The sequence below is a fragment of the Amblyomma americanum genome, chromosome 5 (assembly GCF_052857255.1).
Source record: "Amblyomma americanum isolate KBUSLIRL-KWMA chromosome 5, ASM5285725v1, whole genome shotgun sequence".
Lineage (NCBI taxonomy): Eukaryota > Metazoa > Arthropoda > Arachnida > Ixodida > Ixodidae > Amblyomma > Amblyomma americanum.
The window spans coordinates 80,775,593-80,847,681 of NC_135501.1; the positions used below are offsets into that span (position 1 = coordinate 80,775,593).

Genomic DNA, 72,089 nt, shown 5'->3' on the forward strand with positions numbered 1-72,089 from the left:
TGTGTGTGTGTGTGTGTGTGTGTGTGTGTGTGTGTGTGTGTGTGTGTGTGTGTGTGTGTGTGTGTGTGTGTGTGTGTGTGTGTGCGCACGCGCGCGCCGAACACAAGGTTCGAAGTGACAACCGAACTCTTGCTGCGCTTAATCGGAATGAGGCCTAACTACGCGAATCAACCGCATTTTCCTCCTCCGCTGGCACCAAAGCGGTGTCATTACCTTACATGCACGTAGTCCTTCGTACATATAGGTAGCCAAAACTGTACAGCAGGCAGATCAGTACCCGTCCTCGCTTCGTTCATTCAGCCCCTACTGCTTCTGCCACTACCCTATGTATGCAAATCTAATCACCTTTGCCATGGCGGCGACAGGATACCAAAGGTGAGGGGACCGATCATCCTTCCAGCCTTGCTGCTGGTAAGAGGTCTTTCTGCGAAGTTATCGCGCCTTCCTCTCGCTATCGCCCATCCCAGTCAATATACGGCGCAAGCATCATCCGTTTGCGTCTTCAGAGATTCCTGGCTCGTTCACCCCTGTTCTGTCGTTGAGCTATACACATAGATTACCTCCCGTGTACTCAACTATCCCTGAGGCAGAAAAAAATATACTGTGTTTAAAGGACAGTGATTCCTGGTTGACCACTGGGCTAAAATGGGTGGATCTACGGTCCCAAGAAAGAGACGTTGCTCCGTTTCGTCAACAAATCTAGCACCAACATCTTCGTTTAAACAGCGCAAAAGACGCAGACGTAGAAAGGACACACAAGACTCACACAGCGCTATTTGATTCGCACATGTCGCGCATAAAGTCATCTGCATATATACATGTAAATTTCATGAATAAACATAGTTGAGAGTCAGCGCTATTCAAGTCTTTTTTTTCTTTCTTCATCCGCGTCTTTCGCGCTGTTTAAACCAAGTATGTACCACCAACTAGCCCGCACATCTACTCTTGTAGCCTATATCTGTATTTTATTTCTATTCGTATACATAAGTTAATTTTATTTTAATAAAAAGTGAACGTTGAAGATGCGCCGCAAAGAAAAAAATTTAGCTGCGGAAAAATTGGCAAGAACCGACAAAGGTGTTCATGGACACAAATTGTTTAAACATAAGCGAGGAGATTGCAGGTAGCCAGCTTTGATCGTCTCTAAGTCCCAGGTCACGTAAAAATGTTTGTGCAGGGGCCGAGATGCTACACGAATACTCCAGTGACGTCCACTGCACATTGCTAAAAAATATTGCACCAGGCGTCGAACATCCATACATGACAAATGGCAATGTGCAGCAACGGTAAAAAGAGCTACATAAAGGGCCATTCCAGCAGGTTGTGTGCGAACGCGAGAACATCCCTCACCTCGTTCGATTCATTTATTGCTATAATGACTCTGCGGTGCAGAAAACACTCTTGAGGTGTAAACGGTAGAAAGCCATATTGTCCCTGTCTTAAATGTCTTAAAGGAGCATCTAAACACTTAATGGGATATAAATAACCTCCTGCCCTTTGCCTCTTCTTACGTAAATATAAAGGTGAGCTCCATGTGCGAATCTGCTTGTATGCCAGGGATGTCTGGTCTCTTAAGGTCTACAGCCCACGCACTTTTCCATGAGAAAGTTTATAAAACGATAAGGAACAAAGCTCTCAAAATGAAGCTTCTTGCTTAGAATTCTACATCTGAAGCAAAAGTGAAGCATGAACATCAATGAAAAAGCACGATATTATCTCTTTCAAAAAACTTCCAGTGCCAGTAATTCGCAACGCGGTTTACTGGTGGGTGCCTAATGCATTTTCAAAGGTGGAAAATACAAAAGAAAGAACCGGATGTCGATAAAATTGTTACAAGTGGACGAATCATGAACGAAGAAGTGGCGGTGCGCGGAACGACGACGACGTTGACAGTTGGTAGCTGGGCGCTCGGTTCTGAGCTGAGTGCTGGCCTTCTCAGAGCAGCCGCCATATAGACTTACCGCCGCAACATCCCCGTAACATCTTTTGGTGGAGGTCGCGGGTTCGAGCCGACATGCCGACGACCCGACGAGCCGACGAGACGACGGGCCGAACCGGCGAGATGACTACCGACCCGGCCCCTCCGTCTGCGCCTGCCACGCCAACTGTCGTCGTAGCCCACCCTCGCGACCCGGGCACATTCTGCGGTACAGATGGCGTGGACGTCGAGGACTGGCTCTCGCTTTATGAGCGTGTTAGCCAGCACAACAGGTGGGTCGCCACGCTGATGCTGGCCAATGTAATATTTTATCTCGCCGGCACCGCACGCGTCTGGTTCGAAACCCACGAAGAAGAGATTGCCACGTGGGATGCCTGCAAGCAAAAGCTCCGCGACCTGTTTGGAAAACCAGTTGGCCGTCAGCTTGCTGCCAAAAAAGAACTTGCAGCTCGCGCCCAAACGGCCACTGAATCATATATTACATACATCCAGGACGTCTTGGCACTGTGCCGAAAGGTCGATCCCAACATGACCGAAGACGATAAAGTAGGCCACATTCTTAAAGGCATTGCCGACGATGCCTTCCACCTTCTTCTCTGCCGGGACTGCTCTACGGTTGACTCCGTTCTGCAGGTGTGTTGACGCTTCGAGCAGGCCAAGCACCGGCGCATTGCACACCGCTTCGACCGCCTGCCTAACACAGCTGCCAGTTCCACGTGCGAGGATCTGCCGACACTAAGGCAGCCTTCCAACCCCGACAACGTGAATCGCATCGTGCGCCGTGAACTGGAGGCGCTGGCTCCTGTTACGCCCAACGCGCCCTTGTCGGACAACACTCTGGCCACAATATCCCTTATTCAAGCTGTCGTCCGCCAGGAGGTCGCCAACTTGGGCATGCCCTCCAGCCATCGTCCCGTCAAACCTCGGAGTGCGAGCCCCATCTCTCCCGTGGTCGCTACTGCTCCGGATGAGTGGCGTACCCCTGACGACCGGCCGATCTGCTTTACGTGCTCGCGCGTAGGCCACATCTCCCGACACTGCCGCAGCCGTTGGTCCGCACCTCCCCGACGTTTGCCCTACGTCGACCGCCGTTATGACTATGGACCCCGCCGCTTCACGCCTCGGAATGACCCACCCAGCGCCGAGTCCACACCGCCTCCTCGTAGAACCAGCCGGTCTCCCTCCCCAACAGCCCACCGTTCCCGCTCACCTCTTCCGCACCGCAGTTACTCACCGTCCTCTGCAGGCTGCTTCGCGGGAAACTAGCCAGTGCAGCTCCCGGAGGTGATGCTGCATTGGTGCCGCGACCTGAAAATCCTCTACTGACCCAGCCTTCGCCCTGTAATCTGCTCGACGTTTTTGTGGACGGTGTTCCTGTTTCTGCCCTCATTGACACTGGTGCCCAAGTCTCGGTTCTTAGCTCATCCTTTTGCCGTCGCCTCAAAAAAGTTCAGACCCCTGCCGCTTCGCCCACCCTTCGCGTTGCCGATGGCAGCACTGCTGCCGTCACTGGCCTGTGCACTGCCCGCGTCACTCTTGCCGATCGTCACATCCCAGTTTTGTTCACCGTCCTCGAACACTGCCCTCACAATGTGATCTTTGGTCTAGACTTTCTAACCGCTCACTCTGCCCTTATCGACTGCTCCAGCGGCCTTCTACGATTGGACATGGCTCTCAGCTCAGCCGACACACCCTCAAGCTCCGCGCCCCGCCTTCGCTCCACCGAGTACGCTCGCCTGCCCCCCGACTCTGCCGTTTATCTGCCTATGTCCCCATTTCCTGCGGTTCCTGATGGGGATTATCTTGCCTGTCCACTCGCCGATGTCGTTCTCTCCCGCAATGTTGTTCTTCCGCACCTCATCGTGACCGTCACCAAGAATAGCACCTCCCTTCCTGTCCTCCACTTCAGCTTGTCACCACAAGTTCTTCCTGCAGGCATATCACTTGCTACTTTGTCTTCTCTCACCGACTGTATCGTCACTGCTCTCTCACCTGGACCGCCTTCTACTGTCTCTCAAGCGGCCGACATCCCGGCCAACGTTCCGCAATCCATTTCTGCGATGATTGCTTCTGACCTGAGCCCCGAGCATGCACAGGATCTTCACAACCTTTTGGTGTCCTACTCCGACATTTTTGACTTCGCTTCTGCTCCTCTGGGTCAAACGTCGGTAGTGACTCACCGCATTGACACCAGCGATGCCAGACCTATACACCGGAGGCCTTATCGTGTGTCGCTACCAGAGCGCCAGATCATCCAGCGGGAGGTGGACAAGATGTTGGCCAACGATATCATCGAGCCTTCAAACAGCCCTTGGGCATCTCCTGTCGTGCTCGTGAAAAAGAAAGACCAAACTTGGCGGTTTTGCGTCGACTATCGTCATCTCAACAAGGTCACGAAGAAAGACGTCTATCCCCTTCCGCGCATAGATGATGCCCTGGACTGTTTACATGGCGCCCGCTACTTTTCTTCCATCGAACTTCGTAGCGGGTATTGGCAAATCTCTGTTGACGCAAGAGACCGCGAGAAAACAGCTTTCGTCACCCCTGATGGCCTTTACCATTTTAAGGACATGCCCTTCGGCCTTTGTAACGCCCCTGCCACATTTGAACGGATGATGGACTCGTTACTCCGGGGCTTCAAGTGGACGACCTGCCTTTGTTACTTAGATGATGTAATTGTTTTCTCGCCCTCTTTTGAAACCCACCTGCTTCGCCTTTCGTCCATCTTGGCACTTTTCCGCCGCGCAGGTCTTCAACACAACTGAAAAAAAATGTACTTTCGGCCGCCGCGAACTCAAAGTCCTCGGCCATTTGGTGAATGCGAGTGGCATACAACCTGACCCTGATAAAGTTCGTGCCGTCAGTGCTTTTCCCTGTCCCCGCTCGCCCAGTGATGTCCGCCGCTTCATCGGTCTCTGTTCCTACTTTCGCCGGTTCGTCCCGAACTTCGCAGCCGTCGCTCGCCCTCTCACCAATCTGTTGCAGAAAGGCGTTCCTTTTTCCTGGGGCCCAGAGCAGGCTACTGCATTCTCCAGCCTTATCACCGTCCTCACCAACCCTCCTGTATTGGCCAATTTCAACCCGTCTGCCCCGACTGAACTTCGCACCGATGCCAGTGGTCCCGGAATTGGCGCCATCCTTGCTCAGCGACAACGCGGCCAGCACTGCGTGATTGCGTACGCCAGCCGCCTTCTTTCTTCCGCCGAGAAGAATTACTCCATCACAGAACGCGAGTGCCTGGCTCTTGTTTGGGCCATTGGAAAATTCCGCACATACTTGTTCGTAACCCTGCGGCTCGAGAGCTACGGAGGCAAGCAAATGGGAAGGGGGACTCACTCTGCCGTCGCGTCGCTGCCCATGGCTCCTGCAACCTCTCCGAACCTCTCAGTCAGATGCCGCCTCGTCCTTTCCCACGGCTGCAGCGCTCTCTTCCTCGGAGGCCTCTTGTTGCCTCCTCGTTGCTCCGCAGATTTGCACCAGTTTTCGTCCAAGACACTCCTCAGCTGTCGTCCCCTCTTTGACTCCAACAGCTCCAGAGGCTTCACGCCAGGATGTCGCCTCTCTTCGCTCGCAACTGCCTCCGAAGCCCGTCACCAGCAGCTCGCTTACTTCCTCTCCAACGGCGCTCACTTGTCGCGATGATCAGCCACAGCGGCGGGGACTCTCACCAAGGTGTCGCCCTCCGCTGGTGTCCCATAGCGCCCGTGTCCGCTCCGCAGAAAGCAGTGTCCGCTTGAATCTTCCAACTGCCGCCGTTGCTCAGGGATACCACTCTGTGTCTGTTTAAGGCCTTGTCTTCGGCGTTTCACGGCCGATGCGGTTGGCACCTTCGTACCCCCGTAGCCTGTCGTCCTTTCGGTATCTCGCCTTGGATGCCCAACTTCGTCGTTCTCTTTGTGGATGTCTTCGCCCGTTCCTCGGGGCCGCTGCAGAGCACCAATCTTGTCGACTGCGCCAGGAAAGGTTTGCCGGTGGTGTTGGTCCGGTGATTTCCAGAAACTGGATGCACCGCTTGAAGACTTCTCAATGATATGTCTTGCAGGCGAAGCGATTTAGTGAGAAACGAACTTTTATACAGGCTATTTACAGATGGGTACAAACAAAAGTCCGTAGAGGGCCACAACTATCCGCGGCCGGCCTAGCCGACTGCCTGCACCGAGGCGAGGGACACCGCGTCCCAACAGTCAAACTGGCGCGCCTTGCACAAGCTCTCAACGATCACTCCCTCCGCACTCGGACAGACCGAGCGCCTGCCAGCTAGGAGTAGCTAGAGACCAAAGCACCCGGGCGCGGCTCCCTTCGCGGGTCCACCCCGAAGATGCCCGCGCCCCTTTCCACACGTAAAAACAAACTGCTAACTGCGGCTCATCAGTTGTGACGAATAGGAAAGCTCAGAACTGATGTCAGCGTTTTCCCTTGCCCCCGAGTTCCTCCCTAGGTGGTCTCGCAATCCTTCGCAAAGGGGACAGGGGTGTAAGGTCGAGGCCGGGAGATAGCCCCCCCCCCGTCCGGAGCGGTGAAGGAAACCGCAAGGACGAATGGGGAGACTAACCAAAAAAGCACGAATCCCCTTCTAACGGCGTGTACCAAAGCAAAACAAAATAGAACAAAACCGAACGCGCAGCCTAGGTCACTGCCCTCTCGCGGAATATTCCCAACACATGTACAAAAAGATGCGACGGTGCGCCGAACCCTACAAGGTCATCCCCCAAACACCCTTGCCGAAAATAAAAATTTCGAAATATTAAGTGTCGTTAGGTGAAATATGAAATATGTCCGATTGCATTTTGTTTTTACTTCAATTTCAGTTAGAGGCTAGGTTTCCACGCCTAGGCAGGCTTCACACAAAGGTCGGCGAAATCGTTAGTTTGCCACAGTTCAGTAGTTTTGATTAAGAACATCTACAGTGGAAGTCCGCCTTGTTGGGTTTTGATACAGAACCTGAGGAATACTGAAACAAACCATAAATTTGTTTTCAATCCAGCTTTTGGAAACCAACTCGGTCATGTTAAAAGACTTCGTCACGTGCTGGCAAAGGGAAAACGAATGCCGCTCTCTGCTGCTGGCTCACACTTGTCACCCCTGGAGAAGTCACCGAATTTGTCTCGAACTTTTGAGCTGAAAATAGTTAGTTGCTGTCAGTATTTGTCAACTTCATAGACAGCGCAGAGAAAGACGAGACACGAAGGAGCACTCGACGAACGCTCGTTGTGTGTTCCTTCAAGTGTCTCGTCTTTTTCTCCGCTGTCCTTCAGTGAAGATGGAGCAGTACCAACATGCCCAACTTCTCGCTCTGCTTCAGTATTTGTCAACTTTCGCAACATTGGCTATCGGACAAATATGACTGGCGTTTTTACCTTCCACCAAAAACTTAAGTTGGCGGTGGAGTACAAGCTGTGCCTTGTAGTTTCTTTTTGCAACACCAACTCTTAATTGAAGTTTTATTTGTTTATTTTCCATTTTTTAGCCCGAGGAAGCGAGAAATGAAAGTTTTACTTATTGGGAATGCATATAGCATGATATAAAAGATGAGAGACAGCCGATGAACGGCGAAGCACTATTCTCAGCTGGTTTTATTGATGGATAAAACCGACAGGTTTAAGCAGTTTTTACACGCGAACAAAACACCGCTGGCACTCATGCAAATAAGCGAGCAAACACCCGCCTTAGAGTTCTATCTAAAAAATTGTACTCAATACTGAGAAGCTTCACCGAGGGAGGCCTGACTCAATCTGACCCTTTCTTTCTGATGTGAAAAGAGAACTACCGGGATACCACTTTTTTGCCTGTTCCAATTACCCGTGTCATTTTTAGAAATTGGGAGCGTTTTTCATGCCGTTCGCAAGATGCAAGGAACTACAAAGTTCACTAAGGTTCCATTCTCTATATTTCATCTTCACGAAAGCGCTGATTTAGACTACATCAGGACTTGCCAATGAAAGAGCTTCCCACATGAAAGAGGCATTTGATAAGGAGTCTCTACCGTGCACGCTACCTATCTGTGCTCGTGCTTCGTTTCGCATCATTTCTTTCTTTCTATATGCTGCACTTACCGTTCACCATTGGATTTAAGCTTACAGAACGGCCAAAAGACAAAAGGCACTTTCTACTTATTAGCTACTTATTGGCCACATTTTTCATGTTATGGCCATGCGATACGAATGCGGCGCAACCTGTTGCCTTCTGTTGATTTCTCTAACTTTCCTTGCGTTCTTTGTTGACTCCTATGCGTAACTGTTATTCCTAATTTTTGCACGAAAATTTCTGCAGCGGCAGACACGAGTGATATTGGGGAACCAGCTGATAGTAGTCTAAGAAAAAGGAAGTCAGCTCTTTGCTTAACTGCACGAGAGCACTTGTTTATAGCCTCTTCTTGACACACGGCGGCAACCGCCCTTTTTATATCTTAGGTTGGGCTGACTCATACGGCATTATTTCCTTTTTGGGCGCATGACTTGTAGCCCTAGCAAACAAGTTATTCTAGAAGAGAAATTCGAAAGTCTAGAAACTAACTTATCCGTGGCAACCTCGTGCGTAAAGTTTAGATAGTTTACACACTGCCTAAAAATAGTTAAAGCTTCCATCACAATGTCGGGGTTGGCCACAACATTCCTTTTCCTTGAAATGACTAAAATATTATTCATCCTCATCAGCTTGGATATGCCCACTGCTGGACAAATGCCTCTCCATATCTCTGCAACCCTGCTCTGTGACGCCTGCGGCCACTGTATTGGTTTATGGTTTTGTAGGGGATTAAGGTCTCAAAGCGACTCAGGCTATGACTGACGCCGTAGTGAAAGTCTCCGGAAATTTCCACCATCTCGGGTTTTTTTAACATGCACGGACATCGCAGAGTACACGGGCCTCTAGAATTTCGCCTCCATCGAAATTCGACCACCACGGCCGGGATCAAAACCGCGTCTTTAAGGTCAGCAGCCGAGCACCATAACCACTGAGCCACCGCGACCACCGTATTCCCGTAAACTTCTTAATCTCGTCCACCCAGCTAACTTTCTGCCTCCCTCTGATACACTTCGTTTCCTTTGGTATCCAGTCTATTACCCTTAGGATCATCGGTTATCCTGCCTTCATTTTACATGCGCTGTCCAAGCCCATTTCTGGCTCTTGATTTCGACTTGGATATCATTAACGAGTGTTTGATCCCTGACCCACTCTGCCCTCTTCCTGTCACTAACGTTCACCTTTCACTTTTTTCGCCATAGCTCGCGGCGCTCTCCTTAAGCTGAACCCTCTTTGTTAGCCTCCACGTTTGTGTCATAGGCGAGTACCGGGGTAATGCAGTTACTATATTCTTTTTTCTTGAGAGATAGAGGTAAGCTGTTAATTGTGATCTCAGATAACCTGCCATTCGCACTCTACCCGAATCTTATTCTTCTAGTTATTTCACTCCCGTGATCTGGATCCGCTGTCACTATCTTAAGCAGACGTATTCCCTTACCATTTCCGACACCTCGCTACCAATTGTAAACTGCTACTTCCTTCCCCGACGCTTCAACATTTCTTATGTTTTCTGCATATTAATTTCTGACCAACAGTACTGCTCTGACTGTCTAACCCATTAATAATGCTTTGCAGTTCATCTCAGGGACTTAGCAGGGCTATGCCATCAGAGAATAGCAGACTACTAAGGTATTCTTCACAAAATCTTATGCCCAGTTTAACATTAAATAGCTTTTCCTTATCTAAAACATCTTCTAAAATTCAGACATAGTACCTCTTGTGTTTTCGGCGTCCTGCAAGCTTAAAAGTCTTGGTGTAAATGCAATAGAACTAAAAAAATGCGAAACAAGGCATGTGCATAGATGTGTTACATGTGGAACGAAGGTGATCCAGCACCGACGTTAACGACGACGCAGCGCTTGCGCCCTCTTTTACTGAGGTAAAGAAGAAGAAAAAGAAACCCGCCGGATGCTCGTGCTGGAACGCTGCCGCTTGTGTCCCAGTTTCTCGCCTCGCTGGCTCGTAGATTACGTGTGCTAAGGCCTTCGTCGCCGGCGCTTCCAACGTGCCAATAAACCGCTGTACATTTGGTGGAGGTTGCTGCGTTCCCCTTTTCCCCATAACCGTGGACCTTCGGAGCCGCACCATCCCGATGTCAACGACCAAGGCCAGTCAACAGCCCGCCGCGCCGTCGCAGCCAGTCACCTGTTCCGGTGCCATCCGGCAGCGGGACCCCGCTGTTTTCAGCGGCCACAGCGACCAGGATGTGGCGGCAGATTGGCAGGAATAGTACGAACAGGTGAGCCGTAATAACAACTGGGACGACCGCGTCAAGCTTACCAATGTCATCTTCTACCTCAGCGGTGTCGCGAGCCTCTGGTTCTGCAACCATGAGGCCGACATTCCCACTTGGGCCGTTCTAAACAGCACACTTGCGGAAATTTTCGGCCGTGCCGCCGTGCGGAAACTGCGCGCTGAGCAAAGCTTCCGCGTCCGAGCTGAGCACACGCACGAGACTTTCACCAGCTACATTGAAGATGTAGTTGACTTCTGCAAGCGTGTTGATCCGGCTATATCAGAGGTTGACAAGATCAAGCACATCAAGAAGGGTATCGACGACGATGCTTTTCAGATGTTGTTGGCGAAGAGTCCCACCTCCGTTGCTTCGGTGTATACCCTGTGCCAAAGTTTAGACGAGTTGCGCAATCAACGCCTTTGTGCTCGTCGCCCTCCCGCGCCTGCCGACGTCTCCGGCCTGGCCATCAACCCCGATTTACTTGCTACCATGAAAGACTTCGTGCGGGACGCGGTCGGCCGGCAGCTCTCGCTCCTATCTCGCCAACACCAGTCACCTCCCGCCCTCATCGCTGAAATCCGGCACGCCATCACGCAGGAGGTCGCCGATGCACTCCCTACTCTTCGGCAACCAGCTTCCTTGGGTGCCCAGGTCGGCCTTCCCCCGATTGCGCAAACTCCTGTTGCTGCCCCGTTGAGCTATGGTTCTCCAGTTGCCGTGCCGCCTGCCCCCGCTCCCGCCTCTCTCACGTATGCCGAAGCTGTCACACGACCACCGCGACCGCAGGCTTATGCGTATGTTCCTCCAGCGGTGCCTGCGCCTGTTGCTCCACGAACCCACTTCACAGCTGACAATATGCTACCCCTGCTTTCTTCCGGGCTACGTCGCGCGCCTCTGTCGACGTACTCTTCATGCGCCTGTCCATCCTGCATCAGACTAGCCCGATGTAGACCGCTCCTTTCGCCCATCTTTCAGACCACCACCTCAGGGGACCTCTCCTGACCGGAAGCTCGGTCGCCAGCCCTACGTTTCCCACCGCTCGCCTTTCCCTCGCCACCGCTCACTGTCACCCATGAGGCATCACAACTTCCCCACCGAATCCGATAACTAGCAGTCGCAGTTTCTGGGGCACGAACTGCGCCCTCATCGCCCTGCTTAAGTCCTCGGTTTCCTCCACCGCATCTTCTTGATGTGTTTATAGACGGTGTCAAGACACTTGCGCTTGTGGACACTAGGGCCACCGTTCCAGTAATTCACGAAAACTTCTGCCGCTCGCTTCGCAAAGTTACCACCCTATCTAATGAACTCTCACTCCGTACAGCCATCGCCGAGCCCGTTCATCCTTATGCCGCTTGCACAGCACGCGTCGTCATCGCCAATGTTTTATATGTGGTCGAATTTTTAGACCTCCCTGCAAGCTCCCATGACGTCATCCTAGGGTGGGATTTTCTATCCCTCCACAGTGCCGCTATTGACTGTGCCCGTGCGGACGTCGTCTTTTCTCCGCTCTGCGATGCGCCCTTCGACGAGCCTTCGATTCGCCGTGCTGCTAAGCTTGTTGTCTTTGAGGATACTGACATACCCTCCACAGTGCCGTGCTCGTCTTTGTTTGCGCCGCCTCTGTTTCTGACGCCGCCCTTCTCTTCACGCCTTCGACCGTCCTTGCCTCTCGCCGACACATATCTCTTCCCTTCGCCGTCATCGACATTCACCACGGGGCTGCCGCCATCCTCGTCTCTAACACCTCATTCTCCGCGCTCTCCCTGCTCCTTGGTGAGTGCCTCTGCCATTGTGAAACCGATGACTTGATCACTTCCTTGGACACTGATGTGACCTCCTCCAGTGCCGACGTCGCTGCCCTCACCCCATGTCGCGCTACTCCGGATAACCCGCCGTCTTCGGACATTTTCGACGGCTCCATTGACCGCGCTCTCTTGACACGGCTCACCGAACACAGCTCCTTGCCCTGCTCAACCAGTTTCGCTCATCGTTTGACCACCAGTCCACTTCTTTGGGCTGTGCGACCACCGCCAAGCACCACATTCACACCGGCACCAATGCTCCTCTCCGTCAGCGCGCGACCCTACCGTGTGTCGTCTCCTGAGCGCCGTGTCATAACTGAGCAAGTTGACGACATGCTACAACGCGGCATTATTCAGCCATCCGCCTGTCCTTGGTCATCCCCAGTCGTCCTGGTGAAAAAGAAGGATGGTTCGATACGATTTTGTGTGGACTATCGCCGGCTTAACAAAATTACGCGCAAAGACGTCTACCCGCTACCACGTATTGACGACGCCCTTGACTGCTTGCAAAGCTCCGAGTTCTCCCTAGATCTCCGTTCCAGCTATTTGTAAGCCCCGATGGCTGAGTCCGACCGTCCTAAAACGGCGTTCGTCACCCCTGACGGACTCTATGAGTTAAACGTGATGCCATTCGGCCTGTGAAACGCTCCCGCAACGTTTGAGCGACTGATGGACAACATCTTGCGCGGCCTAAAGTGAACGTTTGTCTCTGCTATTTAGACGACGTTGTCATGTTTTCGCCCGATTTTCCGACGCATCTCAAGCGCTTGCGCCAGGTACTGAGCTGCCTCACCAGTGCTGGCCTTCAAGTTAATCTAAAAAAATGTCACTTCGGCGCCCGGCAGCTGACAATACTCGGCCACCTCGTCTCCAAAGACGGTGTGGTGTCCTGCCAGATCCCGATAATTTCCGCGCTTTGGCTGACTTCCCTAAATCGACTTCAACAAAACAGGTGCGCCGATTTGTGGGTCTCTGCTCCTACTTTCGGCGATTTCTCCCCAATTTCGCCTCTATCGTCGCGCCCCTTACAAAACTTCTTAATGGTCCCGCCGACCTGTCTACGTGAGACTCGGCCTGCGACGACGATTTTGCTGCGTTCCGTCGTTTTCTAACCTCATCACCTATCCTTCGACACTATGACCCCAATGCCCCTACTGAGGTGTACACTGGCGCAAGCGGAATCGGCCTCGGTGCTTTCCTTGCCCAGCGCAAGCCAGAATTTGCTGAGTACGTCGTTGCGTACGCCAGCCGTGCCCTCAGCAAAGCTGAGTCGAACAACTCCGTGGCGGAAAAGGAGTGTCTCGCCGTAGTGTGGGCTCTAACAAAATTCCACCCATACTTATATGTCCGCCCGTTCACTGTCGTCTCTGACCACAACGCCTTGTGCTGGTTGGCCTCACTCAGAGATCCCTCAGCGCGCCTTGGTCGCTGGGCTCTCCGCCTTCAGGAATTCGATATTACCGTAGTTTACCGGTCGGGCTGCAAACACTCCGACGCAGACGCCTTATCACGCTCGCCATTGCGCTCTCCTTCGCCCTCTTCGCCAATATCTGATTCCGTACTCGCAGCGCTCACTACCATGGACATGCCCCTTCAACAACGCCAAGATCCATCGATTTTACCCTTGCACGACGTACTTTGTGTACACTCTACGGCCTCCTTCCCTCGGGCCCTTCGTCGCTAAGCTTCCCATTTTGCCCTCCGCAACAATCTTCTGTACCACTGGGAATCGAAGGATCACAGTCGCCGTGGACCACCTCACTCGGTATGCTGAGACCGCTGCCCCTCATGCGGCTACTGCTCGCTATGTGGCCTTCTTCCTTCTTCATCACTTTGTCCTGCGTCACGGCACTGCTCGAGAACTTCTCAGTGACCGCGGCCGTGTTTTCTTGTCTGAAGTTTTTCGCGAGCTTATCGCTGCGTGCCACACAGTCCACCGCACCACTTCTGCTTACCACCCTCAGACCAACGGTCTCACCGAACGCATCAACCGGACTCTTAGGGATATGATCGCCATGTACATTCGCTCCGACAACTCTAATTGGGATCAGGTTCTTCCGTTCGTCACCTATGTATATAACACCGCCTCTCAAGCAGCCACGTACCGGCTTTTCCCTTTTCTTTCTTTTATTCGGGCGCGAACCTTCTTGTATGTAGGATACAATCCTTCCCTAAAACCCCGACGGCTCAGAATATACTTCGCTTTCTGACATAACCCGCCATGCTGAGCAGTGCCGCCAGCTGGCTCGCTCCTTCACCGCCGAACGTCAAGGCCTCCACAGGCGGACTGGTCTGGCTCTTTGTTCCGGCTACGTCCAAATTTTCGGCCAAGCACATTGGCCCTTGCCGTATCTTAGAATTTAAGTTACCTGTCAACTACATTATCGAACCGATGACCCCTTCTTTGGACCACATCCGCCGTGGCCGCGACGTCGTTCACGTCAGCCGCTTTAAGCCTTAAGCCTGAACTTCATGTGCGCGAAAGAGCGAGCGACGCGACAAGGCGGCACAGCGACGCTCGCTCCGTCGCTTGTGGCAAACCTCCATGCAAGCGAAGGCGGCAGGCGACGCGCACCCGCGACGTGCGCAGCGGACTCCGTGCTTTGCGCACTCAAGCTTAGAAACACGCCCGTAACCTGTTCTCTTTCAAAATTTTGTGGTGTGCCTCACTGTCAGGGCCAAAGGAATATTTCCTCTACGGCAGCGGTGTAGCGGCAGTGGAGATAACCAACGGCGCGCTTGCGGAGACGAAGTCACATCACGGGTTCACGGGGGAGGTGTGCTTTCGTTCAGATCATGTGCACTTTGGCTTAGTAAAAACACTCCCATAAACTGTCGCCGCAATCTGATTGTGAGCAAAATATAATTTACTAGTGAGAATGCGCGCCGCGAGTGTTTCTGCACAATTAGAGCGCAGCGGCACGGTGGATCGAGCGCCGATACGCGCGGCTCGACACGCATCTCTCCCTGCAGTACGCCCGCTCGCGTAGCCCGCTCCAAATGCTGTTAGCCCTCCGCACCCAAGTAGATTGTTTTAATTATTTAAATCATGCGGGTCTGCCTCTCAGCTAGAAAACCAAATATTTTCTCGACGGTAGCGATGACCAAGACGACGGGCTGGTTTCGTGAGATGTACCCGTGATAAACCGTGGAGAAACCGGAAACGGCTTTGGGGGGCTCTGATTGGCCAGTCGCGTGGGGGGCTTCAGGGCGACGAGCGAAATTTTCAGTGGGTGCAGATCCGAGCGACGCGGCAACCGACACCTGCTTTTTGCTTCGCGCGACGGCGTCGTTCGTCGCTTGCCGCCTTCGCCTTCACGCCGTGGCCTTCACGCGTGAGTTTTCGCGTACAAGGAGTCCAGGCTTTATTACAGCCCCTTCGTCGTCTCCTCGCCTTGAGTCGCCAGGGTGGCTCCCTCTTTCCGCCGGGGCAGTCGGAATGAAGAAGATGGTCCAGCACCGACGCCAACGACGACGAAGCGCTTGCGCCCTCGTTTACTCAGGTAAAGAAGAAAAAAAGCCCGTCGGATGCTCGTCCTGGAACGCTGCCGCTTGTGTCCCAGTTTCTCGCCTCGCTGGCTCATAGATTACGTGTGCTAAGGCCAGCGTCGCTGGCGCTGCCAACGTGCCAATAAACCGTTCTACACATGCCATGTAGGGAATTTCTGTCAAATACCGCTAGCATGTTGGACAGTGTTCTTTTTTCCGTCTCGGCGTTGTCGGTATCAGCGGCTTCTTCATCATTAACATCCTTAGAGAATAAGACCAGAATAAACTTAGTGGTCCATTGAAAGTCTTGCGAATGGCCTGGAAAATGCTCTCAATTTCTTAATGAGACAGGGATCACCGAAAGAGGCAACGACGCGCTGTCGCGTGAGTTAGTAGAAGCTTCTCACATCAGGAAGAAAGGGTCAAATTGTGTCAGCAGTCCTTCGGTGAAGCTTCACTCTAATTAGTGAAATTTTTGAGATAGACTTATCTGAGGCAGGTTTAAGGTAATTGCTTAGTAATTTTTGCGAGTGCTTGTGGACTTTTTTTTCATGAAAAAAAACTATGAAGCTGTGTGTTTTACTTCATGATTAAAGTGCGCGAAAGAACGGGGACAGAGACAAGAAACACGTACACACACAGAGCGCAGACTTCCAACTTTTATTCGAAAACGCTTCGAGCATTCCATTTCATACGCTCCAAACCACCACGTGACACGGCTGGGATCAAACACAGCAGATAAGTATAAGAGTTCAGTAGAGCTAATCTGGAGAGACAATCTAATGAACCCCAAGTGTGCACATGCCTACACACCCTTGACACCTAGATAAAAGGAGAGAGGAAGGTAAAGGGCCTGACGGTGAAACTAAAATTCAGAGAGAACGAGATATGGAAGCGGCAGAACCATGTATTATGAGCGAAAACTTGCTAAGCAAAAGGATGAGACATAGAACCAACAGTAACAACAGTAACAAATGAAGGTGCAAAGTGTTAAACAGAAGTAAGCAGAAAAGCAATAAAAGCGAAACCATATGAATGATACAAAAAAGATTCACAACGAGGTTAAAACCGTGAACCGAGCGTAAAAAATGGAGACAATAATAAAAAAGGTAAAGGCGACGTGAGAATAAAAAGGCTAAAACTAGGCTAAAACCTATGAAGGATGGAAACAATAAGCAACAAAAGTAAAAGTGCAGGGTTAAAAAAGACAGTTTAAACTGTTACTTCCTAAAAAACGTGATTTCTTTACCCGAAAGCAGAATGAACGGTGTGCTCACACAATTGTTCGCATTCTTTGCGATTAGGAAGGCCTCAATTATTTCCTTCTCTGTTTTGGTTCTAGCCGTAGCGAGGAACTTTGTGCTTTCGAGAAACGGGTGGCAGTCCCTTTTTTGGCACTTCTTACAGTGCAAAGCCAAATTGCCTCCTTAGTTGGTAGAGAGATTGGCAATGAGGAAATGTGAGGTACTAGACGACGGAAATTTACTCGTAATGTACGTGGTTCACTTGTAGCTTATTCAGTGGACTAGAAGTACGTCATGTTAGACTTTGCTATTTAGAGAAGTGATACATGTGTCGGAGCTTATTACTGTGGTGTGATTAGCGTATAGTATGCAATTAATGGATGTTAGACAGTTAGGTAGGCCATAATTGTACGAAAAAATACGCACTTATAGTGTATACAATTGCGGCGTTTCTATTAAATATTGTTACGCCTGAATAAAGACAGAAATTGTAGGAGCTGATATAAATCTTGAACTACGCGGCGCAAATAAAGGTTGGCTTGTAATGTCAATAAAGTTGGAAGCCGTCATGAAATTCCTCGTCTTCTGAACATTTAGCACATCGCGCATGCACACCTCTGCGCAGAAGTGGAGAGACCACGCGGGCCAATAGAACTGTGTGCCAGCGCTTTCTCACGATGCATCAACTGTTTTTACGACATGCGTACGGTGACCAATAAAATATGTGAGCCTGCTAGCCCACTCACTTCTGCAAGGCCCGCCTTCAAACATGGCAGTCTTCCCCACTCGCATAGTCTCTCCACTCCTGCGCACACCTGCACGTATTGCCCTGTGCCCGGGGCGTTTGAGATAAAATAAACAAAAACGTAAAGACTGAACTAGAAGCTTGTACCAAAATATGGGAGCAGCAATATTTATGCGCATAACAGAGCGCCGTAGCTTACATCCACGATGCTATTGATAAGCATGGGAAAACACAAGTAACATTTATTTGCTGCGAGAAACACATACGAAGCCATCGATTAGCTGTTTTTTAGAACATTTTTTTTACCTTCAGAACAGCAGACGTCATTTAGATGGAGGAGTCGGTATTATTTCAAAGGGAGGAGTCATGAGCATGTAAATTCTCATACACCCACACCTGGAGACGTGGTAAACAGACCGAGGCTTAACTACTCAGTCACGGCTTTGTCTCTTCACTCACCGCCCTCAGACGCCTTTGGCTGCCAAGAAGTGCGAGAGGTAATAGAAGAGGTTTCGCGGCCCTTTATTTTCGATTAAAATTAAATTAAATAATAATAATATTAGTAATTGGTTGGGGGGGAAAGAAAATTGCGCAGTATCTGTCTCATACATCGTTGGACATTTGAACCACGCCGTAAGAGAAGGGATAAAGGAGGGAGTGAAAGAAGAAAGGAAGAAAGATGTGCAGCAGTGGAGGGCTCCGGAATAATTTCGACCACCTGGGGATCTTTAACGTGCACTGATATCGCACAGCACACGGGCACCTTAGCGCTTTTTCTCCATAAAAACGCAGCCGCCGCGGTCGGGTTCGAGCCAGGGAACTCCGGGTCAGAAGTCGAGCGCCCTAACCACTGAGCCACCGCGGCGGGTAAAAGAAATTAAGTTTACAGATTGATTTTTCAGGTGACGAAAAATTAGATGCAAGTGGTAGCAGTCCGGTAGATACATTTCAGAAAATACCCCGAAATTTTTTACCAACCATGAATGACCATTTTTATTTACATAATAAACGCGAATTATAAACGTATTTTAATAGGAGATGTGCTCATTGAACTGCCATGGTCAAAATGTGAACTGTTTTCTATAGCAATAGATCTGGAGCATGCTGTCATCAAATTCCTGGTGGTGTGCGACGTGGTACGACAGCGACATAGCCGGTTGTCATTCCTTTTTGAAAGTGGAATAAATTCTGAAAGGACCAGGAGCGCGCTAGACTAACGAACTGTTGTTATTCTATGCTCATTTAATGTGCTAAGAGCGCTTATAAACATGTTATGGACCATGAGCAACTTGGAATTAAAATTTATGCCCCTCAAATCAACTTAGCGATGCCATGCGTTATATCCAGATGGCTGTTGTATCCAGGTCGACTGTAGCGGATGTCGACTGTGCACTGCACTATGCTTAAAGTCTGTGCGATTTATCTCCAAGTGCATTCACTAAATTGCTTCTAAAAAGCATGGTTGGCTATGAATGAAATGTGGAAACTTGTGAGGCGTATACTGATGCCTTGTGGGCGCGACGAGGATCTTCACGTCCAGGAGCTAATTAAAGTGAAGGTTGAGGGTACCATGGCAGGTGACCGCCATCCACCTCCCTTTCCCCCTCTGCCCGTCAACAAGAACCTTTCTTACGAAAAACCGTCACCTCTTTTTAAAAAACCTTTAGCGCACGTAGAGTCATTTGCTGATTAACATTCGCATGCCCCCACCAAGAGGTCCATAGATCCGCTCATATAAAGCCCTTCAAGCTGTGGAGCCATAGCTGTTGCCAGCCCCTTCTCTGATACCTGAGGAATAATTCTAAACTGCAAGTTGGTGTGCATTTTTTTTAAACAACTTGTGCGCGCTTAATTTATATTCTTTTTGGTGCTTTTGCACCTCAGTGTGCAGTTGAGCCTGCTATAATTTATAGTTTACCGTTAGTGTGGCGATTTTTCAGCCGCTAATTGCTGCACTGTTGCGACAGTTAAATACTACCTCGATATCACGGTTTCTTCTTTGATCCTTGATTTTGGCGCATGATACACTTGACATCACAGCGCAATTTTTCCTAACTACAGCACTGCACATTTGTGGTCTAGAGGATGGAAAACGCATAATGCTGCAATTATTACTACTTGAATATATTCTAGGTTTTTCTTCTTATTACATGCTACGTTCTTTTTATTGTGCTTTTCATTGTTTCTATTTTTTGCGATAGGCCCACCAACAGTGGCTGCCTTACCGTACAAGCACCCATGAGTATCTAGCCACATAAATATGCATGTGATTCCGGCTCTGCTTTGCGCAGATATGGAACCCGCTCATTTGTTTTGCTAAATGCACAGACAAAAAAAAAAGAAAAAGCCGGCAACCCAGCAGTATGCTCTGTGAGGAACTTCTGCTAGCGTGATGGGGCAGGCCTGGATGACAACGCCTGCGGAAATGCCATTTCCCGGCGTCGTGCTTGAGATTAGATGGTGCCCTGTGGGAAAACCAATAAATTGCGAAATGCGGCTCTCTATAGTAAGATCAAGATGTAGAAGCGCCTTGAGGCCTAGCATGTATGCAGGAAAGGCAAATAAGTCATCCACAAATTCCTGCCAATCAAAGCACACTGCGCGTGGTGGAAGGAAAAAAGAAAAAAAAAACACACTTAACACATGATCGGCGAGCTGACGAATCCGTCGAGAGAACGATGATTCTTTCACCGATCATGGCCACCGATGGAACGAAGGCAGATAGCTTAAAAAGCCATTGGAGCTCTTGGTTAGCTAGTCTACAAAAGCAGCTGCACTAGGCCAGTACTCCGGCATCGAGACGTCCTGCGCAAAGGTTGGTGGCCTCGCACTAACGATTTCATTCTACTTAGGGGCATTCTACTTGGGGGCTTCTCATTGTGCTTCTATCTGGGCGCTCATGCTTTAAAATTTCCGAACTTATCTTCTGTTGCGCAGACGAAGATGGCTGTACGGATATGAAGCCTGAAGTGCGCGACCTTCACGCCACAATAATAGCAGAGGTATTAAAAAAAGTCCATGGTTTAAATGTATAGATTGGCTTCTAAGCGCTCGTACCAGCGTGATATCGGCGAGATATTGGGAGAATACGAAATAAAATTTCGCGCCAAATAAAGAAATTTTTCTCTTTTTTAAACTGCTCAGCAGTAGAGGTAAATGCACCAGGCCAAACGGAAACAAGATTTTGAACAGTTATAATATAAGCACTTCAATATCAATTCTGTTCGGCATTTTAGATTGAGAATTTTTGAGAGGACCTCAAGACAATAGGTGATGCGCTATATCATCCCGAAATTGAGTTCCTGGCCCATGTTTATCCTCGCGTAAAGGCAAAACGGTGTGAATGCCTTCAATCATTGCATTTGAACTTTGCAGACGTAGGAAGCGTTGCGCTGTTTCTAACAGTGCTCATGAAGAACGGCCAGTAACCTGTGGATGGGAAGCCTGAGGAGTACAACATGCGTAAATGGCCATCTGTGTGGTGAAGACAGAAAAACTGTGCGGCTATAAAAGAAAGGCAGTGTAATTGCATTTTCATTAAGCGAGGTATATCGCATAAATAAAAATAATAAAGTGACAGGTGTCTCAAAGCTGAGTACAGCCCCACGCTGTACATGTCGACACATTACCACGTATTTGGGACAGTGGTTGAGTTCACTGAATTTGGCGCCGTATGGCGCGTGCCAAGAAACTGACACATATATTTCTTCTCTACCTATAATATACAGTTGTAATGAAGGTTAGATCGAAGAACCTTATTGCAGGTGTAGTGCGGAGTCGGATCATTTGGATACTTCGCGACCTGTACAAGTGTGTGTATGCCTCGACTTGTAGCCGTGCAGTGTGAGAATGTCAGTTTTGAAGAGTGTTGCTTGTTTTGATGACAAAACTTTCACTGAATATCAGAAGGATCCTTCTTTGTTCTAATTAAACTAGCTGGAAAATACGCAAGTGAAGCTAGTTTCTTCAAAAATCCTGGTTTTGTCACCCTGAAGATGTCTAGTGTTTAAACCGCGAGCGGCGCTGTAGTGAACGTTTGCCAGGCATCGAAACGCCGCTGCCTTTTACGCCTTCTAGCGATCACCGAGAATATAAACTCTTCGAATAAATGCACTCCATTACATCTGCCTTTAGTTGTACTGCAAAGTGGCTTTTATTCCCACTGAAGAACACGCTGCAAGGTTTTGCGGTGCTAGCTGGCGGTTGTCCCGAATACCTGCTAACGATTAAGAGGCTCCAAATGATTGCACGGCATGAGGCAGCCGACTGAGAAACCCAAAAGTGAAAGGCTGGAGAACAGCTAAATCAGCACTAGCCTGTTTTTGTCGACCTCACTGCTTTTTATCTTGATGCAGCTTTCTGTCGTAAGTAGTGCGTGCGCTTCGAATTTAGTTAACGTCTGATCCTGACACTAAGAAAAGCTTCCAGAATGTAAGTCGCTCTTCAAAAAGGGCACAAACAGCTGAGGTGTTCCTTTCAGCAGCACTCACAAGCGCCAAATACCTCTTACACACGTTAAGATATCAGATGATATATTTCGTCATCGTTGGTTGCTTTATTTTCAGATGCAACGCTCAACGCTATACCTGATAATCATGGCGGTTTCTATGGCTGTGGATACAATGGGTAAGAAAGCTGTCACAACTGACTGTTCACTTGTAGTGCCCTGTTGCCGCCAGCGCATTACTCCTGAAGCACGTCTCTAAAAGTTTTATTAATGGGAAAGCAATACTAGTCTATGATGGCAGCTGACATGTCCGCAAAATGCAGACGCAAAATGTGGAAGCGAAATCTGTAGTTCCATATGACGTCAACAGCAAGTATACAGTAGTGATGATTAAATATGTAAGACAACTGATGTGTAGTTTCAGATCATTCTCAAGGTCATGTGAGTCATTGTAATGAGTCATGAGTTCTTCAGACATGGTAATTGCACGAAGCACACACACGTCAGGGTGCGGGACGAGCACAAACGTACAACTGATTTTATTCAACGGGCACATTACATATTTGAAGAAAAAAGAATGCACTTTGATCATGCGCAGTGAAAGGCTACAAAATGCGACAATTAGTAATACACCAAGGCCAGAACTTACATTGTCTTATCGAGGAAGGCTACCTCACTATTGAACAGTAAAATCGAAGAATCACTAATACATTCATCTCCTCTTTTCTTTACGAAAAATGCTTCCATAATTTCACGTGCGATTGAATCACGACCCTTGACCAGAACTGTAATCTTATTCAGCCGTGGCGGAGAGTAAAAAAAAATGAGTATGAAGTACGAAGTCATGAATCATGAACGAAGTCATGAATCAATGAATACGAAGCCATGAATCATGATCGGAATCATAATCAATATGGTAATAAGCGGAGTCACTGTCATCCTCATCATCAGCCTGACTACACCCACTGCAGGGCAAAGACCTCACCCTTGTCTGTTCAATTAACCTTGTCCTTTGCCAGTTGCACCCATCCTATGCCTTCAAACGTCTTAATATCATCCGCCCACCTAACCTTCTTCCGCCCCCTGCTACACTTGCCTTCTCTTGGAATCCACTCCGTTACCCTTAAGGACCAGTGGTTATCTTTCCTTTGCATTACATGCCATGCCCAAGACCATTTCATCCTGTTGATTTCAACTAGGATGTCATTAGCCCGCGCTTGTTCCCTCAACCACTCTGCCCTATTCCCGTCTCTTAACGTTACACCTTTCATTCTCCTTTCAATAGCTCGCGCCGTTGTCCTTAAGCTGAACGTTTTTGTTTAGCCTCCACGTTTCTTCCCCTTAGGCGAGTACCGGTAAGATACAGCTGTTGTACTCTTTTTTTTCTTGAGGAATATTGGTGAGGTGCCAGCAATTATCTTAGAGAACCTGCCATATGTGCTCCACCACATTTTATCCTTCCAGTTATTTCCCTTTCATGATACGGATCAGCTGTCACTACCTGCCCTAAGTTGACCTATTCCTTTACCACTTCCAGCACCTCGCTTCCAATTGTGGACTGCTGTTCCCTTGCTAAGCTGTGGAACATTACTTTGGTTCTCTGCAAGTTAATTTTTAGACCCACCGTTTTGCTCTGCCTGTCTAACTCACTGATAATTATTTGCAGTTTACCTCCTGAGTGGCTCAGCAAGGCAATGTCATCAGCGAATCGCAGATTATTTAGGTATTCTCCATTTACTTTTATTGCCAACTGTTCCCAATTCATGCCTCGGAAACAGACTATTCACCGCCTTTAAACAGGCGGTGAATAGCATTGACGAGATCGTGTCTCCTTGCGTGACGCCCTTCCTTATTGGAATTTTATTGCTGACTTTATGGAGGACTATAGTAGCTGTGCAGTAGCTATATATATCTTCAAGTATTTTTGTTGCGGGAAAGAATATATTTACAGCTATGTACACCAGCGAAGGAACAACTATGAGCGGCACTCATAACACAGTCAGAACTTCGTTGTCGTCCTCGTCTTCGTCAACCCGTTCACTCGCTCAGTCTAGTCGTCGTCTTCCCGCTTCAGGACCCCCGGCTGATGAGACGCCGTCTCAGTGTTAGAGTGGCGATGTATGAACGTCGTGATAAGGTTTTAGGCGGCAGACATGGACGACGTCGGTGGAGAGGCCGGAGGACGATGGCGAGCACGCAAGGGGTGCAATTTCATAGTTCACGTCGGTGACACGGCGCACCACACGGTAAGGGCCCGGTAGTGAGAAAGGAGCTTCTCGGAGAGACCGACGGTGCGTGACGGCGTCCTGAGGAGGACGAGTGATCCGGGTTCATATTTGACCACCCGGTGACGGCGGTCGTAGGCGGACTTCTGGGAAGCTTGTGACGCACGGAGCCGACTACGGGCTATTTGACGCGCCAGCGAGGCCTGGGCGATGGCGTCCTGAGCGTAAGCAGTGGTGGCGACTGAAGAAGACGGCAGGAGTGTGTCCAAAGACAAGATAGGGTGCCGGCCAAACAAAAGGTAGAAAGGGGAATAGCCGATTGTGTCATGCCGCGAAGAGTTATATGCAAAAGTCACATAAGGCAAGGCAGCGCCCCAATCTCGGTGAACTGGGGACACGTACATTGCTAACATGCCGGTGAGCGTGTGGTTGAACCGTGCCATAAGCCCGTTGGCTTGTGGATGGTAAGCTGTCGCGAGCTGGTGTTGTGTGGCACATGAACGAAGAATGTCATTAATCGCTCGAGACAGAAAATAGCGACCACGGTCGGTGAGCAGTTGACGAGGGGCGCCATGGTGAAGAATGACGTTTTGGAGAAGACAATCGGCGACATCGGTAGCGCAGCTGGTAGGCAAATCACGCGTGATGGCGTACCGAGACGTATAATCAGTTGCGACAGCGATCCACTTGATGCCGGAGAGGGACATGGGAAAAGGGCCAAGAAGGTTGAGGCCAACACGATGAACAGGTTCCGGAGGTACGTCGATGGGTTGTAGGAGACCGGCAGGCAAAGTAGAGGGCCTTTTCCGACGTTGACACAGGTCGCAAGCGCCAACGTAACGCTTGACGGAACGATACAGGCCAGACCAAAAGAAGCGGTGCCGCACTCGAGCGTACGTGCGGGACACGCCAATGTAGCCGGCTGTCGGCAGATCGTGCAATTCTTCAAGGCCAGAAGAGCGTATATGTTGGGGTATGACGAGCAGCAATGAAGGGCCATCGGAGCGTAGATTGCGGCGATATAAAATTCCATTCTGGAGCACATAAAGTTGCAGAGACGGAGATCGGTTTGCAGAGCGGAGGCCATCAAAGATAAGGCGTAAAGATGAGTCGTTGCGCTGTTCGTTGGCGATATCGGTGAGAGCAGTGATAGCTAAGAGGCAGGGCAGGGTCTCAGCGTCTTCTAGGTCAGGTGGCTCCACAGGGGACCGGGATAAACAGTCGGCGTCCTGGTGGCGACGACCGGACTTGTACACTACAGAGATGATTATTCTTCGAGGCGCAAAGCCCAGCTACCAAGGCTACCGGTGGGATCTTTAGTGAAGACAGCCAACATAGAGCGTGGTGATCAGTGACGACAGCGAATGAGTGGCCGAACAGGTACGGGCGGACTTTAGCTACAGCCCAGACAAGGGCGAGACACTCGCGCTCAGTAATGAAGTAATTTTTCCCTGCGGCGCAAAGTAGGCGGCTGGCATAAGCGATGACGCAATCTTGTCCCTGTTGACGTTGGGCTAGCACGGCACCGATCCCATATCCGGAGGCGTCGGTGCGAACCTCTGTGGGAGACGACGGGTCAAAATGGGCTAAGATGGGCGGAGAGGTTAGCAATTGAACGAGGGAGGAACCACAACATCGTCAAGGTAGCAGAGGCAGGTCGACCACTTAAAGCCGCGAAGAAGGGAGCCCATCATTTGTTCAAAGGTAACCAGCGCGTTACAGAGTCCGAATGACATGACTTTAAATTGGTATAAGCCTTCAGGCGTCACGAAGGTGGTCTTTTCGCGGTCCTTTTCATCAGCGGCAATTTGCCAGTACCCCGATCGAAGATCAACTGAAGAGAAATATTTGGCGCCGTGGAGGCAATCTAATGCATCATCGATCCTCGGGAGAGGATATACATCCTTTGTGTGATGCGGTTTAGGTGCCGGTAATCAACGAAGAAGCGCCAACTGCCGTCATTCTTTTTTACCAGGACAGCTGGTGAAGCCCAAGGGCTTGACGAGGGCTCGATGATGTCTTTTGCGAGCATCTTGTCCACCTCTTGATTGATGACGGTGCGTTCAGCGCTGGACACGTGGTACGAACGTCTGTGGATAGGAGCGGCATCACCAGTGTTTATGCGATGCGTCACTACCGAGGTACGAGCCAAAACAGGTGCATCAAAGTCGAAGATGTCGCGAAAAGATGATAAAAAGCACCTAAGATCGTGAGCTTGCATCGGCGGTAGGTCAGAAGAGATCATGTCGGCGTAGTCTTGCGTTGGTTCCTCGGTTGATGTGGCCGCAGGAAACAGGCTTTGATGAGTAGAAGGTAAGCAGGTGTCCACTACTGATATGGCACATTTGGCAGCCGGGCAGAGCGTGGCGAGTGAGATGCCTTGCGGGAGCGGTTGGATAGACGAGCCAAAGTTCAGAACCGGAAGGTACGCTCGGTTGCCCGACATTGTGCAGACAGTGTGCGCAAGCGCAATACTTCGCGAGAGGGCGACGTCAAGGTCCGGAGTGACTACGTAGGGGCCATCAGGGACAGGATGAACAGATGAGAAAGAAATGTAAGTGGCGGCTTTAGGCATTAGACGGACAAAGTCGACAGCACAAAGGCGAGGTATAACTGGGGACGGTGACTCAGCAGAAAGGGGAAGGTCTAGCTGGACAACACTGGTGGCGCAGTTTATGAGGGCTGAATGCTCAGACAGGAAGTCGAGGCCAAGTATGACGTCATGAGGGCACTGGTACAGAACATAGAATAGAACGGATGTATGGCGGCCGGAAATGGTCACACGGGCTGTGCATAGTCCCACCACAAGAGGCGTTCCGCCGTCGGCAACGCGGAGAACGGCTGTGGGTGCAGGGGTCAGTACTTTTCTGAGGCGGCGTCGGAGAGTTGAACTCATGACGGACACGTGCGCGCCCGTATCGATCAGGGCTCTGACAGGGACTCCATCGAAATGAATAGCGAGCAAATTTTGGTGGGCGCCGAGGGCTAAGCGAGGATTTTGGGACTGGGGCTGTACTGCAGCATCACTTCCAGACACTGCAGTGTCTAGTGTTCCGCTTGCGAGCGTACGTAGGGGCCAGGAGAGGAGCGACGGCGTAGGGGCGAACGAGACTGCCGACGCAGGGGGGACGGGAAAACTGGCTGTTGACTGCAGCACTCTGCCGGGCTGGAGGGGGCGTGAAGTGGCTGGGCTATTCGTCGTTGCGGTGAGAGCTGAGAGAATTGTATGCGCTACGACGGGACCAATAATTGCGACAGTGACGCGAGATGTGGCCACAACGGCGGCAGAGGAAAGAAATGGGCCTGTCGTCGGGTGTCCGCCAGTCGCTAGGGTTGCGTCGACGTGGAGCGAAGTAGGAAGGTCGGTCAGGAGCAATCGCAGTGATGTCGGGTGGGTATGAAGGACGTACGGGGCTGACAGGTTGGAGGCCAAGATTTGCAAGCTCTTGACGGACGACGGCTTATACCACAGAGATGGTGGGCAAATGGTTGTCGCCATCACGTAGGTGCAGGGAGGCAGAGGGCATGGCTTCGAGTTCGCGTCGAATGATGCGGGTCACATTTTCTGGAGGCGCAGGAGTCTGCCGGTTCAGCCGGTCTTCACATGAGGAAGTGGCAGCCGTGTTGGGGAGGCATGTGTACGGCTGGCTAATACGCCTGCTTTTAGCTTCCTCGAAGCGGCGACATTCCTTAATAATGTCGTCGACTCTAGTGCAATTCTTGTCGAAGAGCAGAATGAAGGCATCGTCGACGATCCCCTTCAACACGTGACCCACTTTGTCAGATTCGGGCATGTTATTGTCAACTTTGTTGCAGAGAACCAACACGTCCTGAATGTACGAAACATAGGATTCCGTAGAAGTTTGAGCTCGGGATGCAAGGTCCCTCTTAGCGGCGAGTGTTCGGCCGAGCGGCCGTCCAAACAAGTCGCGCAGTTGCTGCTTGCAGACGTCCCAGCTGGTCAAGTCATCTTCGTGAGTCTCGTACCAGACTCGGGCGGTGACTTTTAGGTAGAAAATGACATTGGCGAGCATAAGGGTTGGATCCCAGCGGTTGTATGTACTCACGCGTTCATACATCAGGATCCAGTCGTCCACGTCAACGTTGTAAGTGCGAGAAACTGTCCTAGGGTCACGAGGAGCAGAAAGAACGAGTGATGGCATGGCCGATGGTGATGTTTGCTGGCAGGCGTCCTAGGTCATGATGAGCGAAGGCAGTTGTCGGCCGCTGCGTAGCTCCGTCGTTGGTAGACGTAGGGGAAAGGCACACCTCCACCAAATATGTTGCGGGAAAGAATATACTTACATCTATGTACACCAGCGAAGGAACAGCTACGAGCGGCACTCAGAACACAGTCAGAACTTCGTTGTCGTCCTCGTCTTCGTCCACCCGTTCACTCACTCAGTCTCGTTGTCGTCTTTCCGATTCAATATCTTCAAGTATTTTGACGTAAGGCTCTCCTACGCCCTGATTACGCAATGCCTGTATGACTGGGGAGGTATCCACTGAGTCAAATACTTTCTTGTAATCAATGAATGCTATATATAGGGGTTCATTACGTTCTGTGCATTTCTCTATCACCTGATTGATTGTGTGAATATGATCTGTTGTGGAATATCCTTTGCGAAAGCCTGCCTGATCATTTGGTTGATTACAATCTAAGTTTCCTCTGACTCTATTAACGATAACCTTAGTAAATACCGTGTATGCAACGGTCAGTAATCAGATCTGTCTGCAATTTTTCAAGTCCCTGGCGTCTCATTTCTACCGGATTAAGATAATCTTTTCGTTCTTACAAGCTTCTGGTACGTCGAGGTCAAGAGGCATTCTGTATACAGGGTGGCTAGTTTTTCTAGCACAATCTCTAATCTGTCCTTAAAGAGATCTGCTGTTTTCCGATCCTCACCAGCTGCTTTACCCCTGTATCACCCTCTCATGGGCGGCGCCGACAACCCGGCTAGCGCACGCCACCCTGCGAAGAGAATAAAGACGGCACCTGATCGTGGCTCGTGCAGCCACGGCTGGCAGTTCTGCTCTGGTGTCGGCTCGTAGCAGTGGTCTCGTTTCCTTCGCTCCTGAGGCGTTAAGCCTACATTGGTGACCAAGGACGAGCAATGACCGATCCCGCAACATCCACGCAGCAGGATTCGCGTCCGCAGGACGTCTCGTCGCTGAAGGTTCGCCTTCCACCTTCCTGGCCCCAGAACCCGCAAGTTTGGTTTCACCAGGTTAAGCCGCAATTTTGCCTAGCCCGCATCACGTCGGAGACGACGCGCTACTGCCATGTTGCCTCAAGCCTGCCTCCTGACGTTGCCGGTGAGCTCTCCGACGTTCTCTCCGCCCCCATGGGTGCTACACCATATCAGCACCTGAAAACCGAGGTGCTGGAGAGATTTATGCCGTCGGACCGCACCTGCCTGCAGCAGCTCCTTACCGGGGAAGACCTTGGCGACCGGCGCCCCTCCCAGCTTCTGCGCCGCATGCAACAGCTTCTCGGGGAGCGCGACATCCCCAATCACTCAGCGTTGCTTCGAGAGCTTTTCCTCCAACGTCTTCCCCAGCCCATCCGCCTCGTCCTTGGGGCGGCCGGTGACGTCACACTCGACCGCCTGGCTGAGCTCGCAGATAACGTTCATGAGGCCACCTCCCCGTCCGTCACTGCTGTTTTGCCGCCAAGAGACCCAGCGATTTCGCGCCTTGAGGCCCGTCTCGAGGAGCTTGCCGCCTCAGTCGCTGCACTCCGGAGCCGACCTCTGGAGACCCGTCCGTCTCGTCTTGATCATCGCGCTGTTTCGCGCTCACGTCAAGCTCGGAGTCCCAGCCCTACATCTCTCTGCTGGTACAACAGGCGTTTTCGCCACCGGGCCACAAAGTCTACACCGCCCTGTTCGTGGCCGGGAAACGCCCGCCAGGATCACTAACGGCGGCATGTGGTTCCCCCAGTCATTCAAGCCGCTTGTTCATGGTCACTGACAAGTTCTCTGGCACCCGGTTTCTTATCGACACGGGCGCGGAAATCAGCGTGGTTTCACCGACTAAGGCAGATCGTTCCAAGCCATCAGGACTGTCGCTCCGTGCTGCCAACGCCTCGTCTATACCCACGTATGGGCTACGATCTCTCACCCTCGACTTCGGTCTACGCCGCACTTTTCGATGGGTCTTCGTCATCGCAGACGTGGTTCGCCCGATCATCGGCTCAGACTTGCTCTCCTACTTCGACTTAGACGTCAGCGTGCGGCATCGTCGCCTTACCGACGGTCTGACTCATCTCTCCATCTCGAGAGTCTCGTCCGACTTTGCTCCCATGGGCATTCGCACGCTGATAACTTCCTCTCAGTTCGAAAAAGTGTTGGCGTATTTCCTGGAGCTCACTAAGCCATGCAACCTCACTCAGGCGGCCAAACATACTGTGACACACCACATCATCACCCGGGGTCCACCCGCAGCTGCTCGACCACGCCGCTTGTTTGGAGACCGCCTAGCTATCGCCAAACGTGAGCTTGACCACATGCTGGAGCTCAGCATTATACGCCCGTCGTCCAGCGTGTGGGCGTCTCCGCTGCATCTAGTGCCCAAGCGTGATCCCGGTGACTGGCGTCCCTGCGGCGACTATCGGGCGTTGAATGCCAACACATTCCACGACAGCTATCCGCTGCCCCACATCCAGGACTTTACATCGCGCCTCGTCGGCTGCGCCATTTTTAGCGAAGTTGACCTGGTTAAGGCGTATCACCAAATTCCCATTGAACCCGCCGACATACCTAAGACCGCCATCACGACGCGCTTTGGGTTGTTTGAGGTTTGAGTACGTCCGGATGCCTTTTGGACTACGCAATTCGGCTCAAACCTTCCAGCGGCTCATGGCTGAGGTCACGCGGGGCCTACCGAGTGTATTCGCGTACCTTGACGATGTCCTCATCGCCAGCCCTACACCTCATGATCATGAGCAAGACCTACGTGCTTTGTTCAAGCGTCTGCAGCACTACGGCCTGGTTGTGAATGCCTCCAAGTGTGTTTTCGGTGCTTCTGAGCTCGAGTTTTTAGGTCATCACATATCCTCAGTGGGTATCCGCCCTCTCGCGTCCCACGTCCAGACCATCGAGAATTTTCCCCTGCCCACAACCCTGCGCCTCCAGCGACAATTCCTGGGGCTGGTGAATTTCTCCCGCCGCTTTATCCCGCACTGTGCAGAGCTACTTCGCCCGCTCACCGACCTCCTCCGGTCAACCGCTGGCCCGTCCTCTGCAATATCTTGGACATCAGAAGCCCAGGCCGCCTTTACTGCCGTGAAGCAAGCAGTCGCTAACACCGTGCTTCTAGTCCATCCGCGCAACGACGCCCCTACGAGATTGATGGTGGATGCCTCCAGCGTGGCCATCGGAGCCGTCTTACAGCAGTACATTAACTCCGAGTGGAGACCATTGTCTTTTTTACTCTCGGAAGCTACTTCCTGCTGAGACCCGCTACAGCGTCTTCGGTCGAGAGCTCCTAGCCATCTACTTCGCTATCCAGCACTTTCGGCATTTTGTAGAAGGATGCAAGTTTCACGTGCTAACCGGTCATAAACCGCTGGAATGTGTGTTCCGGACCAACTCATCGAAGTACGTGTCACGTGAACTCCGTCATCTAGCTTATATCTCGGAGTTTACTACTGACATCCGGCATGTGAAAGGTGCAGCCAACACCGCCGCTGACGCCCTGTCTCGTATAGTCGCGGTGGACGCTCCATCTTCCACCGTCGACTGGTCCGCATTCTCTTCTGCCCAGCAAAATGACGATGAGCTCGCCGCTTTTCGAGCGAACCCTCGTTCTCTCCGGTTACGGTTTGTGCCTCATCCTTGCTTGCCTGAGCCCTTGTGGTGCGATGTTTCAACGGACTTTCCTCGGCCTTTTGTTCCGGCTTCACTACGTCGCCCTATCTTCCATTCTCTCCATGACATATGCCATCCAGGCATTCGGGCTACTCAGCGCCTTCTCACCCAGCGCTATGTTTGGCCCGGAATCAACGCTGATGTGCGCGCTTGGACGGGCCGGTGCCTACTCTGTCAGTCGACCAAGATCTGTCGCCAAACCAAGACACCTTCCCAAGCCTTTCTACCGCCTGGCCGTCGTTTCGACCATGTTCATCTCGACATCGTGGGCCCTCTACCCATCTCTCGAGGCTACCGCTATATCTTGACCATAGTCGACCGCTTCACTCGCTGGCCGGAGGCAGTCCCCATTCCTGACATCACCGCAGAGACTGTTTCGCGCGCCTTAATGTCTGCGTGGGTATCTCGATTTGGTTGTCCTGGCACTGTAACAACCGACCCTGGACGCCAGTTTACGTCCACCCTGTTTGGTTCCCTTAACATTCTCGGCACAAGGCATTACCGTACCGCTGCATATCACCCGTGTGCTAACGGCATGGTGGAACACCTTCACAGCCAAATGAAGGCCGCCCTCGCTGCCCGCCTCGATTGCGCCCCCTGGGTCGACTCCTTGCCCCTTGTGCTGCTTGGTCTAAGGGCCGTCATCCGAGAAGACTTACAGTGCTCAGCTGCAGAGCTCGTGTGTGGTAGTGCTTTGCGTCTTCCAGGCGACTTTTTTACATCCCAGCAGCTTCCAGCCCAGCCCCAAAAATTCCTCCAACGCCAGCTGGACTGCGTTAAAGACCTCCGGCCTACTCCCCCACGTCCGTCCCGCCACCATACCATTTTCGTACACCCCGACCTGGCCACTTCGACCCACGTTTTTGTGCGCCGCGACGCTGTCCGAGCTCCACTCACACCGGCTTACGACGGACATTTCCGCGTTCTCCGCCGCACCCCGAAAACCGCCACCATCCTCCAAAACGGCCGCGAAGAGATCGTCACTCTAGACCGCCATCGCCGGCCCTCCGTCTGTTTCGACTTCCAGTCTAGGCGGGGGGCCCTGTAGCACCCTCTCTTGGGCGGCGCCGACAACCCGGCTAGCGCGCGCCACCCTGCGAAGAGAATAAAGACGGCACCTGGTCGTGGCTCATGCAGCCACGGCTGGCAGTTCTGTTCTGGCGTCGGCTCGTAGCAGTGGTCTCGTTTCCTTCGCTCCTGAGGCGTTAAGCCTACACCCCTTTGCATTCCTCCTTAGGCTTTCTTCACTTCCTCATCCGTTACCGGCGGGATGACGTATTGCTGTGCGCTGCTGTCTTCATCAATAATGTTCTGATTACATCGGCTACTGTATAAATTTGTGCAAAACACCTTGGCTACTTTAACTACTTTATCCATATTGCTAATGGAATTGCCCTTCCTGTCTCTTAACGCACACATCGGGTTTTTACCTGTGCCTAGTTTTCTCTTCACCGCTTTTAGGGTACCTCTGTTCTTTAGAGCATTCTCGACTCTCTCCATATTAAACTTCCTTATGCCGGCTACCTAGCGCTTATTTATTAACTTTGATAGCTCTGCTAGTCATGTTCTGTTTGTAGACATAGATGCCCTCATGCTTTGGCGTTTCTTAATCAGATATTTCGTCTCCTGAGGTAGCTTGTCGGTATCCTGTTGAGCCGTCCAACCGCCTACTTCTACTGCGCACTCCTTAGTGATAGCTGTCAGATTATCGTTAATTGTACGGACATTAAGATTGTCCTCCTCAGTTAAGGCTGAATATCTATTCTGCAGCGATATCCTGAATTCCTCTTTTTTCCCTCTTACCACTAACTCGTTAATGGACATCCTCTTCACTAGCTTCTTCCCTTCCCTCTTCATGTCTAAGCTAATTCGAGACCTTACCATTCTGTGGTCGCTACATCGCACATTTCCGAGGACGTCCACATCCTGCACGATACCAGGATGAGCGCATAGTATCAAGTCGATTTCATTATTAGTCTCACCATCGCGGCTCTTTCAGGTCCACTTCCTGTCCTCTCATTTGCGGAAGAAAGTGTTAATGTTCCGTAAATCATTTATATCTGCGAACTCTACTAATAACTATCTCCTGCTATTCCTAGAACATATCCTATGGTGGCCTACCGCCTGGACGGCAGCCTACTTGCCCACCTTCGCATTAAGGTCACCCATCAGTGCAGTGTACTGTGATTTCACCTCATTAATTGCCGATTCCAGGTCTTCATATCAACTTTCAACGGACTGATCATCACGGCTGGATGTAGGTGCGTAGGCCTGCACCACCTGCAGCTTGTACCACTTATTATGCCTAATTGCGATAGCTGCCGCCTTTTCGTTACTGCTGTAGAGCTCCTCTACGTGGCCAGCTATACCCTGTTTAATGACGAATCCCAGACCTAATTGTCGTCTGTCCACTTATTCGCGATAGCACAGTATTTGCCCGTCCTTTAGTGCTGTATACACCCCGCCTGTCCTCCTAACTTCACTAAGTCCTTGTCAGTTACATTAACTGGCAAGAGAGGGCGCCAGCATCGCTGCGCGCGAGACTGCAAAAGCCCGCGCGCGGGAGAGGGGTAATGGGCGCTACGGCAGGGATCGTCGGCGCGGGCGGGCGTGTCGCTCACGGCTCCGCTCTTCGTCGGCGGGGCGAGGAAGCGACGGGGAGACAGGCTCCCGTACTCGTCCCGTCAGGCCTCTGGAGCATCCCTTGCCCTAGCGCGGGCGAACATTCGCTCGGAACCTTGCTGATGAGTCGGACGACCTCGATTCATTAGCGTACCTTGTTGCTAGCTGGCGTTATTGTTTCTGTAGTAATAAATGCCTGTTTGTGTCAGCCAATGTGTCGTTCCTTTGTTCCCTCAGAGCAAGGCCCGCCGTGCGCTCGAGCGCTTGGTAGCGTACGCGATCACGTGGTGGGGTCCGGGCGGCTTTGAACCGTGTCAGCCGCGATTAAGCGGGGAGAACGTACTTATCTCCTCAATTCAACCCCCACAAACTGCACTGCTAGGCCAGCCTTCCTAGGTAACGTTCTAGTGTAAAACGTGGCGAGGTTCAGATTCCAATGGCGGCCTGTCTGGAGCCAGAGATTCTTAGCATCATCCGCGGCGTCACAGGTCTGACCGCCGCCTTGGTCAGTTGCTCCGTAGCCGCTGGGGACTGAGGGCCGAGGGTTAGTTTGCTCATAGAAGGTTGCGGCCAAGTACTACGCCAAGGTGGCCAAATATTGTTCTGGTGAAGGAGTTCGTTGTAGGTTCTCGTCACCGAGATCAGGCCGCACCCCGGACCTGGCTATACAATTCCTTCGTCACGCGGAGTTTCTTTTTTTCAAACCCGGTGAAGGATTGCGCGCACAGAGATTCAAACCGTGGTCCTCTTGTATGCGAGGCGGACGCTCTACCTCTAAGCCCGCAGTACAGTCAGTCCACAGAGGGCATGCCTTAGCCATGAACTTGACCAACTGTACGACCAACCGCTATCCGAAAAAAGAATTCTACAACATCGAAAGGACCTACCGTCGCAGAAGAAGGCCGTGCAAGCGCTTTTGCGCTTCTTACAATCTACCGGCCTCTGTGAAAGACTTTAACTGGGACGCCTTGTGTGTGTGTGTCTCCATGTGTGCACGTTCCTTTTTTGCGTTTTCCTCTCTGTCATCTTTCTAACCACTATCCCCCATCATCAGTGTAGGGTAGCAAACCGGAGACTCACATCTGGTTAACCTCCCTGCCTTTCCTTTTCATTCTCTCTCTCTCACAGGGATTGAGTCGTGGTCATCAAAGCCATTTGTCATGATCATAAGTCATGGACACAAAATGGGTCACAAAAAGGCTGAGTCATGGTCAAAAGTGCTGAGTCATGGGTCACAAAATGGTCACAAAACGTGCCGAGTCATGGTTCACACAATAGGTCACAAAAAATTACCTGCGGTTTAACTACTGCTGAACCTGATTAGAGAGCGAAAGTTGTGGTGTATTGGGCAAGTAGACGCGGCTTGGCATCTGTGACGTTAAGTGCGTTCCGCACACTAGATAGGGAGCGCGGGCACATTGCCTGAGGTGGCAGTTGAATTAATGGCAGATCGCGAAGGGGCGTTCAGCCAGTGAACGCTGCGGCCTATTGCTGCAGTGCTGCATGTCTGCCGCAACGTTGTCAGCGCTAACGCATGCAGCCCACTTCTCTCTCTTACAACCGTCACGTACCTGAAAGCGCGTTTGAGGCGTCCACTTACCCAGGTAGGCAGTTTTCCTTCGTTTCCTCAGAATCATAGGAGTCTAGAACGTTCTCAACGCCAACACCAATGCACACAGTGAATGCCGATGGCCTTAGAAACAAAGGCGAGCGCTCGGTTTAGGCGGTGGCGGTTGAGTGACGTCATAGCTGTCACGTGGTTTCTCCTCGGTTTAAGGTCATACTGGCGCATACGGCTAAGGCGCTAAGGAGGGGAGTAGTAATGTTTTCACTTTCAAAGTTTAAGGCTTGGTTTAGGTGCTCACCGAGATGCCGGGATCTCATAGCTACGGCGCCCTTTGCTTTCCTCAAAAACGATTCCTTTCCTCAAAGCACATGTTTTTGCATTCTTGCGTGTAAGCATACTTGAGTGCCCTAAGAATTGTTTCGTTTGGATTGAACTGGAAAACGTTTACTGTGGCTTGCGGCTTACTCTGGTGCCAAGGCTTGAATGCCCGGATCCGAGCTGACCAGAACGGCCTCCCATTGATCAAGAGAAAAAATTTTTTCTAGACCTTCTGAGGGGGGGGTCTTTACATCGCCATGGTATATGATCATATGTCGCTGTTTCGCCATAGAACCTTCCCTTAGGATTAAATTCATCCGGGTATATTTTTGCCAATAGATAGGGGCCAAGAAAGGACCTCGTTTAGAGTCTCCTGCTGGTGGCCTCAGGCGCATTATCCAACGTTTTGTCAGCTGGCGGAAATTTCTGCCTTTCCACTTTGTAATGGCTTGTGGTACGTGGATGTTTTAGATGGTGTAATGACGCAGTAGCTGCGTGGGCTCCCTGACATCCTTAGAGCGTGTAGAGTAGCCGTTTCGGTCTCTCAGGAGACCTCAACTCATCGAGGCAAGCTCAGCCAGAAATCGGCCACTAAGTCACAAAGAGGGGCGGTCGTTTGGTGCCCAGCTTTCAGAGGTCGCAAGGCAGAGCATAGGTCGGTGCAAATTGAAACCTATAGGGTACTTCAAGGCGCAGTGAGAAGAATGTCATTGGAAATGCTGGCTTTAAAAAGTCGATAAATATGGCGGCATGAAGTTCAAGTAGCACTACAACCCCCAATCTCAGATTTCGACGACGTTTGTCCGAAGCCACTTCCAGGTGGCCCATCTACCACAATGGGCAAAGGGAAACCTGCCCGCTGAGTTGTGTGGAACTTGCCTTGTGGGGAACTATGCAAAAATGTTATGGTAAACACTCTATGGCTCCGAGTGGTTTTCGAACCTATGGTGGCGCGAACAGATCAGCTCGTTGGCCACTGCATCAGACTATACTGACATCGTAGTAGCCGAGCAGGGATGAAGGAAGACTGACGAGAGGCTCTTCATAATCCCAATGCATTGGCAAAAATGTGACGGAAATAACGTCAGAATTTAGGCTTAAAAATTCCGGCCACTGACAACGTTGTCCTTGCTGCTATAACAACTCGGGCCACTAGCAACGGTGTAAGGCTTCATTGTTGCTAAGGGCCCGAGTGCCCGAACGTGTTTCTCGATGGCGGTGCACGGGCTTTTCGACATGGTGTGTTGAGCTTTGCGTGTTGAAGTCGACATGCCTGGCGTCATAACGTTGCGCACGAATATAGGATTGTTTTCAAATGCGGCAAATAATCGTTGATTTGATATATTTTCGCCAAACTTGGCGTGGTGACGTGTAGCAATCGATGCATTGCAATTAATCCCACGAAGAGGCGGCACTACTGAATCATGGTTGGACTTGCGAAGAGCGTTGATTATTTCAACCAGTAGGCTTTTTTACGTCGCCCAACACTGAAAAAACAGGAAGCCGCTCTCAGCCATTCTGAGCTACGTTTCGTAGGCCATGTGGCGTACGGTAGCAACGATAAGTGTTTTGCTCTGAGGTAAGCGGCGGGCGAAATCGTCTTTCTCGGGCCGGTGTCGGAAAAGGTTCACCTCACCTGTGCGCCGGTCGGTGTGTGGTTGTGTATTTGGGAGGACGTTGGTTGGCCGTGCAGGAGGACTGTGGCGAGCGGCGCACTTTCGAGATAGCTTCTTTCACGAAACGCTTGAACAACGCAGCGTCGGTGGGATCCCTGCTCGTCGTGCGCCATGGCTGCTAACGTTGGCAAACAACGGTGCGTTTGATATTGATCTTTCGGAGCCGATTTGCGTGTTACTATCTTACACCAATGACGTGTGTCACACGTGATGAATTAAAAGTAGCAAAGTGCGTCTTTTGCAAAGCTGGTAAACTACTTTTGAGGCAGTTTCACTTGTCAAGAATAGATTCGCTCCCGTGTGCAGGTATGAATACAATCAATAAGGTACTCCATATACACATCTTTCAAATGAGCCATGGGCCCTTCAGCTACAAAGCGACAAAATATTTTTTTAAATACATGCCTCTTCTGCAGCGCATTTAATGCAAAACCGTCATAAATATCTAACTTAGGGCCAATTGGCCTGGTAGCTTGTAGCTCATCAAGTGCATTTGTTTCCATAAAATCTCTCTGCACGATTTGGACGTGCAACCTTTGCAGAACAAAGAATCTTTCCGAGCCTCGTGTAAGAAGGGATGTTGAACGCATGCTGAGCCCATATGAGCTATTTGACTCATGCGTCTTTATCTTATGCAAGGCATATCCGGTGTAGCTTATTAATCCTCTAGTTTCAAGCATGGTCACCTATTTTCAGCTAGCTATAGCTTATTAAGTGCGGTCAACATAATGTGGAAAGTCGTGGCCTTTGCACATCATTGTTTGTTTAGTATGTTGAATTTCCGGCAATTCTGGACGAAAGCATTTTTAAACGGGAAATAGCTTATACACGCAATTTTTTCATACTGCCACAAATAGGTTGGGGAATCAAAAGGGCTAGGCACAGGCCGCAAGCAGTAACGCAATGTCCAGGCTGCAAGAGCACGCGCGTCTCTCACTTCTTTGTCCTCAAGGCGCCACCCGGGGACACCTGGCGGCATTAATCCCCCTCCGCCCCATAAAAGGAAGCAAAAACGTGGGCGCACTTGGAGCGAACGGGAGTTACTAGTAAACCCAGCGAACAAAGGGCCGCCGAACGGCTGCAGGCAAAAATAAAACAAAAGAAAGCGTGCAAGAGACGCCCGTTACTGCATAAAGTAAGGCTTCATACGCAGTACATGCACGACCTCAGGCTGAGCTCGACGGCGCGAACTCGGCAGACTGTCATACGTCACATCCGTGATGCGGCGCAGCACTGTGTACGGTCCAAAGTAGCAGCTCAGTAGCTTCTCCGACAGGCCTGGGCGACGTACCGGAGTCCATACTCCTTTTCCATACTCCTTTGTCGACGTCTTGGTGTCGTCGGTTATAGCGTTGTGCATCCGTTGCCTGCTGCCGGCGGATGTGCATACGGGCCAGTAGGCGGGCTTCCTCTGCGTGCCGGAAAATCCCTCGGCGTCTGGCGTGAGCGCCTGGTCGTCAGGGGAGCACGGAAGCATGGCGTCGAGCATCGTTTCGACATCACGCGACATCACGTACATTGCGAGCGCGTCCGCCAAGGTTTTGTTGAGGCGCTCCGTGAGCCCGTTTGACTGCGGGTGGTATGCGGTAGTCTTGCGGTGGGTCGTGTGACTCAGCTGGAACGCCTCGTGCATGAGCTGCGCTGTAAACGCGGTGCCCCTATCGGTGATGACGGAGGACGGGGCGCCGTGTCGCAAAAAAATGTGGTGTATGAAGAAGTGCGCGATTTCAAAGGATGCACCGTGCGGCATCGCCTTGGTTTCCGCATAGAGCGTCAAATAATCAGTCACAACTGTAATCCATTTATTGCCAGAAGACGACGCAGGGAATGGGCCCAGAAGATCGATGGCAACTTGGTCAAAAGGTGTGCGAGGTGGCGAAATTCGTTGGAGCAAACCTGCGGGCTTTAGCGGTGGTGACTTACGGCGCTGGCACTCACGACAACCTGTGACGTAGCGGTGGTGGTATTTGCAAGTTTAGGTCAATAATAGGCCTGACGCACTCGAGCGAGCGTGCGTGCAAATCCCAAGTGGCCAGAGGGGGGCTCATCATGACACGCCGAAAGGATGTCGTCGCGGAGGTATGGATTCTAAGATTTCACTATCACAATCAGTGTATCCGCAGGTCTGCCCTTGGAAGATTTGAAGTTGTTTGCTGCTAACATTTTTGCTATCTTCAAAAACGTTTCCGATTGGTTTTCTATTGCAGTCTTAACTTCTCGATGCGAGATACGGAAAAACTGTTATAGAAAGAAAGATTTTGCTAGGCACCGGAGGAATAGACCACACCTTTAATATTTCCAGTAGAGTGTCTTACAATATTTGAATTTTTAAAATTTCTTCAAAGAACGCTCAACATTCAATAGTGAAAGTAATGCATTAACACCAAAAATGCATTTTGGTGAAAATGTTTATTAAGGCTCTTACAACCAACTAAGCAGGCACTGAAAACATATGGTGTGTATTCCTCCACTAGCAGTGTGTCACTAAGCACTCTAACCCGACACTGAAACCAGAAATGTTTCAGGTAACAAAGTACTAAGTGTGAATACTAATCGCTAGCTGTCATCTACAGATGTTCCAGTCCTACTGCAAAGTGTGCTCATAAGGGTGACCTGCACACATTACATAAACTGAAAAACAAACACTAGTGCCATCACTAAGCATAGGATGGCCTGTTGCAAACGCAGCTTAAAAAGTTAGCCCATGGGTATCACGCAGACAGGAAATAAGCGATAAAACTAAATTTGCAGAGTTCAATCAAGCTATGATGCCAAATTATAGTACAGAGTAAAAATATTTACAGAAAAGAATTCCTCAGAAAGCGTTTATGTACATAAATGCACCACTTTGTACGAAACTATAGTGCGTGAGGGGGAGGGGTGACACACATTCTGCACTTTGACAAAACAAATAATGGTACCACCTGTAAGCACACGATGCCCTGCTACTAGTACAAGAGATAGCTACCAAGCCTGTGTACACACAGAAAAGGAGTCAATGAGTGCTGTGAAAATTAGTCAGAAGTGTATAGACATGAGCACAGAAATTAAGTCCCAGTGCATGGTTATATGCACATTAACTGCTTGAAATGCTGCACAGGAGATTTAAACAAAGTCAGTCGCTTCTTCACTGGCTGGGGTGGCGTAGAGGCTATAGCATTCAGCTGCTTAACATGAGTTGCAAGTGCTATCCTAGCTGCAGCATACACATTTCACTAGGGACAAAATGCAAAAATGCCCATGTGCTAAGCGATAGTGTTAAAGACCCAAGAGGGATGGCATCGATCTGTGGCAGGTTCTCAGTCTGGCATCTCTTGTAGCTAGAACACAGCTTCAGTACATGAACTGCACAAACAAGACTAATCGTTAACAATATCAGGTTGCACATATGTGCATAGATCAGTTCATACTTGATCAAACTGTGTCGTAGTAAAGAGAGGGCAAGTAGATGAGTCCCTTGACAGCGCAAAGTGAACAAGGTAGGGTAGAGACTCAGGGTGCTTGCCAGCGTTTCGAAATTAGCAACTCTTAACCCACACAAAGACAAGTCCTCTTGTCGAAGCGTTGGACTTAACCCTAAGGCTACTGCCTCACGTGTTCACTTTGTGATGATCACACTAAAAAAGTCTCGGTATGGTGGTGAAAAGAGTGCACCATTGTTCTTCAAGCATTCTCTAGCCCAACATGCAAAGCACACGTGCAACCATGTGATCTTGCATGTGATTTAAGCAGCTGTATTGATGAAAATTAATTTGCTTGTGCTTTATTTTTGGATATGTCCAAGGCGTTAATCATGTTGTGTGTTCAGATAAACTCCAGAATTATGAGTTTAGGGGTCCCTTTCTGTCTCTTTTTAACTATCTTTCCAATCCTCAACAGCTCGTTGTATTAGGTAAATATAGAAGTCGCCTGCTGCAGAACAAATCCGGTGTTCCTCAAGGATCTATACTTGCACCTATTTTTTTTTTAAATTTATATGTCATTGAATCTTGCTCTCTGAAAACTGTGCCGTGTTTTTCAATCCTCTGATGATACGCTCTTAGTTGCTAGACATAAGGACTATAAGACAGCATTATCTCTTATCCAACACTACTGCGAGTTAGTTATTGAATGGTACAGCAATAACTTAATGTTAACGATAAACAAACACAATGAGTATTTTTTGACAATTATTTAAAGGGAACTCTTAATGGTGTGTCAAATCGTTTCCACAGACCAAATTGTGCTCTTTGCAAATGCCCATCAATCATGCCTGTGTCAGCGGTCAAATACTTAGGTGTATTCTTCGATTCCGACATTTCTTGGAATACCCATTTGTCATTTTTCTGTTCTCAGCTTCGGAAAGTTACATGTTTGCTGCATTCTGTTAGGACCCTTTGCCCTATGTATGCACGCAATCAAATAGTATACTCCTTAGCCTACAGTGTCTTACGCTATGGTATTTGCAGCTTTTATATGTGGTTTGGTTTGGTTTATAGGGGTTTAACGTTCCAAAGCAACTCAGGCTATGAAGGACGCCGTTGTGAAGGGCTCCGGAAATTTCGACCACCTGGGGTTCTTTACAGTGCACTGACATCGCACAGTACACGGGCCTCTAGAATTTCGCCTCCATCGAAATTCGACCGCCGCGGCCAGGCTCGAACCCGCGTCTTTCGGGCCGGCAGCCGAGCGCCATAACCACTCAGCCACCGCGGCGACTCAAGTCTTTTATGATTCTTTTATTTCTGTTCTGCCTTTTGGCGAAAGAAGGTCACAAGCATACAGAAATCTACCCTGAAATCAGCATTATATGGTAGGGCACTAAATGAAGATAGCGTTTTTGAACTTTTACATATGTCTGACTTTTCTCATCTTTTTTCTGGAACAGTAGTTTTTAAGCCCATCTGGACAAGCGATTTTTGTAAACCATATGTTCCTGTTGAAGATCTGCGAACTCGCGATCGTTTGCTTGTGCCGAGAGTGCGAACCCGTTACGGCGAGCGTCTTCGAAAACATTATGTTCCTTCTGTTCGTAACCAGTTACCCAAAGAAATATTTTCTGCTAATTCCAAAATGATAGTGAAAGCTTGTCGTGTTAAATTACTTTGTTAGTTCTAGTATTGTGTTTTGATGCTTTGTTTTTACATGTTTTTGTTTTTCTCTCCGTTTGTGGGTATTTTGCGTCAGCTCTTTTCGAACCCGTTTTTCTTCTCTCATTTTTTTTTCTTTGGCAACTTGTGTGCTCGGTGCATGATTGATATGCTGTCTGCTGCCGGGCACTGCCACTCAAGCCTTCTGAGGCTTTGGCAGGCCCGCATTTGGCAGGCAAACAGGAAATCAAAATTTTTATTTTTTATTATTATTGCTATATGAAGAAAATGTATGGATGCAATGTAATATTAACACCAGCAAAGTACATACCATAACGATCTTCACATTTTTAAGAAGAGCCTGAATAACTTGAAGACACTCAGATGAAAAACTTATTTTGAAAATCTTGCTGTTTATTCAGCCGGGATATTTACGCAAAAAACAGATATATACAGTTGTTTGACTAAGTAAGCTTCATGAATATTATCGCTAAAAAAGTGCTATCACGTTCTCACGGCCGTGCATGTACTCCTCGAGTGTCCTCAATCGCTGCTGCTATCTATTATTAACGTGACAGCATCAAGGGCCCCATGTCGCAGAAAAGCTGGTGTCGTCGGCGTCGGCGGCGATGGCCGTGAGCGAAAAATTCCTCCTCCTCCTCCTCCTCCTCCTCCTCCTCCTCCTCCTCCTCCTCCTCCTCCTCCTCCTCCTCCTCCTCTTTCTCCTACTCTTAGCAAGCAATATACGCCACTGCCCCAAGAGATAGCGCGCGACGGTAGCGCCTCCCGCTCGTCTCGTTCGGGCGCAGTGGTGCCATGCGGGCACGCAAGAATCACGCGGTGAGCGTTGAACAACGCAGCGCACATTCAGAGTGCGTTCACAATGAAGCTTGCGGCTTGCTGTCTGTTCGTGCGGCGCGGAAGCTATGCTGGCGTTCGTGGCATCGGGTTTGTCGAGAACGATGTGCCGACGAACTACGACTGCAACTTGAGTCCCGCGCGTTTCGGCAAGGCGCCTGGCAGCGCTTCTACGTGATTTGCCGCGCCGCGCGTCCGTTTCACCGTACGTAGCAGAGCGATTAGTTTAACGGGCAAGGCGTCGCACCGAACGGGCGACGGCGTTCCGTGTACTCCCTGGCAGTACTGTAACACGCCGTCGCGTTCCACTCTTAAAAACGAAGCTTAAGCGTCCTCCAACTTTTTCTCCGGTTAATATCTACGGCGAGCAAAGCAGGCAGTACACGAGGTATTATACAAATATTTTCATCACGATGTTCCGTACTTTACGATCAGCGCACACATTTTGTACTAATAGCCTTTTTAATAATGCGCTCAATGACATGGTTTTGTTTGCATGCATGTAGACAGTTCAGTTCCATGCCATCTCGTCTCTCAAAGAGAGCCTAAGGGTTACACCAAACATAGGTCATAGGTCGGTCTAGATGCGACGATGCGAAGGCTGCACGGTGCAAGGCGTCGGCAATAGCTATAGCATCAATTGGCTCACGAAGTACTGCACCGGAATGAAGTAATGTTCGGTTGTCGCTCCTATGGGCATAAAACACACACATGAACAACGAGTTCAGAAATCCGGGCTTATCTAAGATTTTATTGAATAAAGTCACCGCTGACGGGAAGTGGCGGAATAGAAGCGTCATATTTGCTATTTGTTTTGATAAATTGCTACTGTTCTTTACGGGGGGGGGGGGGGGGGGGGGGGCTCTCTGGCGAGTAAATGAAATGAGTCAGTGTGCATCATTCGCATCTTTTAGAAGAATGTTCAGATCTTCAATTATCGCTCCTTATTTTTGCTTTTGCTGTGCCGAAGGGTTTTTTTTCTGAAGGCTGCGAAAGCTGTTTTTCATTTTTCGATTACTCTCCCTAACTTTTGCGTGCACCATGGTTTGCGTTCGCCGCGCCGCAGCGTCATTACCCACGACGGCGCATACTGGTCACGCAGCTCAAAAAGTTAACTTTTCTTTTCCATGCGTTCAGCAATTCCTGCACGCTTTGAGATGCAGACAATGCTTCCAACCGATCCACGTAAGTACCTATCAAGTGCGAGCGAGATGTTTCTCGGGCGTGCTTTAGCGTACGGATATATGCGCCCTCTTTGTTATTAGCGAAGCTTATAAGGTGCAAAATAATTTCGGAGTAGACCCCCATATGATCGCTTATACCTGGTAGTTCTGGAGTACACCGTGCTGCCGCAGGTTGGTTGGGCAGCGCCAGGGCTAGAGCAATGCTCCTATGGGTGGGTTCGAAAACCAGTTGCCTTAGTGAAGATGGTCTAAAAATCTCCAGCATTTCCTTTCCGAGACCGCAGTTGATATTAGGTAAAGAGGTCTGCTGCGACTAATTTGTTTCGGACAGAATAAAATCCCCACCGATAACCAAACTGTCATTGTTTACGGCTTCCACTGTTTTTTTTAAATCTTGGAATATCGGCCATCGTAGACGAAGCGCTGATGTTAAGTAGTGGCAGCCTAGGAAGAACTTGGAAGAACTTGCAAGCGATGCTTCTTCTGACATTGAATCCTTATGGCACAGCTTTAAAACGACTGTCTCATATTGTATTCATAAGTTCGTCCCACGTAGAAGGAAGCAAATAAAAAGACGTAACCCCTGGATCACCCGCGAAGTCATACACGCTAAGCGCAAAGTTAATCGCCGTAAGAAAGCCCTCAAGGTGAACCCTTGCACGAAAACAAGGAGCAATCTTAACCTTGCAATACAAAGCATGAAACATCGAATAAAGGCTTGTAAATTATATTACTTTAATAACACTCTCAATAACTTTATAAGAACGTCCCCATCAAAATTTTGGAGCTACCTTAATCCTAAAAGACAAACTGAAAACCCAGCCTTTAAAGAAGATAGCCTTGAGATAGCAAACGAACTGAATGATTACTTCGCGTCAGTTTTTTCTAACGATAATGGTATAGTCCCTCATCAGACCTCACGAACAACGAAACACATTGAATCATTAACTGTAACTGAGACTGGGGTACTTAACCTGTTGTTAAATCTAGACACAAAAAAGGGACCAGGACCAGACAACATCCCAAATTCCTTTCTAAAAAGATATGCCGAATGGATGGCTAAGAATTTGTGCTTACTTTTCATTAAATCCCTCTCAACATGTACCCTTCCAAAGGAATGGAAATTAGCCAAAATTATTCCGATACACAAATCAGGAAACAGGACAGATGTTTCTAATTACAGACCCATCTCTATCACCTGTTCAGTGTCTAAAGTACTCGAACACATCATACTAAAACACATAACCGTTTTCCTTGAAAATGAAACCATACTCTCCCCATTTCAGCATGGCTTCCGCCAAGGCCTTTCGACAGTAACACAGTTATTAGAATTAGTCCACAACTTATCCCACAGCATAGACAGACAAAAGCAAACCGATCTAATACTACTAGATTTTTCAAAGGCATTTGATCAGGTTACACACATTAAATTAATTAATAAACTAGAATCAAATCTAGGTCATGGCTTTATAGTTAATTGGATTAGCAACTACTTATCAGGCAGAACACAATTTGTAGAAATTAATCATCAAGCCTCCCACATAGTAAATGTTGTGTCTGGTGTACCTAAGGGTTGTGTCTCGGCACCTGTTCTTTTCTTGATTTTTATAAATGATCTGACGACTAATCTCAACGTTAATATACGACTGTTTGCCGATTACTGTGTAATTTATCGTGAAATTAATACTATAGAGGATCATGAAGCTCTTAACAACGCATTACATTCTATAGCAAAATGGTGCACTGACTGGCAGATGACACTCAACGCTACTAAATCTGCTGTTATGACAGTTTCTAGAAAGAAACATAAATCCGACTTTCGGTATACTATAAATGGCACACCACTTACTGTAGTGACTAATCATAAGTATCTTGGCGTACTAATAACCCATGACCTCAGGTGGAACGCTCACGTGGACAAAATCACCTCAACAGCTTTGAAACGACTCTTTTTTCTTAGACGGCGCCTCACATTAGCCCATTTTCAAACTAAGCATTTAGCCTACAATGTATTGGTTAGATCGGTTCTCGAATATGCTAACGTCGTTTGGTTTCCTTATACTAATCAAGATATAACCAATCTTGAAGCCGTTCAAAGAAAAGCAGTCAGATTTATATTTAACAAATACAAAATAACCGATTCGCCTACTGAATTAATGAAAACTGAAGGAATAAAATCATTGCAAACCCGTGCAAAAGTCGCACGACTAAAACTCATGTTTCAACTAATAAATCGACATCTAAAACTCGACACTACTAAATATATTTCCTTTTCCGAAGCAAGATCAACGCGTCATAAACATTCACATACATTAAGTGAGTATCATTTCCATACTAACTGCTTTAAAAATTCCTTTTTCCCACTAGCAATTCGAGAATGGAACAGCCTTGATCCCTCCATTACTAACTGTTCATCATTGACAAAATTTAATATTACAGTTGAGAGTATGTCATGTTATTAGTTATTCATTCCTGGTTGCTTGCGTTCTGTTATTATTATAGCCATGGTTATTTATTTTATTTTTTTATGTGTAAGCTTTCTTTTTGTCAAACTATGCAGCGTTACATAAACTAAACACCTATACTATGTTAATGCCTTTGCAGTGTACGCTTATAATATTTACTGTTTACTTATTGTCTGCGTATTATAACAACTAGCAATGTTTCAACATTTTGTTATTCTTTGTATAATACTACAGACATTAGCCTTATTTTATGTGTTATTTGATTGTTTTCGTCACAGCTCGGTTGTATTTTCGTTTTACCGTTTGTTGTTTTTCTTAACATGCTGACCAGTTGAATGTTCCGATTATGCTTGACCGCTTTCTGTTAACATACTAAGCCCTCCTGCCACAATCCCAATTGGGATTAGCAGTATTTGTAATAAATAAATAAATATGCAGTGATATTCCTGGCAACATCACAATGCTCATGGGACATTGCCGCGATATCGTTGCGTGATTTTGACAGTCGTTGGAAGTACTCTACTGAGACAGGTGAAGAACAGAGCACCAATGAAGCTCTAGAAGTTAACTGACAAGCAATGAAGCTTAGGCTTTACGCAGATACGGACTCCATGGCTAATTTCTACAAAACACAAGTTTCCTTGAAAGTTGCGTTTACCAAAAATTGAAGGAAATAGGTTTTTATTCTTTATGCTACATATATTAAATTGGCATTTTTCTTTACAATTCACCCGCTTATACAAAGAGAGCGAAAGAGCGCGTATCTTTTTCCGCACTTATTTACGCAAAGATGCAATGTCACCGAATTGGAATGGCGCACACCTAGAGCGGAGCGCGAACATGAGACTGGAAATAGACTGGCACACAACAGCCTTTCTTTTTCGCACTTGAACTCCCGAATTTGAATTTAGCAACGGGAAATAAATTTCACTTTTTTATTACAATTTTCTCAGTAATAAGTTGAGTGTTTTGCATCCTTTACACTAGGAAGAAACATTATACGGAGTTGTCCTCGTAAACCCTTTCAGAGCATAATGAAGGCCATGTCGCACGCTCGAATTTTTGAATACCTTTTAATCTGCAAGAAGTGCCTGGATAAGCAGTACTCAGGAGAACACAACGCGCACACAGGCAGAGCTAGGCCGTAGAAGACATGCCAACCGTAAACCAGAAAGTTAGACTGAGAAGTGTGGGCACATCAAAAATAAACATAGAAGAGACGGTGTTAAGAAACGCGGGGAGAGGCTAAAGAGCTACATTCCGCCAGATGGGCTTCAAGAGACCTAACCGACTCACAATTCCTTAACGCGCTCAACTATAAATTTATCCCAAGTAAAAAGCTCTTGCGCACACCAAATTTATTTATTTATTTATTTACTCTGAAATACCCCGCTTTGCCCAGGGCGCGTTATAAAGGTGGTTAACAGCCTAGAAAATAAAAAAAAATATTCATTGGTACGCCATATTTGTTTGCCAGACAGTGCGTTCCGCTTTGTTACGGTTGGCAGACAAACCTGACTTAGCACAAAGTTTCGTCCCTTTCAGGTGTTGTCGAATTTGATCTTATGATCAGTTCATTTAGATATGTACTGCTGTTTCTTAATGTGAATATCTCCGAACTCTACTCTTGTCAGTTATTTCGAATAACAATTTCAGGTGGAGGTTTGTTCAACACCAGCATTGTGCTTGCTGTTTAAACTCAGTGTTCGTTTTAGTACACAATTCTCCTCGCTAATAACGCGCTGAGAAAGGCATTGGCACTATATTCTGTTTTGGTGGATTTGATTAATGAGGGATTTTTGATGACGTCCCTAAACAATCACGCACATTCTCTAATATGTGTCCCCCGTTCCAGTGGGCGTTTTGTTAGTGTGTAGCGCGTTATTCACACCAACTGTACAACCAACTAGCCCACATTGCTGTCTTGCTCTAATATCAAATGAAAATGAAATATAAACTAATTTTTTTAGAAGGTCGAGATTTCTGGCTTCGTTGAATAAAATTTTGCCCTCTGGCTGCCTTAGAACTACCATTTTCATGGACTGGTATACAACAACTGTATCTTACCGATACTCACCTATGAGCGAGGAACAGAGGGTTCCAGTAAGTCAAGGACAGCGCAGCGAGCTATTGAAAGGAGAATGATAGGCATAACGTTAAGAGACGGGAATAGGGCAAAGTGGTTGAGGGAACAAGCGTGGGCTAATGACATCGTAGTAGAAATCAAGAGGAAGAAATGGGCTTGGGTAAGAAATCTAATGTGAATGCAAGATAACCGATGACCGCTAAGGGTAATGAACTGGACACCAAGAGAAGGGAAGCGTAGCAGGCAGATAAGATTATGAGATGAGCAGATGAGATTATGAAGTTTGCGGATATAGGGTGGCCGCAGCTGGCACAGGACAAGGTTAATCGGGCAAATATGGGAGAGGCTTTTGCCCTGCAGTGGTCGTAGTCAGACTGGTCATGACGATGATTCACATGGGCATTCTATGAAATGTGAGGTGAAAACACCTGACTCATATAGATATACGTATGCTGCTGAAAATAACGTTTGCGTCTCATAAATAACGAGTGTCATTTTTATTATTTCTTCTGTTAAAAGACAGGCGGATGCATTTTTTGGAACCGAGTTTTATTTTCAAAATAGCAGACCGCGCAAGAATATTCGTTAGTTCACACTGAAAGTGAACAGCATACCCTTCAGTGTGAGTTTTTTTTTTTTGTACGCAATGCAGGTTCTGGCGAAGAAGCGCCAACGAGCAGAAATTCCTTGCAGAATCTCATTAACTTACACTGATCATGTCAGTGGTCTCGAAACGGAGCCCTGAGCAACGCCCGATGTCAAGTCGACACAGAGTGAAGTGGCACAGTGGCGAAGTGCTTGTGTATGGGCTAGTCGGAATATGAAGGTGGTAGATTGCGCTTAACAGTTCGTGCTGTCGTCTTTACCTCTATCAGTCTAAGCAGCGCACGTCTTCCATATAGCAAAGTGAATGCAACAGGTTGCCGGCTGTGCGACTATCTTGTGGCCGTGGTTGCGCAGGCTATTTAGAAGCATAAAGTTGAATGGCGTGAAGGAACAAACACAGGAAGACACAGAGAGTGAAAGGCACCTAATACGAACTGAGTTTATCGTGGAAAACACAACCTTTATACGCCAATACATTATCACCAACAATGCGTATCATAGTCAGGACTAGCTAACAAGAAAAATATATCTACAGAAAAAGATTACATTTATGTATAAAAGCCATGGCGTTGCTACTCACAGAAGACGGCATGAAAAATTTACGAACATGATAACAAGATTGAATCACAAAATCTACACATAACCATCTAAAAAATCCTGTTCCCGGCCGCTCAGTTTGACCGACGAAGTGTTTTGCACGTGGGCCCACCTTTCTGTATGTTAACTGCTTCTTAAACTTCCCTTTCAACTCGCTCCCTGCCTTTCCCGATAAAGTTTGCCTCTTCCAGCACCGTTCCGCAATCTTTACAATCTCTGCAGTGATCAGGGAGGTTCCCCTCTTTCATTTTGTTTTATTGTCCTTTTGTGCTCACTCGCTCTCTCGTTGAAACAACAGCCGGTTTGCACAATGTAGACACGCCCACACTTGAGCGATATCACGTAGATGACTTTAGACCTGCATTCCGCATAACGCTGCATATATGCTTGATAACGCACCTCGGGGGTCCTTTTTCTCTCACGGAGCATATCTTGCCAAGCTTACATGGTGCTGCAAACACTACATTCAGACCATAACGGCCTCCTATGTTCTTGATGTTGTTGATATTGTGCAAATGTGGTGTTTTCAGCTGGGAAAGGACAGGGTTAATTAGGGAGACTTGGGAGAGGCCTTTGCCCTGCAGTGGGTGTAGTCAGGCTGATGACGATGACGACGACGACGATGACGACTTGTCGGTTCTGATTTACACCAACTAAAATATTTTTCTTGCCCTGGAAGTTTCTACTCAGTAATGGTTTGGATCATTTTTAAGGCTCCGCCGATTATTTGTTTCTTTTTTGATTCACTGATTTATTTTTGTGTATTTCACTTCCCGTCTTGGCCTGGCGAGAATTGTGAGGAGACTGGCACTATAAAAATAAGAGGGAGGAGGTTCATATTCCTGTAAAAGCTCAAAAATAAAAATGGCATCTTGTTCTTCACTTTCTAAAAGTGCTTGTGCTTTTTATACCTTACCAAAACTTCTAAGAGCCGATGTCCCTGCGTCTTTTCTTTATAGAAGCTTTATCTCTCAAGCCTCGTGCGGCTGTCAAAGGCGGTCCAGCATTTGCCTTCATGCATGCGTCATTGCAAATCCTCGGGTTCTTTCAGGCACCACTCAAAATAGCGATGTTTTCTTTCTAGCTGAAAACCAGTGGGGATCTGGCCTGAACACCTCGACGCTAATGAAGAAGCTGAACCGTGGGAGTCAGTTCCAGTCACCGCTTGATTGGTTCCGTCAGCGTGCTGGGCAAGAAGGAGAATACTTGTCCTATGGAGATTTTCTCGACCTTATGAGATCACTTTTTACTGATCTTGGCGATGTAACAACCAATGAAACACAGACAGAAGCTGCGTTGGCGTTTAGTAGCTTCGATACTGACCATAACAAAGGCTTAGATGCTTCAGAGTTTAACAGAATGTGGACATCATGGATCGAGGTCATACTGTCCCCAAAGTTTGCCTTACTTGTTGTTGATGTGCAGAACGACTTCATCACAGGAAGTCTTTCAGTGAAAAATCTCACTGACAATCGCGACCCTGAACGCATTGTGCCTGTGATCAATGAACTTGCCGAAAATCTCCCATGGGAAGTGATTGTCTACACTCAAGACTGGCACCCAACGAACCACATCTCATTTTTCGAGAACAAAGACCGCCGCCTGTTCCATTCCAGTAGTCCCGTGAGTGCTGAGGAATCCAAGGTTTTTGATACCGTTGCGTTTGCTGATAATGAAACGAGCTCTGGCAGCATTGTGCAAACTTTGTGGCCAGCGCACTGCGTGCAGGATACATGGGGAGCACAGCTACACCAAGCGCTCAGGGTGCCTGACCACGCGCTCTTAGTTCGCAAGGGCACGGATCCAGATGTGGACAGCTACTCTGCCTTTTGGGATAACGACAGTCGCAATGCAACAATTCTTGATGCGGAGTTAAAGGCTAGAAACATAACACACGTTGTCATCTGTGGAATAGCTTACGATGTCTGTGTGGCTTCAACAGCGCTACATGCCATACAGTTAGGTTTCGCGACCCTTATCGCTGATGATGCATCCTGCGGCACTTCTACAGTTGCTACAATAGCCGCAAAGGCCTCCTTAGCTACCAAGCACTGCATTTTCCCTGAAAGCTCTGTAGTTATGCAAGTGGTCCGTGGAGTGATACGACCCCTGGAGCTCGGCCTTCAGCTCGCCAAGACGCAACGAGCAAAAAACAACTAATTTTCTTTCCAGCCTCTCGTCAGCCTTGGGACTCCCGGGTATAATTTAGGCTCTGACCGGATTTGTAGGCAATAAGTTCATATCTGTCGACTGCAGAATGACGCTCAGCAGCGGAGTGCCTGCTTATTTCTACGTTCCCTTTAACTGCTAAATCCGCGCTTCGTCCGCAATTAGATGATAGACAGAAAATGTGGAAAGTTGAGATGAGAACACAGCCATATCAGCAGCCCGCACATATCCCTGTTATGACACTCCGGATTATAGAGGAAGCCGAAGGGCGCACTTCGCGGCCAGCTATGTAGCTTCACTAAAGAGGCGAGGAGTACGCCCCAGCTCTCAAGCAGTGCTTGCAGATAGTAGCCGTCCCTGAGTGCAGAACAAGCAGAACAACACAAACCATTTACACAGCTGGTGACACGAATGTTTACTTTCGTTTTGTGGCACTGCAAAGCGACATATTTGCATTGTTAGTACTGTCCAAGCTTAATACTACGTACACTACTAGAACAATTGAGGAATTTATTAGTTGCCTCTAATAAAAAGTTTTTGAAAAATAGAAAGGACACAGAATTTATTGTTTTCTCCGCTGAAGATAAGGTGATCATGATGTTATCCTGGATTATGGCTTGTCTATTCGAGAACATATTGAGTCCTATTAACCTTAAAATTCGTCTTTATGTCTTCAGCCAGGAGTTACTTATTATTACTCATTGCTCATCTGTCTAGCTGTGGTGACAATGAAATGACAAAATTACTTGTTCTTCCTTGGTACGATTATTTTCTCCCTGATTGCAAGCTGCACTAAATTATTAGCCCGTATAATACAACATGCCGTAAGACTTGTTTCAAGCTATTGCTATTCAAAGTTCTGCTTTATATAACAAAACCCGCTGCGCATATTGTAATCAGTACCTAAACAGAGGTATTTTCAATGCGTTTTGACAAGTTCACCCGAAGCAGATAGGCCTTCAGTTACCGTAAGCAAACGACTGCATTCTACACCACGCTATTCTGCGACGCTTAGCTTAGAATAACTGGTGTTTCTAATAATTTTAAACGTTTCAAAAATTCGGGCTTTAATTCTCGGCGTTAATACCATTCTCTGTACGCGCACTCTTGCGAAATATACCGTTTGTTTCTTCTGTCTACTGGAGGAAACCATTGCTCGGTTTGTACTCTCCGTAAAATTTTCTTGCTTTTATGCATTTAAAACATCACTGCTACATTACAATATGGAAAACTGAGTTTGTGAACAATGAAGTGCCGTATTATGTTTGTAATCCGATGATATTCAAAGATAGATACTGTTTGTAGTTGTTTTGTGCAGATATGGTATCATGTCATGGTCCGCTTACTGAAATGCTGTCACTGTTGCTGCACACCGCCTCTACAGGAGAAGACCACGGTGTCATTCCTCTTGCTTTTCGTCTTCTAAAATGGAAGAATTTTGTATTGTCTTAATAAATGCACGTAAAAAAATTCGGTGTCTATAGATGCTTCCAAACGAACCAGGAAACCCGCTGGGCCGTGGCAGTGCCGACCATGCAGTGCGCGTTGGCGCTGGACAAAGTCTCACGCAATGTAAGAGGAAACGATTCCGCTCATAGCACTGCACTTCCTCACCTACGTACATGCCGTCCCACACATATCACTCATCAGTGGCGCAAGGGCCAGCAGTTCAACCTGCAAAAATTAGAGGGGCTACTTAAGCTCCGCCTTGAACATGTGAGGCGATATCGTTAATGAGTTAATGCCCATGTATGCGAAATTCATCATTCTCGACTTTAAATTGAGGTCACTCCTTCCGCATTGGCGACGCCGTTAAGGGATGCGCCACTGCCCTGAGATGGCAGGCGCTGCCACCGGTGGGCTTTGTGCGGCCCAAGTTGCTATTCCCTAGCAGTCTTTCTCGATCAATCATTAATTTAACAATCACCTGCCACGTGAGTTTCCGCACAATGCGGTGGAGAGGTTGTGGCGACACCGCAAGGTCACGTGACATAGGCGGCCCACCTAGGCAACTGGGCCTTTAACGCTATCGCGTTAAAACGAGCCCTTAGGGCCACCATTCGCACCGATGGTATTCCCTGAATTAACTACCATGATGCTATTTTGCAGTCGTCGGTCATGAGGAGACCTATTTCATATTTCTAGGATACATAAAGTGCGGCAAAATCAGGGGCGCAAGAAATTGACCGTAATACAGAGGCACGTGAAAGGGGGAACAAAACAAACCACCACAAATAGCAAACAATGCGAAACCAAAGGCATGTCCCGTAGTTCATGCTGAAATACATAATCTCCGTTTTAGAAAGGGTGACTGATGCCGCAAAGCGTTTCAGGCATTTCACGAGCATTGTAGGCGCGCTCTCGCAGTCGTTCGTTCACACACCGTCCGTTCTGGCCCAAGTAGAAAGGGCCACATAACAACCCTCAGCACAATCAACGTACCTGTTAGAAGGTCGTGTCTTAGAGCCTACGTTTTTACTTCCCGAAGGAGCCATCAGCATAGAAAGTGTGCTTTGTTTATCGGGTGCTGACAGCATGACTATTATGTTGACTCTCCGAGCAATCTTCACGAGATTGTGTATATTTCTAAATCTTCCACTGTATATGCCTTGTAAATAGGGGGCTCGAAGCTCGTCAAGTGGAAACTTCCACTTTTTCTTCGAGCCCTCCTCGTCCTCCGTTAATCTTTCTCTGAGGAAGAAATAAAATATTGATTGATTGATATTGATTGATTGAAACAAACCTGGGATGTATGTCAAGTTTACAACCCTTTTCTTTTCTGTTTTTTGGCATCTTGTCACTGTCATCCTGCTTTTCGAGGACGTGCTCCGCTACAGCACGAAGCAGATGGGCGGGATAGGGGCTCGATTTTACCGCTTAATCGGCCTCAAGAAAGTGTCGTTAATAAAGTGAGGGCAAGACTTTCCCAGGGCATTCAAAATGCATGTTTGCACGATGTCCTATTTTACGAGCTTCGTATGCGCCGATGAACAGGGTAGCACAGCTTTTATGCCTCGCTTCTCGTACTCCCAGCAGACATGCCAACTTGAAAATACAAGGCTCAGGTCAAAGAACCGAAGAGACGGCCTATCGGGACATCGTGAGTTAAAACAAGCGGCTTCAGACACGCCTCAAAAATGGCCAATGTTCACAACACTTCCTGTTAAAAACCGGTATTGTCAACTTTGCAAATTACTAGAAGCTTATCTTCGTACTAAAGTTTGTATAACTTTTGAGCTTACAAGAGATTCGGCCGAGGTATTGTCAAAAGGTGGTAAAAAGATGTCGCTGACGGCATGAGCGATGCTTGACCCAATGCAAATAGCTTCTTTCTGAGCGAAAATGTCATCGCGAAAAGTCACAATTGTGGACTGCAGGTGTATTCTAAATGTTGACGCTGCAAATGTTGATTTCTGCTGCAAAGGAGTGTTCGGCTCGGGGTAGCGTAATCGTTGCAGAACGCTCCGGCCCATTCACGTGTCTCGAAGGCGCGTGAGCTGGCGGGTCCTTTGGGATTCCACCAGCTCTTCTGCCGTGTTGTGCAGGCCCAGCTAGATGAGGCGGCGAGTCGACGTCTACGGGGGCAGTCTGAGGGCTGTCTTGACCACATATCGCAGGAGGACATTCAGGCGATTTCACTCTCTTCGATTTCGTCATTGATAAGGTGTGTAGAGCGTCACACGACCGATCAGCAACGCCTACACGATTCGCATGGTGCCACTTGCCTTGAGCCCCCCACGTCTGTTGGAGATACGGCGGATCAAGTGTGCCACCTGCGCAAATTGCTTAGGGAGCAGCTGTACAGTGTAGGTCACCAGAGTCGCAGTCCTACTATTGCCAGGAGACGCCGGTCACATAAGACGATGCCGTTTGGCGCAACGCCTCGTGTGGTGACTGCCCGACCAGCCACTCGTTGTTCGAGCTTACGTGGGACCACCCAGGTTATACTCCGGCAAAACACGGGGCAAAGCATCGCTTGCACCATGCGCGTACCTACAGAGTGCCAGCAGTGGCAGTGAAAGCCTTACGATTGGCAGAACTCGGCTCTAAGGTCTGTTTTTGGATCCTTTCCAAAAAGTTGTCGGGATAGCGGTTAGAAGGAAGCTCTATGTACAACTGTTAGCGCAAAAATAAGAGACACTCACAAGAAAGGTGGACAAGACAACGCGCTACTGACAACTGATTTTTTATTGAAAGAAAACACATAATATATAGGTTCACCGTCACACCACCTATCAGCTGCAGCAAACGTCAGAAAGATGAGTAGGGTCATAAAAGCAATAAAGAAAAAACTGCAAAAACATGACTTAGTTAAAAACGATAAGTTCGGAGAAAGAACAATAACAGGCATGGCACGTGGTGTAAAGGGCCAAAGAAACATGACTGATTTGGATCTGAAAGAATGACGACCAACCAAAAAGCACTAAAACCGTCAAATTCCGAAAAAGACGTGAGACAGGGAAACCATCTAAAAGGCTTTGTGCACTCAACATTTCAGATTACATTGGAAAAACCACAGCACCTGTACACGTATTCCTATCAGGAAGCTTTCCTAAAAAGGCTTCTTCGCTTTTATGCAAGAATATAGAAGCATCGCTAACGGCACTCAGGCCCGTTTTCCTAATTAAAAACGCTTCTTTTAATTCGAGGGACACTCGATCCCGGCCTCTACCTAAAACTACAGTTCTTTCAAGAATGGGCTCGCAGGTGCTTTGTTGACAGTCCTTACAGTGAAGAGGCAGATTACAACCTGTTCCCGTTCCCATCGAACGCTCATGCACCCTCACCTGATGCTCCCTCCCTCATCTGATAAACAACTTCATCAGATCCCACTCGCGTGTGGGAAAGTGTATATTGGACAGACGGGGCGTTGCCTAAATGAAAGGTTGAGGGAGCATTACGCCATATTCTGCGCATTTAAGTTTGGACTGCTTGCCCTTTTAGCTTCATTGTAAACAAGGAAAACGTTTGGGTTCTGAAACGTGTTTTACTTTGACTTGGGCAGTGACTATTACACTTTCACTTCAACTAATGCCTGATCAGACAGATCTTCGTTGAACCCTCGATTACTAAATGTTTCATAGAAAGTGAGAAGGAGTACGTAAATTCGTGATTGATCGATATATTTTCTTTTCGTCTTTTTTTATATACTGTGTTAACAATAAAAATTTTCAGCTCAATTGATAAGAGGGCCGCATCTGAAAAACCGTTTCACATTCGAACCACAAAAAATGACCGAATTTTTGCCTAAATTGTATAAACACGCGCAACCAAAACTGCAAGAGCATTGCCTCGTCTTGTTACATTAGTGCTGGTTTTCTAATTCTGGCTTATCCTGCTGTTTTTCATGTCGTAGTATTATCGTGTACGCATTTTTATATAAACGAAGCAAATGTGTGTGCCCACCCTACATTTTTTTATTTTTTACAATTGTTGTTCTTTTCTTTTTATTCTTGTTCTTTATCTTCGCTTTCATCATTTTATTTTATTTTTATCATGGGAAGTCATGAATGGTCATGGACTTAGCATCATATGTTGACATGATGTCGAAACTATGTCACAGCATTGTTCTGACACTGTGGTTGCTATGTCACTGTTGCTATGCTCTTGGCACGAACCCAGATATATCGCAAGCACCCACCCATATACATCCTCTTATCTTGCTCGGTGTATACCCGTCGGACTAGTGCTATCGCAACATATAAGAGTGTAATGTAAAGTTCGTTTTGAGCAAATTAGCTGGTAAACCGCCAATCATCACCATCATGAGCCGGACTACGCCCACTGCAGGGCAGGTACCTATGCCATATCTCTCCATTTATCCCTGTCCTGTGCCAGCTGCGGCCAACCTATCCCCGCACATTTCTTAATCTCATCCGCCTTTCTAACTATCTGCCGCCGTCTGCTACGCTTGCCTAGCTGCCCTTGGCATCCACTCAGGCGCCCTTACTAACCATCAGTTATCTTTCCTTCGCTTTATACATATATTCTCCGCCCAATTCCATTTCTTCCTCTTGATTTCCACTAGGATGTCATTATCCTGCATTTGTTTCTTCGCCCGCTCTGCCCACTTCCAGTTTCTTAACGTTACATCTAGATTTTTCTTTCCATAGGTCGCTGCGTTGTCCTTAACTTGGGCTGAACCCTTTTCGTTAGCCTCCACGTTTCTGCGGCGTAGGTGGGTATCGGAAAGATACAGCTGTTGTGCTCTTTTATCTTGAGGGATATTGGCGAGCTGGCAGTCATGATCTGAGAGAACCTGCCATGTGCGCTCCACATAATTTTTATTCTTCTGGTTTTTTTCCTCTCATGATCCAGATCAGCTGTCACTGCCTGTTCTACGTAGATGTATTCCTTAATCACTTCCAGCTCCTCGCTACGAACTGAAAAATGCTGTTCTCAACCGATATTGTTGAACATTATTTTGGTTTTACAGAATCCTATATTTTTAGACCAAAGCGTTCCGTTTTTCCTGGTTAACTCATTGATCATATTTTGCAGTTCATTTCAAGAGTGACATAGCAAGGCGATGTGATCAACGAATCAAAGATTAAATATTTAGGTATTCTTCATTAACTTACCCCAACTGTTCCCAATCTGGCCCTCGAAATATCCTTTAATAGGCTATGAACAGCATTGACCACATCGTCTCTCCCTCCTGATGACATCCCTTATTAGAATTTTATCGCTGACTTTAAATAGAAGACAATGACAGCTGCGCAGCCGTTGTAGTTATCTTCCAGTATTTTCACATAAGACACTTCTACACCCTGATTCTGCAGTGCCTACATCACTGCTGACGTTTCCACTGAGTCAAGTGCTTTCTCGTAATCAATGAACGCTATATATAGGGGTTGGTACCGTTTGGCGCATTTCTCTAGCAACTTATTGAGAAGTATGTGGTTGTCCTGCTGTATTACCTGATCACCTTATAAAATATCTTGCAGGCAACAGACATTATACTGTTCCATCTGTAATTTTTCATGACCCTGACAACTGCTCTCTTATGAACCAAGTTGATGTTAGGGATTCTTCCATGCTTCTGGCAGGCTCGAGGCCATTGTTATAACCCGAGCAGTAATTCTCTTCAAATGTGAGATGTTTTGTGATTATGTTGTCAGCGACAAACGTAGCAGGACGCGGGAAGTGCAGCCGTTTACAAGGGCGAGGCTTGCCGAACCGCCGCGCTTATTGCAGACAAAAGAAGACGTTCGGCCACGCGCTGAAAGACAGGTTCGGCTACCAGGTGGCTCCGGCAGAATGTCAGGATGTGGCATTGCCCCGCTCCCTTCCAAGAGGCATAGACTCGATGCCGCACGCGAGGGGAAAACATACGTAAGGCGGGATGTTAACGACGCGAGTGTCTTTGTGGAAAGTGGCTAACGGTAGTATTACGGCTTCATTCGCGCCACGTGGACTACTTCGGACGTCGGGTGTCGAGACGACCGGACGGTTCCTTAATGGAGCACCTCGTAGGTCACCGCGCTGAGACGCCGTAACACCTGGTATGGACCAAAGTAATGGTGAAGAAGCTCCTCAGAGCGCCCTCGCAAACGGATCGGACCCCATACCCAGACTTGGTCAACGAGTGTGTTAATCACCTCCCGGCAGCGGCGGTTGTAGCGCTCGGCGTCGCGTTGTTGTTGGCACCGGGTTCGCTGGCGAGCAACTTGGCGAGCGGCTTCGGCGTCACGAACAAATTGATCAGCGTCCACGAAAGAAGAGGAAGTAGGATCCGGAAGAAGCATGGCGTCCAGCATGGTCAAGGCTTCGCGAGCGTGCACCAAATAGAACGGAGTGAAGCGCGCCGTTTTGTGGAGCGCAGTGTTATACGAGAACGTGATGCAAAGCAGTATCCGGTCACAGTTCCCATGGTCATCGTCGACATACATAGAAATCGTATCGGCAATTGTCTTGTTAAGCCGCTCAGTCAGTCCGTTTGTTTGCGGATGGTAAGCTATAGTCTTGCGATGGCTGGTGCCACTGAGTCGAAGTGCCTCGCTCGTAAGTGCCGACGTAAAGGCGGTTCCCCTGTCAATTAATACGACTGTTGGGGCTTCGCGACGAAGCACAATGTTGTGAATGAAAAAATGTGCAACTTCGGCGGCGGTACCTCGAGGAAGGGCCTTGGTCTCACAGTATCCGCTAAGATAGTCAGTAACAACAGCAATAAGCCTGTTACCCATGGAAGACGCCGGAAATGGGCTGAATAAGTCCATGCCGACTTGTTGAAATGGGAGGCGCGGGGGATCGATAGGATGCAGGAGCCCGGCTGGTTTAGTCGGCGGCGTCTTCCGGCGCTGACACTCACGACAGGTTCGCACGTAGCGGTGGACAATCGCAGCAAGCCTGGGCCGGTGGTGCTTGTGGTGTATGCGCGCCAACGAGCGGGAAAACCCGAGGTGGCCCGAAGGAAGGTCGTCGTGGCACGCACGCAGAACTTCGTCACGAAGCGTTGTTGGCACTGCAAGCAGATAGACAGTGTCCGTTGGGCCGTAGTTCTTTTTGTAGAGGACACCATCGCGTAAGCAAAACGATTACAGTCCGCGGTTGAAGAGTCGAGGTGGAGATGGAACTTTTCTTTCGAGGCAGTCGATGAGGGGCAGCACTTCGGAGTCGTCCCTCTGTTGGCGAGCAAAGGTGGATGTGGTGACAGCACCGAGAAAAGCGGGATCGTCGTCGGACTCCTCTGTGGGGCAAGGAATGAGAGTGCGGGAGAGACAGTCAGCATCACTGTGTTTTGGGCCGGACTTGTGCACGATGGTGACATCAAATTCTTGTAAGCGAAGGCTCTATCGAGCAAGCCGCCCCGAGGGATCGTTCAGGTTCGCCAGCAAACACAGTGAATGATGGTCGCTCACGACCCGTAACGGGCGGCCATACAAGTACGGTCGAAAGTTCGTAACTGCCGACAGAACAGCCAGACATTCCTTTCCTTGGCGGAATAATTGGCTTCTGAACGGGATAAAGTGCGACTGGCGTAAGCAATCACGCGTTCTAGACCATCCTGCCGCTGAACAAGGTCTGCACCAAGACCAACGAGACTGGCATCATTGTGCAGTTCCGTGTCGGCCTCTTCGTCGAAGTGGCCAAGCACAGGCGAACATTGGAGACGGGATTTGAGTTCCATGAAGGCTCTTTCCTGGTCCTGGCCCCAGAAGAAAGGTTCAGCTTCTTTCGTCAGGCGGGTCAAAGGCTCTGCTAGCTTGGAGAAATTGTTTGCAAACTGGCGGTAGTACGCGCAGAGGCCCAAGAAAAGACGCAGGCTCCGTTTGTCTGTTGTATTGGGGAAGGCAGCTACGGCGGTCGTCTTTTCACCTGGAGTGCTGACAATGTGACCAAGAAATTTTAACTCATGAAACCGAAAATAACATTTTGCTGGCTTCAGAAAGAACGTATGGCCTCGAAAACACAACACAAACGTTTCAGGTGCTCATCGAATGTGTCAGAGAAGATCACGACATCGTCTAGATATACGAGGCATGACTGCCGCTTCAAACCAGACAGCACGGTGTCCATCATTCGTTGGAATGTGGCAGAGGTTGAGCGCAAGCCAAAAGGGGCACCTTAAACTCGTACAAACCGTCAGGAGTAATAAAGGCGGTCTTCTCTCGGTCGCGTTCGTCCACCTCTATTTGCCAATAGCTACTGCGTAGGTCAAGTGACGAAATATATTTGGCATGGCGTAGGCGGTCTAGGGAGTCATTAATTTGTGGCACAGGGTACACGTCCTTTTTCGTGACGTTATTAAGGAGTCTGTAATCCAAGCAGAACCTGAAGGTGCCATATTTCGTCGTGACGAAGACAACAGGAGGTGCCCAGAGGCTCGTGGACGGTCGTATGACATCGTCCTGGAGCATTTCTGTAACTTGGCGGCGGATAGCGTCACGTTCTTTTGAAGACATACGATAAGGGCACTGCCATAGTGATCTTTGGTCGTCAGCAACGATCATTCGGTGCTTTGTAAGCGGCGTGTGTCGCACCTTGGAATTTGATGCAAAACAGTCGCGGAATGAATAGATGAGGTTTTCCACGCAGCGTTTCTGACTGGCCAAGAGGCGCAGGTTTACGTCGGTCGGTCGGAATGGTTGTAGCCGTTGCATCGTCGAGGTCTGACGTGGTGGACAAAAAGCACTGCCTGTAACACTCTCCAAGCTTGTCAAAGTAAGTGATGAACTCTCTCTTCGTTACATGTCACGGTTCACGGGTAAAGTTGGTGACTAATTGGTCGGTGCGATCGTTGGCAAGCTCTACTAGGCATCGAACTACACAAACTTGCCGAGCAAGGAGCAGCGACATGTTCGCTTCAGCGATGCCAAGAGTGCCGGTGCTGTCATTACACTCAACTGTGACGAACCTGCTTGCTTGCGGAGGGATTGTTATGTGGTCATCACATACGCGTAACATTACTTTGCTGGGCTCGGTCTATGACTGCACCATACCCTTAAAGGAAATCCATGCCCAGAATGAGGTCTTTTGAACAGTCACGTAATACGGCAAAGGAAACAGTGAAAGTAAGACCGCGGATCTGGATGCGACAGGTGCACACGCTGATCGGCATCACTACATGGCCACCGGCGGTGCGAATCACGGGTCCACACCAAGGCGTCAGAATGTTACGGAGAGTCGTAGCGAGCTGCCTGCACATCACAGAAAAATCGGCACCGGTATCGACGAGTGCGGTCACTTCATGACTGTCGGCGGTTACTAAAATTTCAGCAGAAACTAATCGTTCGCAGCACGTCGGTGAGTTCGTCGGATCGGGTCGTCGCCGCTCGGGCCGTCGCGTCAAATCGTCGGATGGAGGCTGTTGACTCTGTGCAGTGGCGGCGACCCTACCCCCGGAGGATGCCGTCTTCAGTTTTCCCGTCGAGGAGACGTGCCTCTGAACTGACCAGAGGATGACAGCCGACTGGGCGAAGCGAAGCGCCTGGGGGATGGTGATCGCGATAGGCGCCGCTGCGAGGTCGGGGGCAGCACCTGAGTGTCCAGGTACTCCTCTGCGTCTTTCACCATCGCGCGGTGGAGGTGTATCCGGTGGGAACCCTCTCAAACCTATCAGTCGGTACGGGCCATTCCGCAGAATATCAGTCGGTACGGGCCATTCCGCAGAATATGGCCGGGCTACCCACAGTGGTAGCAGAACGGGCGATTTTTGGACCTTCGCCACACGTGCGCTTTGCTGAAAGGAGGGCACAGGTTCTGCTGCTGCTCTACGGTACGCAGGTGACGATGGGCTGGTCGTGGTCCGGCAACGGGGCGAAACGCTTGCGGCGCGGGGGCAGGTCGGCACAGAACATCGCTGTAAGACATGACGTACGGCTCTGATAGAGGTACTGGTGGTGGCAGCACCGCTCGCCGGATTTCGTCACGGAGAACATCGCCTGTAGAAGGTATGCTTGCCGACGGAGCATCCAAGTGGAGGCGTCGCAGTTTTTCGCCGACAATGCTTCTTACAAGCTCTCGCCACGCCTCATATCCGGGACTGGCAAGGACGTGCAGTAGTGAGCGGCTGCTACATTTGCCTGGCGGCCATATTGGGCACTCCGTTCCTGCAGTGAACGTTCCATGCTCGTAGCTTCCATAGCGAAGGCGGCGACGGTTCTCAGAGGGTCGCGCATGAGGCCTGCAAACAGCTGCTCCTTTATCCCACGCTTAAGGTGCCGCACCTTTGTAGCCTCAGCTTCGGACATGGCCGGATCGGCCCGATTGAAGAGGCGAATCATGCCCTCAATAAACTTGACCAAGCTCTCGTTGACTGCTGTGACCTGGAGCGAAGGGAAATTTCAGCATTTTCCTTTCGCTCGCTGGAGCTGAATGTGGCGAGCAACTCACGGCGAAAACCTGCCCAGTTGGAAAAGGACGCCTCGTGGTTCTCGAACCACGTTTTCGCCGAGGCTTGCAGTGCGTAATAGACATTCATCAGCTTCCGCTCGTCGTCCCATTGGTTGAATGTAGCAACACGGTCAAAACTGGCCAACCAATCTTCAACACCCTCGATCCGGTCGCCGTGGAAGGATGGTAGCGACCGCGGTGCGAGAAGGACGTACGGCGGGGCACTGCCGGAGTACTGACCTGTCTGGCTGCCAGCTGTGGAAGTCATAGCTCGCACAGACCTTGTCAGTGGCTCACACTCGGGTTGCAAGCCTCGCAGGCGACGGCTCGCTTTGTGGACAGGTGTGGCGTCCGCGCGTCGGGGAGTAGCGTCAAGGATATCGTCGGGGTCAGCGTACATGGAATAACACCCAGCACCTCCACCAAACGTCGCCGACAAATGTAGCAAGGCGCGGGAAGTACAGACGTTTACAGGGGCGAGGCTTGCCGAACCGCCGCGCTCATTGAAGACAAAAGAAGACGTTCGGCCACGCGCTGGAAGACAGGTTCAGCTACCAGGTGGCGCCAGCAGAATGTCAGCAGTGTGGCAATATTGTATCACAAAGGTTAATTTTTTCTAGCTGAGTCCTGGCAAGTTGTTCAACAAACCCCGATGAGATTCTTGAGCAGCTTGGCACCACTGGTATCAACGTCTGGTTGTGTCACGCTGCCTCTTTCAGCCTCTCTACATGCTGCCTAAGCATTGTTTATTAATTGCGAGAATGACTTTTTCAGAGCGTTACAAAAACATTGCTTCACAATAACACTCTTCACTAGTTTTTAATGAGCACAGCTATGGGAAAGCACGCCTTTGTTTCTTCGGGGCTAGTGCATCAAGCATGTGTTGTGTGTAGAGAGCGGGAGCTTGATTTCTGAGATCGGAATTAGACGCCGTCGACCATTGTATAATATTTATTTTATTGGCTTGAGAGACATATCAAAAATAGCAAGTAATTCTGGTGCAGCAGATTCGTATTTACCTTCATGAGGATTCAAAAGCACTAAAGAGCGTCCAGGAGATTGAACACCTGTGCGCGCTCAACCTTGTGTGTTTTGATTCTTCAAACGGCTAGACAAGATTTGGTCACAGTGTGAAAGGAGATTACCGCTTATGAGTGGCGCGATGCAAGAACCAATGTAGATTCCAGCTTCCGCCGACAGAGCTCGCCATTCCAAGTGGCGCCTATAAGAAAAGGAAGAAGTGAGCATTTCTTACAAGCATTTACAAATATTTGTTCTTTACGAAAGCATATATTTCGGAAGTGACCAAAGCCATCCGCCACACATTGATGAAACTTGTTATGTGGCAAGGACTAATTTGTCTTTTGTATGAAAAAAGCATGTCATGAACCCTTTGCCTTTACGTTCATGCAAAAAAATTTAAATGTGGTGGAAATACTTCACAGAAATGGTCAGGGGATTAGTCTTTGCATTAAAAAAATTTGCAAGTGATTTTGCCATATTCTTGACTCAGGTATTGCAACCCGGAGGAGGCAAATATTAAAATGGGGAAGTAAAACTCTTGCTTGGGCTAGTTTGTTCATGTTTGAAGGTGCAATCAAAAAGGTGCGACGAACGAGGAAAAAAGATCAAACAGGACAGGACCAGTGCCTGTCCCACGTGTTCTACTTTGGTCCTCTCCTGTGTGGCGCTTGTCCTGTCCTCTGCGTTCTAATTTTGTCCTCGTTCGTCGCGCCGTTTTCATTACATCATCAAAATGGGTCTTATCTCTAAACTTAAGTTTCAGGTTGCTGCGTTCACTTTTGCCTGTACTCGAAACGAGTCTAGTGAAGTCTAGTTTTTTGCATAACCTCGTTCTTAGTGCTTTTAACATGCTCAAGAAACTACAGGAAAGTGTTCTAATACTGAAATAGTTGCCTCCAAAGACTGTGCATGAAACATTTATTTCGTTAACACATGAAAACCCCCATCCTTTTCCGCATCTAATAACACGAAGGTACGAAACGGTGCGCCGTACTGGAAGATTGGGTTTTTCAAGCTTCCGCTTTAGAAAAACTCCACCGCCTGAGAAGTGCAAACATCACTTGAGGCTTGCCGTATGACGGAGATTCGTTCAGGTGCGGTCTTCTCTGGTTACAGGGCGAAGTTGGGGCCCGTAGAGAACACACGCTCCACATACTCTGGCAACGAATGTCGCCTACGTTGACAATTTCTTTCTTCTTCCTTGACCTGGCCGCAAGATGGCCAGGCCGACTCGAAGCTGGGGCAGGAGATAGTGTGCATGAACTCCGCCGTTCGGTCAGCGATACGCTGTTATTCTTGAAGATAGAAGCACACAGGACGAGGCTGCACAAGAAACTAGAACTGCCTGGTCTCGTTTCGAGCATAGAAAGAGTGATCCAGCAGCCTGAAATTTGCTCACCGCTGGGAGACAAAAGGCTGGTAGCCTTCTCAAGGTTATTGTACCTGAGGCAGTAACTTGGGAGCAACTCATTGCAGTTGTTCTTAAAGACAAGCTCATCAACTCACCACTAATGCTACATTTATAATGAATGTTGCCACCAGGTATAGACACTTTTAGAGAACATAAGCACAAAAGCTTCATGACATGTTCCTTCTATATAAAATACATTATTCCACGTCCGATCAGAAGTTGCTTCAGTGTGTGGCGGATGGCTGTGGTCTGTTTGGAAAAGTACAGTATCAAAACTAAACAGGGACCCAACAAACACAAAAACTCCTCTAAATCTCCCAGAAATATCCCATCAGGACATTTGGAATGTCCCCAGGAGGTTGTCATTTTTCCCGAGGACGTCCAAAAAACGTCCCCAAAACTAGCCGTGTCCAAGAAGTTGTGCGTCCCATGGACAGCCCCAAAAGGTTAATGCTAGATTTCTCGGCTCTGGCTCAGTAAAATTCATTCTTCTTTTTTATGCAGACTTCGGGCATTTAAGCGCATATATGTGCCAAATTTCAGGCACATGCTTACGTTACAGGTGCTGTAATACATCTGTAAACTCGCGTGAATGCTTGCTGGCTAGGCCATTCAGACTTACCTGTTTACATGAAATGTTCTTTAACAAGGTGAAAATTTGGGCTGGTTGGTGCATGATCTTGTGACGGGAGAAGCGCAGCACGAGACAGAAAAGCGGTACACGACGCCGAATAACAACCAGATTTTTAATGCACGTTCGTCGCATATATCATCTCGCTTGTATAAGAAGGAAAAGAAAGAAGCATGAAAAACGCATAAGATGTACACGTGGTGAAATATTAAGAAATCGCACGCAGATAATCAATTTCTCTGTCACGAAGCGCTATTGAAGGTATGCAGACGCATATGTCGCTCTTTGGTCGGATGTTGAAGGCTTCTTCAATCTCCCTGGTCCGTTGATCAAAATACGACAGGATGCCCATTGTGTCGATAAGCTGCGGCGCGCATTCGTGCTCTCTGCAATGTTTTGCTAATTCACTGCTGATGGCGCCCTTTAGAGATCTTTTGTGCTCTCGAAGCCGTTTATTCAAACAGCGCCCTGTTTGACCAATGTATGTGCGTCCACATGACAGAGGTATTTCATAAGCCCCGCTTTTCGCAAATTTCACATGTTTTTTCAGGTGTTTTTCTTGCATTGATTTTTTTTCTTTGCTCCCTCTTGACTTTGGCGCACAGGCTCCTTAAGTTGTAGGGTGCTGACATGAGCACTTTTACACCAGTTCTTGCTCTTGCCCTTTTGAGATTGTGGGAAATGCCATTAAAGCAAGAAACGACCGCGTCCGGCTTCCTTTATTCTGATGTGGTTGTGACCTATTTTCTGCCTCTAGGTGCTTGCAGAATCTCTTCTGCGACACTGGATAGCAGTCTCGTCGGGCAACCTGCTGCTTTCAGCCGACGCTTCTGGATGCCAAACTACCTTGAGCCTCATGATCACAGGATCTCGTCAATGCGGCTCTCATTGCTGTTTTTTTCTACCCCCGCTTGATGACCTTGGAGTGCGCAGATGTGTAGGAAAGCAGTCCCTTCTAGCTTCGTGGTCCGTACCGCCAGCATATGTGAGCGCCTAGAAAGGCTAGCGTCAAGTCAAGAAATCGCCTAACATTGCTTTCTGGGAGTTCACTTGTTATTTCTAGTCCTAGTTCTTCTAGTCCTTAGCAAAAGTAGCAATGAGAGCCGCATTAACGAGATCCTGTCATCAAGAAGTTCGAGGAAGTTTTGACGCCCAAAACATTCGGCTGAAAGCAGCAGTTTACCCGACGAGACTGCTATCCAGTGTCGCAGAAAGAATTCTGCAAGCGCTTAGAGGCAGAAAATATGTCATAACCACATCAGAACAAAAGAAGCCGTACGCGGTCATTCCAGACATTAATGGCATTTCCCAGTCTCAAAAAAGTAGGCGCAAGAACTGGTGGAAAAGAGCTCATGTCAGCACCCAACAAATTAAGAAGCCTGTGCGCCAAAGTCAACAGGTAGCAAAGAAAAATCAATGCAAGAAAAAGCACCGCAAAAAAACATGTGAAATGTGTGAACAGCGGGGTTTAGGAAATACCTCTGTCATGCGGACACACCTACATTGGTCAAACAGGGCACTGTTTGAATGAATGGTTTCGAGAGCTCAAAATATCCCTAAAGGGCGCCATCAGCAGTGAATTAGCGAAACATTGCAGAGAGCATGAATGCGCTCCGCAGCTTATCAACACAATGGCCATCCTGTCGTATTTAAATCAGCGGACCAGGGAGATTGAAGAAGCCTTCAACATTGGGCAAAAGAGCGACGTATATCCTTCAGCATACTTTCGATAGCGTTTCGTGACAGCGAAATTGATTATCTGCGTGCGTTGTCCTAATCTTTTACAATGTGTACATCTTACGCGTTTGTCATGCTTCTCTCCTTTCCTTCTTGCACGAGCGAGGTGTATATATTCGATCGAACGTGGATTAAAAATCTGGTTGTTGGTCAGCGTCGACTCCCGCCTCTCTCTTCTTTGTTTCTTGCTGCGCTGCTCCCGCCACAAGAATATGAAATGTGCTAGAATTTTACACACAAAGGAAATATTATTTCAAAAAGGCGCCCGATCCCGCCCATATAACAGGATATAGCAGCGCAATACAGATGCAAATTCAGTTTATTAGATGTGCTCTTTGCATTTAAATGCATACAAACAGGAGACGCACATGTATGCACCGTTTAACACACAATGTACGGAGCACTACGACACCAGCAAATAATAATGGCCAAAATTTTTGTAGCTCTGAGTCATGACCTAAATTACTTAATCATGACTTTAATGACTTAGTCATGAATTAAACTGGAGTGATCATGTACAAAACATTTGTGGAGCAGCTCAACAAAAACTTGGATTAGTAAGGCGGAAGCTAAAAGATTCACCATCGGATGTCAAAATACAAGCCTATAAATCAATAGTAAGACCAACTCTGGAATACGCAAGTATAATTTGGGATCCGAATCAGCAATATCTTGTAGACAAAATTGAACGTGTTCAAAGATTGGCAGTAAGGTTTATATTTTCGTCTTACCAAAGAACGCAGTACGTATCTGAACTTCTTATACGAGCACAGTTACCAACATTGGCTATTCGAAGAAAAAATGCTAGGCTAAAGTTTTTTTTATCAGCTTTATCACAATATGTTCAGTGGATTCCAGCTTGTACTTGCGGCGACCCGGAAAATTGTCATCGCGTACTACCATCTTTTTGCAGTAATGCCGTACATGCCGAGAGTTGATGTGTATAAGTTTTCGCTTCTACCTAAAACATGTATAGACTGGAATAATCTTGTCCGACGCGTATTAGACAAAACATATTCACTTGAAACCATTGTAACACAGTTGGAACTTTGTTGTATTGACTGATTATCCCATTCCCACCTTGTAACAGCCCGCAAGGGCTAACAATATTTGTAAATAAAATAAAATCTGGAAAAAATTGAGCAATAAAAACATAATACAGGCTGAAAGTTGATGCACCTTAAGCAAACATTCTAAAGGGTACAAAAGCATATATGCACACGCAAAAGCAAACGCATGTAAAGAGCAACCTGGGTGCCAAAAGAAAAGACGATATTGGCGTACGATACAGATACGCGGTTTCAGGTTACGGATATTCTGCAGGGTGAAACCTCCCTCTCGCTTTGCCTCTCGCACGAGCCTCGGAGTAATCTTGAGAGAGTTATCAAAACAGGAAGAAAAATCATTTCTACGAGGCGAAAATAAAAAACGAGCATAAACCACATACCTTGACGACGTTGTGTACAGAAACCCATGGATGAAATAAAATGCTGCAACTATATATATGAGTTCAGCGCAGCCATCTGTCCTGCGCCTTCCCGCGGCACAGCGAACGCTCAAACATACGCGTTACATCCTCGTTACACCCCCGTTTTATTTTCTTGTGACTAAGTGTGGAGATAAGACTGCTTGGAGCCTGATGGAAAGGGGGGACGTCTTGAGGTAGGAGCCCTGGCTCGCCGCACCCATGGTACAGTAGACCACGCGTGCGGTACAATACGGCGTGGGAGGCGAGATCAAGGTGATCAAGGCACAAGTAATCCGGTGGGGGTGGGTTGGGAGTCAGCGACGCGAACACAACACAAACTATACCGCTGCGACTGGACGGCAATGTAGGTAGAGCAGGTTAATCCATGGGTACTCGCAGCAACAGTCTAGTGGGCTTCCGAAGATCTCTCCCGCATATGACCGCAGTGGACGGCCACGCTGCCACCAACGACACGCCACAGTCGTCGGGGGAGCTGAGGGATGCCGAGTGTGCGCTAGGAGTCGCCCATTGCCTTGAAATTCGCTGCCGCGAACGACGCCTGTAAGAGCGCCATTATGGTGTAGGGCCGTGAAGCTGTTCAAAAGACTTGCGATGCGCCGCGCGCCGCTGCACCAGTTCCAAAAGGAATTATGTGGGCACGCCGAGGTGCGCGGGAAAGCTGTCATGAATCCGAAGCTACGAAGTTCACGACAGCACAGTGATGAGAGCAAGAGCTGCTGCGCGCTGG

General features: G+C 48.6%; 1 protein-coding gene across 1 annotated transcript; it reads left to right on the plus strand.

The window, feature by feature from the left end:
- Positions 1 to 22,045: 22,045 nt before the first annotated feature.
- LOC144134842 (uncharacterized) lies at positions 22,046 to 53,379 on the plus strand. Its single transcript, XM_077667659.1, has 2 exons — positions 22,046 to 22,102; positions 52,152 to 53,379. Exons 1-2 carry the CDS (start codon positions 22,072 to 22,074, stop codon positions 53,225 to 53,227), a joined length of 1,107 nt encoding a protein of 368 aa, XP_077523785.1. The 5' UTR covers positions 22,046 to 22,071; the 3' UTR covers positions 53,228 to 53,379.
- Positions 53,380 to 72,089: the final 18,710 nt, after the last annotated feature.

What these genes read in the sequence shown, in the direction of transcription:
- LOC144134842 (XM_077667659.1), top strand. Translation starts at nt 22,072, where the DNA reads ATGGCGGTTTCTATGGCTGTGGATACAATGG. An exon ending in TATGGCTGTGGATACAATGG is followed by an intron (nt 22,103 to 52,151) that starts GTAAGAAAGCTG and finishes TTTTCTTTCTAG; the next exon opens with CTGAAAACCAGTGGGGATCT.